Here is a 72,089-nt window from a genome sequence, read left to right as displayed (position 1 = left end):
GTTTCTAGGAATGGTTGGTTACTGTCGTCAGTGGATAAGTAATTTTTCCCTGATTGCCAAACCATTGGTGAAGTTGACAAAAAGTGAGGTTAAAGACCCCCTTGAACTGAACAAAGAAGAATTAGCAGCATTCAAACAGCTGAAGAACAGTCTGTGTGAAGCCCCTGCTCTGTGTATGCCAGATTATGAAAAGGAGTTTGAGCTATACTGTAGTGAGCGAAACGGATGCACACTTTCAGTGTTTATACAGAAACATGGAAGACAAAGGAGACCAGTGGCATATTTCTCGTCAATGCTAGACCCAGTGGCAATAGGGTTGCCAGGATGCCTGAAAGCAGTAGCAGCTACATGCCGAAGCCCAGAACAGAGTGAGGGAATCGTGATGGGGTATCCAGTGAGAGTGTTTGTACCCCATAGTGTGGCGATCCTTTTAACAAGGAGTCGAACACAGTTCATGTCACATAGTCGGCTGACTAAGTATGAAAAAGTCATTCTAGGTGCAAACAATGTGAGTCTGGAAAGATGTGTGAATGTGAATCCAGCTACACTTTTGCCTGATGCAGAGAGAGTGGAGATAAGGGAAGAGGCTGATCATGATTGTTTGGATGTACTTGACTATTGCACAAAGCCTCGACCTGACATAAAGGATCTACCACTGCCAGAGAGTGATCATGTGTTTTTTGTGGATGGATCCTGTTTGAGAACGGATGAAGGAGTGTTGAGTGCAGCCTATGCAGTATGCACAGTTTCAGCAGTTATAGAGGCATCACCCTTGAAAGGAGTAAGATCCGCTCAAGTAGCAGAAATAGTGGCATTAACCAAAGCATGCAAGATTGGGAGGAATGCGAGAGTGACTGTGATGACTGATAGCCAGTATGGCTTTGGAGTTGTCCACGATTTCGGCCAACTATGGCTGCAAAGAGGTTTCCTGACCTCAATTGGAACTCCTATAAGGAATGCAGAAGTGGTTGGGAAATTGCTTGAGGCAATACATATGCCCAAAGAACTGGCTGTGGTAAAATGTGCTGCTCATGGACAAGGTAGTGATTACATCACTACCAGGAACAGATCTGCAAACGACATGGCTCAGTATTGTGCCCGAAATAAATATTCCATAAATCGGTCCAAAGAAAAGGAAATGTCTTCTTGCTCCATAATGTTTACTAACGTTGTGGGGACATGGGATGAAGTGAGGCAATTACAGGATGAAGCAGTGGATGAGGAAATGAGACAGTGGGTAAAAGCAGGATGTGCACCCAGGGAAAAGGATCATGTGTGGGTCTATCGGAATGGAAGACCAGTAATGCCTGATAGTATGATGTCAACCATGGCACGGATGTATCATGGCCAAGGACATTTGGGAAGGGATGCCATGATAAGGGCCTTTAAGCAGACCTGGTATAATCCAAAATTCAGGCTGATAGCAGAAAGTCTCTGTCAGAGATGCCTGACATGTCAGCAGTACAATCCTGGAAGAAAAACGGTGGTGAGTCTGGGTACTATAGGTCGGGAGGACCTTTCCCCGGGATGCAAGTAGATTTCATTGAGATGCCCCCTTACAACAAACTGAGGTATGTTTTGGTGGTAGTTTGTCTGTTCTCTAGGTGGGTGGAGGCATACCCAACCAGAAGAAATGATGGAATCACAGTGGCTAAGCTATTGTTGAGGGAATTCATCCCAAGGTATGGGTTTCCAATAACCATAGAATCAGACAGAGGTGGACATTTCTACAGTGAGATCATGAAATTGATTTGTGAAGCATTGGGTGTACAACAAAAACTGCATTGTGCCTACCGACCAGAGGCTTCTGGTGTGGTCGAGCAAATAAATGGTACCATCAAAAATAGAATTGGCAAAATGTGTTTAGCCACAGGTTTGAAATGGCCAGATTTATTTTTTTATTTTTTATTTTTATTTATTTATTGTATTTTTTTTTCTCAACAACATAATTATTCTACATGTTTATGCAAAGCAATGCACAAAGATAGGTACATATCTAAAGAGAAAACAAATGCTTATATACAGAAGGATATGCTGTCAATTTCTGTTTGCGTATGGTGCTTATGTGGGAAGAGCCAATTCTTGAGTCGTTTTCTGAGGAGAAGGTGGTTGTTAGTGGATAATATGTTGGGGGGTAAAGAGTTTCATAGTTTAGCTGCTTGAACAGAGAAGGATGTGCCACCCATGGTTTTTTTCTTGTATCTTAGGATTTTGAGGCGAGATGCCCCTTTAGAGCAGAGGTTCCTAAGTTTTTTTTTTATTTCATTTTTTTATTAGGGTTTTGCATGCAATTCATTACATTGAACTTTCGCTTATATATGCTCCAATCATTTTATTACATCATCATCAACCTTTGCGTGATCTATAGTGAGTGGGTGCTGTAGTCCGTTAGTTGCCGAAGGTACCTGTTATAATCGGTAAGGCTGGTCGCCCCCTAGTGCGCTCTGCTCTGGGGCCTATGTATGTCTGCACGGTAATGTCGCCAGCGTCCGTCTCTATCGGGGTCAGCACTACCTCCCCAATGTAGTGTATGCAGCGTTCCCTTCTTTCCCAGATTCACTGTCAGGTCATGTATCTAGGACCACGGCGTGTGAGCCGTCAACCGGGGCAACTACCGCCTACAGGGCGGTTTGGAACGGGCCCTAGGGAGGGGGGGGACCCTTAAACTGGGAAAAAGACGGGGAGGGGAAAGGAAGGGAGTAGGAGGTGAAAAATGGAAGGGGGGGTGGGGGTGCGGGACTGGTGGGGGCGAGGTTCTCGTGCCAGATTGTGGGAGGACTGATATCGGGCGTTTACGGGTGCCCTTCGCCTCCTCCTCCCTCAACAGTTCCTCCTCAGCTGCTCCCCATTTGAGCACTGCGCCTGCCCATGCCGGTGTGGACGGTCCTCCTGGGGCCCTCCAATGCATCGCGATGTTCCTCTTCGCGAGGAGCACGGCCAAGGACATAAACTTCCATTGCACCTTCGCGGTTTTCTTCTTCGGGGACAACCCCAGTGCACATTCCTCCCAGGTGGCGGCAGCCGGGATTTCAGTTGTAGCTCGAACGGTTTGGTACACCTCCCCCCAAAAAAGGTGTATGGAGGGACAGGCCCAGAACATATGCTTGAAATCGGCGTCCGCCAGGTGACATCGGGGGCAGTCAAATCTCGTATCGGGGTAAAACCGGTGGAGTTTGTCTGGAGTAAGATACGCCCGGTGGAGAATGTTGTATTGGATATTTTTAAATCGCGCGTTCCTGGACACCTTTTTGGGGGACTCCAGGGCTTTTCGCCACTCCGCATCGTTGAATACGCGGCCTGCATCGTCCTCCCACGTTTCCCGGAGTTTGTCCAGGGAGACGTCCGCCAACTCCCGAATCGCTTTGTAATGCCAGGTGACCAGGTGACTGCCCGCTCCCATACGCAGCACTGTGTGCAATACCGGATGCGTCGGGGGTTCCCCATCGCGTGGGCTCCAGAAGCGGCCACTACTTTCCAGCAGCTGCCTGTGTCTCAGGAATTGTCCCTGGGGGAGGTCATACCACTCCACCAGCTGTGCGTACGTCCTCAACTGCCCCTCCTGAAACAACGCCTCCATCTCTGTGACGCCGTGTTCCGTCCACACCTGGAGGGCCCTCGCGGTATAGTGTCCGTTCCGCCGCGGGAACCCCACTAGAGGGAGCAGGGGGGAATACAGCGGCCGTCCCCTTGACATGCGGTGTATCCGCATCATGCATCGGCGGGCTATGACGACCTGAAGCGGATGTGTGCGTATCGGTTTCGAGCCCGGCAACAGCATACGCCGGATCACGGGCAGTGGTAGTCTACCTTCGTCCGTGACTGTCTCCTCCACGTGTCGCTCCGCCGTCCACTGGGATAGCCACTGGAGTTGTGCCGCGAGAAAGTATGATTCGAATGACGGGGCTCCCAGGCCTCCGGCCGTCGTGGGTAGATACAATGTGCGCAGCGCTACTCGGTGCCGACCGCCCCCCCAGATCAAGGTTGCTAACAGCGTGTCTAGTTCCCGGAAAAAAGCACGGGGTGGGATTATTGGAAGGTTTGCGAAGTAGTAGAGCATTCGCGGCACCATAATCATCTTCGCGATTGCGATGCGTCCTATAGGTGCTAATGGCAGTGTCTTCCAGAACCCCACTGCCGAGCGCAGGCTGGTCAGCGCCTTCCGGTGGTTTCCCTCGAAGAGGTCTCTGGGGGAGTGGTATAGGTGCACCCCCAGATATCTGGGGGGCGTCCCTTCCCATTTCAATGTCTGAGCGCCTAGCGTTATCGTCAGAGGTCCTGCGTGTGCGCCCAAAGGGAAGACGGACGATTTTTCCCAGTTGACCCTGAGTCCCGAAGTGTCCCCGTACTCCTGCAGTGTCGTCCAAATGGATGTGAGGTCAGCCGATATATCACGGACGTAGATCAGTAGATCGTCCGCATATAATGACACGCAGTGGGTGACGCCCGCTATGGGGATCCCCCAACTCTCCCCCTCCCGTCGCAACCTAATGGCCAGGGGTTCCATCGCCAGAGCGAAGAGGAGAGGAGAGAGGGGGCAGCCCTGCCTGGTCCCGCTGGTCACCGAGAACGGAGCCGATACAAGTCTGCCGATTCTCACCCTGGAGGTGAGGCTCCCGTACAGCAGCTGTGTGTAGGCCAGCAGCACGGGCCCGACGCCCATACGACTCAAGACCTCGAATAGGTAAGGCCACAGCAAGGTATCGAACGCCTTCTCCAGGTCCAGGACCAAGCACGCCGCCCGGGGATACCGCCCCTTCGTCTGGTCCTGGACATGAAAGAAGCGGCGCAGATTGTGTGAGGTGTTACGTCGGGGAACAAACCCACACTGGTCTGGATGCACCAGTGTTGGGAGAATCCGACTGTATCGCTCTGCTAAAATTTTCCCGAGGATCTTGCAGTCCGTGTTCAGGAGCGTTATTGGTCGATAGGAAGCCGGGAGTACGGGGTCTCTATGTTGCTTCAGGAAGGTCACCACAACCGACGTCCGCATCGAGTCTGGGAGCAGTTTACGAGTCACCGCCTCCTCGTATATGGAGACCAGTCGCGGCGCCAGCAGCGTCACGAACGCGTGGTAAAACTCGATCGGGAGTCTGTCTGTACCCGGCGTCTTTCCGCGGGCAAGTGCCTTAATCGCCTGTTTCACATCGACCGCGTGAATCCGTTTGTCTAGGTCCTTGCCGATGTTGGGGGGGATCACGGGCAGGGGCGACTCGCCCAGGAAGCCGGCGAGATCTCTCGAGGGCCCGACCCGTGGGGCACGGTATAGGGTCGCGTAGTACCCGTGAAAGATGTGCAAGATATATGCCTGTGAGGATTTTAGTTGCCCGTCTGGGGCCATGAGTTCTGTGATAGGATGCGGCGTTGTGTATTGTTTGGCCAACCAAGCCAGGAGAGACCCCGCCCTATTCCCCTCTCGGTGCGTCCGAGCCACGTACGCGCGAAAATTGTATTTACGCAGGTCACGCAACGTAACCGCATGGGAGGTTTTGGCCGCTGAAAGTTGTGCCACTGTGGCGTCGCCCCGATCCACCCTCTTCAAGAGTTCCATGAGCTGGGACTCCGCCCTTTGCAAGGCCTTGTCCAGCACTCTCCTTACCCCAACTACTTGCTGGATGCAGTGGCCTCTGGCGCTCACCTTAAATGCATCCCACTCCACCGAACGTGTGGAAGCCGTATTGTCATTCCGGCAGAAGTGGCCATGCATGAACTCCTCAAGTGTTTGACGGAACACCGGGTCCGTGAGGCATTCTCGAGGCATCCTCCAAGTCGGAATCGGGGGATGAGGCGGTTTCCAGCGGAGGACCATAGTGTGCGCGTCATGGTCCGACACTATCCTGCCGAGATAGTCCGAGTCCTGTACCAAGGGCACGAGTGACGTTGAGCAGAAGAACCTGTCTAAACGGACCCTCAGATTATGTGGGATCGAATGGAAGGAGTAGAGCTTCGTGGTGGGATGGCGGGTCCTCCAGATGTCTGCCAACCCCCATTTGGCCGCCCATCTGCGGAGGTCTGCGGCTTGCTTGTGTGCAGGGGAGTGGGCCTGTGAGGGATGTGAGCGGTCCAGGTGTGGGTCCAGAGTGCAGTTGTAATCCCCTCCCTGGAGCCATGGGACTGAAGTGTGTTGTGCTAATGTGCGTGTGAGTGTGCCCTAGAATCCCTCCTGTTCCGTGTTGGGGGCATATATACTCCCTATCAGTAGTTGTTGACCCTCTAACAATCCCATCAGCATTGCATATCGACCTTCTCTGTCTACGATTCTGCTTTGCTCTTTAAATGGCACCCCCGGTCTGATCCATACTAGGGGGCCTCTGGCGAATGCGGAGTAGGTCGTGGCACATATTATGCCTCGCCACTTTTTCTGTAGCCGGTCCATTTCCCCTGCCGTCAGGTGTGTCTCTTGTAAGAGTGCAACTTGGGCCTTTTGTCGCTTGATGTAGGCATAAATAGAGTATCGTTTGCGTGCGGTGTGCATGCCTCGGACATTCAGTGTCAGGAACTTTATGTCTGTGTTAGGGGAGTTGTGAGGTATGGTGTGGGAAGTCATATATATGCGTCCTCATTGTGTTGTAGACCCCACGGTCGTCGCTCCCAGCCCCACGCCCGCCGCCTATCGTCCGTCCGTGCACTGTGTCGTCTATGGCGGTCACCTCGCCCGCTGCAGGAATGGTAGGGAAGAGGTATGCAGGGTAGGGGGGTGAACTGTAACAACGGTGGGAAACAGTCCCAATACTGGGGGCCCACCGCGCAAGGTGGTGTGCCCAAACTGGTGATCATGGTGAGACTTTAGTTCGTAGCTGTGGGGGTGGTGGTTCTGGTGGCTGCCGACTCTCGCTCTGGCGGCTGTCCGTATATTGTTAACGTCTATAGATGTCCTGCCCCGTATCGGGCTCTTTGGCGTAGTTTGTTCCATTCGATTAGCAGGGTTGTGCGTGCTCGTTTCCTGTCTGTTCTGGTCTGTGGGCTTCTTGTTAGATGAGAGTGTCTGCGGTCTGGGGGGTCACCACAGGGGGTGTCACCGAGCCCTCTCGTGACCTCGGTGTGGCACTCCTTTCGTCGTCTGAGCTGAAGATGTGGGGGCCCCGCTCTGAATCTGTTTCCCTGTCTTGTGGGCTCATAGTGGCCACCGCCTGGAGTGCCTTCCGGTGCTCCGCCATGATCTGTGCGAGGTCCGGAGAGCTGGTGGAGGTAGTGCCGGTCCGTGCACTAATCTGCGTGGAGGAGGCCCCTCGACGTCGGCGATCCGGACGCCCGGATGTCCTCCTCGGGCGCGGGCTGGAGCTGTCCCCGGGGTGCCGTGCGTGTTGTTCCGCCCATGTCGCCGCCTCTCCTGGGTCTGTGAAGAAGTGTGTCTCGCCTCCATAGATGATCTTGAGGCGGGCCGGGAAAAGGAGCGCGTACTGCATGTTTCGCAGGCACAGGGTGCGTTTCACTGCTTGGAAGGTGGCACGCCGCTGCTGGACCGCCCGGGAGTAGTCCGGGAACAGCATGACCTGTTTGTCCTCTATCTGCAGTTGTCCCTGTTGCCTGGCCGCTCTGAGGATAGTGTCTCGGTCCCTATAATGGAGGAGCTTGAGTAAGAACGGGCGAGGAGGCATGCCCGGTTGCGGCCTGCGTGCCGGCACTCTGTGGGCCCTCTCCACAGAGAAGAACGCTGTGAGGGCGTCCGCTGGAGTGAAGGAGGCTATCCAGTCAGTGATATATTTGATCGGGTTAGGCTCTTCGATTCCTTCCGGCAAATTCACAATGCGAATGTTACTCCGTCTGGAGCGCCCTTCTAAGTCGTCCGTCTTATCCTCTAGTGTCTTTATACGGGTTTGGAGGTCCCGGAGTGTGCTCCCATGTTGTTGCACCTGTGGTTCCAGCGTCTGGATCGTGCTTGCGCTTTGCGCGACTTTGTCCGCCAGTTTCCTGTGGTCGTCTCGGAGGAGGCCCAGGTCCGACGCCAACTCACCGAACTTCCCCTCCATCGCCACTCTAGAGTGTTCTATGGCCACCAGGACCTGATCTAGCTTCCTGGACGTGTGGTCTTCGGTGACGGGCTCAGTGGTATGGGGGGGCCCCCTGGGCATTGATGCGGCCACTCGAGACAGGTGCGAGGTTGACGGTGCCCCCGCTGCCTTTTGACGACCCATGGTTGGGGATGGACCCTCCCCACGTTGGTGGGTACGCCCGTCCACTGGTGTTCGTGCTCGGGTTGGCTCGGCAGGGCCGTTCTCGTGGCAGATTGGTCACCCAGGGAGGAGTCCGCTTCTGGGTCCTGTCCCGTCGTTCCGGGAGCGAGCGCCCCGCCGTGACCCCCCTGGTCGCCGGCTTGCCAATGTAGGATGTCTGCGGTCCCCCTGTGGCCACGGGCCCGTTCCGTTCTCCGTATGGGGGTGTGCACTCCCCTGTCCCCGGTCTGCAGGGGGGTGAGGTCGATCCCGCTCTCCCGTCTTAGGGAGAGTCCCCCCGCGGAGACTCACCGACTGGTCCCCTGCAGCTTGGCCGATCTCGCTGCGTCTGCTGTGCGGGCTCTGCCCTCTCCTCGTGTTCCTCGTCCAGCCCGGTTCTCAGGCACGACGCGGCGCGCTCGATCGGGCTCCCGCTAGGCTGTGTTCCTTGCCTCCTCACCGTTCCCGCCTCCGAGCGAGGCCAGCGACTGCAAGCAGCTCGGGTTCCACCCCGCGGTCTCCCCGATGGCCTGGCTCTGTGCTGGTCTGTGTCAGCTGGTATCCGCCCAGGCGGTGATCAGGGCTCTCCGTCCCGGGGACAGCGGGCCGCGCCCCCCCCTTCGCCGGGTTGATCCGCCTCCCAGCGCCTCCGGACAGTGTACCGGGCCCCGGGCCGGGGTCCCTCGGTGTCGTCACACTGCGGGCGTCCAGGTCGGGTCTCACCTGTGATATGTTGCTCGCTGCCGGGTCGTCAGCAGCTTCTCGGGGGTGCAGCGCGGTGTCCGCCGCCGTCGCCCAGCCACTCGGTCCCGCTCAGCCGCGGGGGGGAGGGGATCAGCGTTCTCCCGCCATTCCGCCGCTGCATCCGCCACCATTCAGGGCTGCGCTCCAGGTCCGGTTCTGCTCCACTGTTGTGTGGCGCCGAAGTGTGTGGCCGCGATCGCCGGCTGGGTCAGTCTCGTCGCGGGAGCCTCCGTGGTGCCTCTGTCTCGCCGCTACTCTCCCGGGCTGGGCGTCCGTCCGCCATCTTCTCTGCGGATCGGCTAGCGGCCGTTCGTTGTCCCCGGCATCACCACAGCCACTCTCGCGGAGATCCAACGCCTGTCGGAGGTGACGCTGCTGTCACTGGGCACGGTCCGACACTTTCCCGGGTAGGTGGAAGCCCGGGGCAGGTATAACTGTCAGTTGCACGGGCCGTCGAGCGGGAGCCTCAAAGAGAGGAGTACGCCATCTTGGCTGGCTCGGCCATGCCCCCTTGAAATGGCCAGATGTCTTGCCTCTGGTTTTGATGACCATTAGGTCTCCTCCAGACAGAACCACAGGTTTGAGTCCACACGAGATCATCATGGGACGCGCCATGAGATATGTGTTTGTACCCGTCAACAAGCTAATGACTATAACTGATGACATGATTTTGGATTACTGTAAAGGCCTGGCTGACGCAGTTCATTCTGTGTTTCACCAGGTTGGAGCGGATGCCACCACACTTGAAAAGAAACCAGCCCATGATTTAAGCCCAGGGGACTGGGTGAGGATAAAAGTCGACCGCGAAGGCACTCACTACACAGAAACCAGGTGTTTTGGGTAGTCTTTAACAGGAGCACTCTCGATCAGAGATAGATTTTTAGGCACAACCATCTCGCGTAATAATAGAGCACCAAGGAACTTTAATTTAAGTCAAAAACGCTGCTACATCACTATTTTTGTAACATTTTTGTAACAACTTCATTGAGTTTTTTTTGCACGTTTTTTTCTAACATCACTAATCGGTAAAGACACAAGGAATGAGTCTCAAACAGTAACACATGTTTATAATCGGCACAATAGTAAATAATACGGTCAACACAATAAACACGCCATATTAACAATCGAGTTTTGTTAAAATTGTCGGATAGACACTATGACCGAGAGCATGAACATCATTTGTGTTTTTATCATCCTCTAGATCTCCGAAAGTTAATTTTACGTTCCATGTTATCATTTATAGTTGTCACACTTGAGTATTATTACTTATAATGTTTAAAACGACTAGGTATAATAGCCTCCCTGGCTTGTATCTGTTTACAGTTTTCCATGACCCCTGATGAAGGGTCTGACGAAAAGACCCGAAATGCATTGGGCAGAATACATGGATGTATAATACTGGATACTGTTATTTTGGAAATGTTTCGGAATTTTTGAAATTCATGGAGAATAAACGACAAAGATTATTCTAAACGGCAACATGATGATTGTATTTCTTCAATTACAACTTGAAAAAATTTAAGGTTAAGCCCAGGATAAAACACTCCCCAGTAGTGTTAAAAGAACAGGAGCCCCCACCTGCAATCTGATTCTCAGATTGCACTCTTACACAGTGAGGATAAAAGTCCACAGAAGAAGAAATTGCCTGGTTCCAAGGTGGGGAAGGCCAAGACAGGTCATTTTGACCACAACGACTGCTGTAAAGTGTGCAGGACTGAAAAACTGGATACATGTAAGTCACACTTTGAGAGTTCCAAACCCAGCAGACGGCATTGGAAAAGAATACTTTGACGAATCAGAATCAAGTGATGAGTCAAGTAATGAGAGTATAAAGTCAAAAGAAAATCCTGAAAGGGGGGAGACGGAGCCAAGACTGGTTCAAACCCCCAGAGAAGAAATACTGAGGAAAAGATTGCAGATTTCAGACGATTCAGATTCTGGAGGTGAACCAAACGCCAATGGTGAGCACGGAAAGAAGAAAAGAAAGGAAAAGAATGTTCAGTCAGAAGTAACGTTCACTCCAAATGAGAAAGTAGGAGAAATTCCTCCTGAAACAATATTGGAAGAAGAGGAAGGGACAGTCACAGAGAGAGAGGGACAGATTGCGGAACAACCCCGAGGAGGTGTAGGGAACTGCAACACACAGTTAGGTTAAGGGACAAGTAATCAGCAGGGAAATTGCGTGCAGGAGACCCAAGGAGGGACAGAAGTAGGGCCATCACCAGAGGTGGAAAAGGAGATTACTGAGACAGAAAAACCAAACGAGACAGAATCTGAAGACAGTGAAACTGAAATACCAGAAGGTTGAGTTCTGAGAAAGAGAACTTGGATCGAGGAAAGAACTGGCAAAGACGGCAAAGCAAGAAGGAATGCCAAAGGAGACATTTGGCCAAACAAGATCAAGAAACTAAGATATAGATTGACACGAGCTAAACCCTCAGAGGCTGAACAAGTGAATGAAGTAACCAGTCAACATCCAGAGAAAGAGGGAGAAACAGAAGTGTCAGAAGCAAGCAGATGTGCAAGAAAACCAAATCAGAAATATAAGTCCCCTGAATGGACGTACGTGGCACTGCCTGAACAAGGAGAAGAGGCAGATAATCAAGGAAATCCAGAGGAGACTTGGCTGAAATTGATAAAAGAAGAAGAAACAGGGGAGATCCTGAGAGTTATCTTATCCGACATTGGAGAAGAAGCGGAAGATAAGGAAATCCTGCATGTGGATGACGAGAAGGAAGTGAAAAACGACGAAAAGCCAAGCTGAGTAATTTGTATAGATCCTTGTAGAAATACACAGGATTAAATAAGAAAATCAAAATATTTGGACAAACCCGATAAGTTTTAGCTCTTAAAGCTATAAGAGGCGGAGTAGAAGAGGCTAAGTCAAAAAACAAGCTTCCTAGGACCGGTTTCTGGCATTTCAGCCGTCTTCAGCCAGGCTTGCTTGAATCCAGTGGTAAAGTGAACAAGGGCCTCACGTCTGAGCATACCCTGCCAACTTATGGCGAACAAAGCAAAAACCAAAGGAAATGATGGACGGAGTGGTGAACATTGCAAGCACTCACCCCCAGTCAACTGATCTGGGTTTAATCCATCACCGTTCTTTAGCCCACTCTGCCACCCCAGTTCAGACATGGCCATATGCAAATCATTCTGACCCTGTGCCTCATGGGAACAGTCCAGCCCGAACTGCCAAGCCATGTCTTCCCTGGACCGGAAACAATCTTCCTAGGACCGGTTTCTGGCATTTCAGCCGTCTTCAGCCAGGCTTGCTTGAATCCAGTGGCAAAGTGAACAAGGGACTCACGTCTGAGCATACCCTGCCAACTTATGGCGAACAAAGCAAAAACCAAAGGAAATGATGGACGGAGTGTTGAACATTGCAAGCACTCACCCCCAGTCAACTGATCTGGGTTTAATCCATCACCGTTCTTTAGCCCACTCTGCCACCCCAGTTCAGACATGGCCATATGCAAATCAGTCTGACCCTGTGCCTCATGGGAACAGTCCAGCCGGAACTGCCAAGCCATGTCTTCCCTGGACCGGAAACTAGCTTCCTAGGACCGGTTTCTGGCATTTCAGCCGTCTTCAGCCAGGCTTGCTTGAATCCAGTGGCAAAGCGAACAAAGGACTCACGTCTGAGCATACCCTGCCAACTTATGGCGAACAAAGCAAAAACCAAAGGAAATGATGGACGGAGTGTTGAACATTGCAAGCACTCACCCCAGTCAACTGATCTGGGTTTAATCCATCACCGTTCTTTAGCCCACTCTGCCACCCCAGTTCAGACATGGCCATAGGAAAATCAGTCTGACCCTGTGCCTCATGGGAACAGTCCAGCCGGAACTGCCAAGCCATGTCTTCCCTGGACCGGAAACAAGCTTCCTAGGACCGGTTTCTGGCATTTCAGCCGTCTTCAGCCAGGCTTGCTTGAATCCAGTGGCAAAGTGAACAAGGGACTCACGTCTGAGCATACCCTGCCAACTTATGGCGAACAAAGCAAAAACCAAAGGAAATGATGGACGGAGTGGTGAACATTGCAAGCACTCACCCCCAGTTAACTGATCTGGGTTTAATCCATCACCGTTCTTTAGCCCACTCTGCCACCCCAGTTCAGACATGGCCATATGCAAATCAGTCTGACCCTGTGCCTCATGGGAACAGTCCAGCCCGAACTGCCAAGCCATGTCTTCCCTGGACCGGAAACAATCTTCCTAGGACCGGTTTCTGGCATTTCAGCCGTCTTCAGCCAGGCTTGCTTGAATCTAGTGGCAAAGTGAACAAGGGACTCACGTCTGAGCATACCCTGCCAACTTATGGCGAACAAAGCAAAACCCAAAGGAAATGATGGACGGAGTGTTGAACATTGCAAGCACTCACCCCCAGTCAACTGATCTGGGTTTAATCCATCACCTTTCTTTAGCTCACTCTGCCACCCCAGTTCAGACATGGCCATATGCAAATCAGTCTGACCCTGTGCCTCATGGGAACAGTCCAGCCGGAACTGCCAAGCCATGTCTTCCCTGGACCGGAACCAAGCTTCCTAGGACCGGTTTCTGGCATTTCAGCCGTCTTCAGCCAGGCTTGCTTGAATCCAGTGGCAAAGTGAACAAGGGACTCACGTCTGAGCATACCCTGCCAACTTATGGCGAACAAAGCAAAAACCACAGGAAATGATGGACGGAGTGTTGAACATTGCAAGCACTCACCCCCAGTCAACTGATCTGGGTTTAATCCATCACCGTTCTTTAGCCCACTCTGCCACCCCAGTTCAGACATGGCCATATGCAAATCAGTCTGACCCTGTGTCTCATGGGAACAGTCCAGCCCGAACTGCCAAGCCATGTCTTCCCTGGACCGGAAACAAGCTTCCTAGGACCGGTTTCTTGCATTTCAGCCGTCTTCAGCCAGGCTTGCTTGAATCCAGTGGCAAAGTGAACAAGGGACTCACGTCTGAGCATACCCTGCCAACTTATGGCGAACAAAGCAAAAACCAAAGGAAATGATGGACGGAGTGTTGAACATTGCAAGCACTCACCCCCAGTCAACTGATCTGGGTTTAATCCATCACCGTTCTTTAGCCCACTCTGCCACCCCAGTTTAGACATGGCCATATGCAAATCAGTCTGACCCTGTGCCTCATGGGAATAGTTCAGCCCGAACTGCCAAGCCATGTCTTCCCTGGACCGGAAACAAGCTTCCTAGGACTGGTTTCTGGCATTTCAGCCGTCTTCAGCCAGGCTTGCTTGAATCCAGTGGCAAAGTGAACAAGGGATTCACGTCTGAGCATACCCTGCCAACTTATGGCGAACAAAGCAAAAACCAAAGGAAATGATGGACGGAGTGTTGAACATTGCAAGCACTCACCCCCAGTCAACTGATCTGGGTTTAATCCATCACTGTTCTTTAGCCCACTCTGCCACCCCAGTTCAGACATGGCCATATGCAAATCAGTCTGACCCTGTGCCTCATGGGACCAGTCCAGCCCGAACTGCCAAGCCATGTCTTCCCTGGACCGGAAACAAGCTTCATAGGACCGGTTTCTGGCATTTCAGCCGTCTTCAGCCAGGCTTGCTTGAATCCAGTGGCAAAGCGAACAAGGGACTCACGTCTGAGCATACCCTGCCAACTTATGGCGAACAAAGCAAAAACCAAAGGAAATGATGGACGGAGTGTTGAACATTGCAAGCACTCACGCCCAGTCAACTGATCTGGGTTTAATCCATCACCGTTCTTTAGCCCACTCTGCCACCCCAGTTCAGACATGGCCATATGCAAATCAGTCTGACCCTGTGCCTCATGGGAACAGTCCAGCCCGAACTGCTAAGCCATGTCTTCCCTGGGCCGGAAACAAGCTTCCTAGGACCGGTTTCTGGCATTTCAGCCGTCTTCAGCCAGGCTTGCTTGAATCCAGTGGCAAAGTGAACAAGGGACTCACGTCTGAGCATACCCTGCCAACTTATGGCGAACAAAGCAAAAACCAAAGGAAATGATGGACGGAGTGTTGAACATTGCAAGCACTCACCCCCAGTCAACTGATCTGGGTTTAATCCATCACCGTTCTGTAGCCCACTCTGCCACCCCAGTACAGACATGGCCATATGCAAATGAGTCTGACCCTGTGCCTCATGGGAACAGTCCAGCCCGAACTGCCAAGCCATGTCTTCCCTGGACCGGAAACAAGCTTCCTAGGACCGGTTTCTGGCATTTCAGCCGTCTTCAGCCAGGCTTGCTTGAATCCAGTGGCAAAGTGAACAAGGGACTCATGTCTGAGCATACCCTGCCAACTTATGGCGAACAAAGCAAAAACCAAAGGAAATGATGGACGGAGTGTTGAACATTGCAAGCACTCACCCCCAGTCAACTGATCTGGGTTTAATCCATCACCGTTCTTTAGCCCACTCTGCCACCCCAGTTCAGACATGGCCATATGCAAATCAGTCTAACCCTGTGCCTCATGGGAACAGTCCAGCCCGAACTGCCAAGCCATGTCTTCCGTGGACCGGAAACAAGCTTCCTAGGACCGGTTTCTGGCATTTCAGCCGTCTTCAGCCAGGCTTGCTTGAATCCAGTGGCAAAGTGAACAAGGGACTCACGTCTGAGCATACCCTGCCAACTTATGGCGAACAAAGCAAAAACCAAAGGAAATGATGGACGGAGTGTTGAACATTGCAAGCACTCACCCCCAGTCAACTGATCTGGGTTTAATCCATCACCGTTCTTTATCCCACTCTGCCACCCCAGTTCAGACATGGCCATATGCAAATCAGTCTGACCCTGTGCCTCATGAGAACAGTCCAGCCCGAACTGCCAAGCCATGTCTTCCCTGGACCGGAAACAAGCTTCCTAGGACCGGTTTCTGGCATTTCAGCCGTCTTCAGCCAGGCTTGCTTGAATCCAGTGGCAAAGTGAACAAGGGACTCACGTCTGAGCATACCCTGCCAACTTATGGCGAACAAAGCAAAAACCAAAGGAAACGATGGACGGAGTGTTGAACATTGCAAGCACTCACCCCCAGTCAACTGATCTGGGTTTAATCCATCACCGTTCTTTAGCCCACTCTGCCACCCCAGTTCAGACATGGCCATATGCAAATCAGTCTGACCCTGTGCCTCATGGGAACAGTCCAGCCGGAACTGCCGAGCCATGTCTTCCCTGGACCGGAAACAAGCTTCCTAGGACCGGTTTCTGGCATTTCAGCCGTCTTCAGCCAGGCTTGCTTGAATCCAGTGGCAAAGTGAACAAGGGACTCACGTCTGAGCATACCCTGCCAACTTATGGCGAACAAAGCAAAAACCAAAGGAAATGATGGACGGAGTGTTGAACATTGCAAGCACTCACCCCCAGTCAACTGATCTGGGTTTAATCCATCACTGTTCTTTAGCCCACTCTGCCACCCCAGTTCAGACATGGCCATATGCAAATCAGTCTGACCCTGTGCCTCATGGGAACAGTCCAGCCCGAACTGCCAAGCCATGTCTTCCCTGGACCGGAAACAAGCTTCCTAGGAACGGTTTCTGGCATTTCAGCCGTCTTCAGCCAGGCTTGCTGGAATCCAGTGGCAAAGTGAACAAGGGACTCACGTCTGAGCATACCCTGCCAACTTATGGCGAACAAAGCAAAATCCAAAGGAAATGATGGACGGAGTGTTGAACATTGCAAGCACTCACTCCCAGTCAACTGATCTGGGTTTAATCCATCACCGTTCTTTAGCCCACTCTGCCACCCCAGTTCAGACATGGCCATATGCAAATCAGTCTGACCCTGTGCCTCATGGGAACAGTCCAGCCCGAACTGCCAAGCCATGTCTTCCCTGGACCGGAAACAAGCCTCCTAGGACCGGTTTCTGGCATTTCAGCCGTCTTCAGCCAGGCTTGCTTGAAACCAGTGGCAAAGTGAACAAGGGACTCACGTCTGAGCATACCCTGCCAACTTATGGCGAACAAAGCAAAAACCACAGGAAATGATGGACGGAGTGTTGAACATTGCAAGCACTCACCCCCAGTCAACTGATCTGGGTTTAATCCATCACCGTTCTTTAGCCCACTCTGCCACCCCAGTTCAGACATGGCCATATGCAAATCAGTCTGACCCTGTGTCTCATGGGAACAGTCCAGCCCGAACTGCCAAGCCATGTCTTCCCTGGACCGGAAACAAGCTTCCTAGGACCGGTTTCTTGCATTTCAGCCGTCTTCAGCCAGGCTTGCTTGAATCCAGTGGCAAAGTGAACAAGGGACTCACGTCTGAGCATACCCTGCCAACTTATGGCGAACAAAGCAAAAACCAAAGGAAATGATGGACGGAGTGTTGAACATTGCAAGCACTCACCCCCAGTCAACTGATCTGGGTTTAATCCATCACCGTTCTTTAGCCCACTCTGCCACCCCAGTTTAGACATGGCCATATGCAAATCAGTCTGACCCTGTGCCTCATGGGAATAGTTCAGCCCGAACTGCCAAGCCATGTCTTCCCTGGACCGGAAACAAGCTTCCTAGGACTGGTTTCTGGCATTTCAGCCGTCTTCAGCCAGGCTTGCTTGAATCCAGTGGCAAAGTGAACAAGGGATTCACGTCTGAGCATACCCTGCCAACTTATGGCGAACAAAGCAAAAACCAAAGGAAATGATGGACGGAGTGTTGAACATTGCAAGCACTCACCCCCAGTCAACTGATCTGGGTTTAATCCATCACTGTTCTTTAGCCCACTCTGCCACCCCAGTTCAGACATGGCCATATGCAAATCAGTCTGACCCTGTGCCTCATGGGACCAGTCCAGCCCGAACTGCCAAGCCATGTCTTCCCTGGACCGGAAACAAGCTTCCTAGGACCGGTTTCTGGCATTTCAGCCGTCTTCAGCCAGGCTTGCTTGAATCCAGTGGCAAAGCGAACAAGGGACTCACGTCTGAGCATACCCTGCCAACTTATGGCGAACAAAGCAAAAACCAAAGGAAATGATGGACGGAGTGTTGAACATTGCAAGCACTCACGCCCAGTCAACTGATCTGGGTTTAATCCATCACCGTTCTTTAGCCCACTCTGCCACCCCAGTTCAGACATGGCCATATGCAAATCAGTCTGACCCTGTGCCTCATGGGAACAGTCCAGCCCGAACTGCTAAGCCATGTCTTCCCTGGGCCGGAAACAAGCTTCCTAGGACCGGTTTCTGGCATTTCAGCCGTCTTCAGCCAGGCTTGCTTGAATCCAGTGGCAAAGTGAACAAGGGACTCACGTCTGAGCATACCCTGCCAACTTATGGCGAACAAAGCAAAAACCAAAGGAAATGATGGACGGAGTGTTGAACATTGCAAGCACTCACCCCCAGTCAACTGATCTGGGTTTAATCCATCACCGTTCTTTAGCCCACTCTGCCACCCCAGTACAGACATGGCCATATGCAAATGAGTCTGACCCTGTGCCTCATGGGAACAGTCCAGCCCGAACTGCCAAGCCATGTCTTCCCTGGACCGGAAACAAGCTTCCTAGGACCGGTTTCTGGCATTTCAGCCGTCTTCAGCCAGGCTTGCTTGAATCCAGTGGCAAAGTGAACAAGGGACTCATGTCTGAGCATACCCTGCCAACTTATGGCGAACAAAGCAAAAACCAAAGGAAATGATGGACGGAGTGTTGAACATTGCAAGCACTCACCCCCAGTCAACTGATCTGGGTTTAATCCATCACCGTTCTTTAGCCCACTCTGCCACCCCAGTTCAGACATGGCCATATGCAAATCAGTCTAACCCTGTGCCTCATGGGAACAGTCCAGCCCGAACTGCCAAGCCATGTCTTCCGTGGACCGGAAACAAGCTTCCTAGGACCGGTTTCTGGCATTTCAGCCGTCTTCAGCCAGGCTTGCTTGAATCCAGTGGCAAAGTGAACAAGGGACTCACGTCTGAGCATACCCTGCCAACTTATGGCGAACAAAGCAAAAACCAAAGGAAATGATGGACGGAGTGTTGAACATTGCAAGCACTCACCCCCAGTCAACTGATCTGGGTTTAATCCATCACCGTTCTTTATCCCACTCTGCCACCCCAGTTCAGACATGGCCATATGCAAATCAGTCTGACCCTGTGCCTCATGAGAACAGTCCAGCCCGAACTGCCAAGCCATGTCTTCCCTGGACCGGAAACAAGCTTCCTAGGACCGGTTTCTGGCATTTCAGCCGTCTTCAGCCAGGCTTGCTTGAATCCAGTGGCAAAGTGAACAAGGGACTCACGTCTGAGCATACCCTGCCAACTTATGGCGAACAAAGCAAAAACCAAAGGAAACGATGGACGGAGTGTTGAACATTGCAAGCACTCACCCCCAGTCAACTGATCTGGGTTTAATCCATCACCGTTCTTTAGCCCACTCTGCCACCCCAGTTCAGACATGGCCATATGCAAATCAGTCTGACCCTGTGCCTCATGGGAACAGTCCAGCCGGAACTGCCGAGCCATGTCTTCCCTGGACCGGAAACAAGCTTCCTAGGACCGGTTTCTGGCATTTCAGCCGTCTTCAGCCAGGCTTGCTTGAATCCAGTGGCAAAGTGAACAAGGGACTCACGTCTGAGCATACCCTGCCAACTTATGGCGAACAAAGCAAAAACCAAAGGAAATGATGGACGGAGTGTTGAACATTGCAAGCACTCACCCCCAGTCAACTGATCTGGGTTTAATCCATCACTGTTCTTTAGCCCACTCTGCCACCCCAGTTCAGACATGGCCATATGCAAATCAGTCTGACCCTGTGCCTCATGGGAACAGTCCAGCCCGAACTGCCAAGCCATGTCTTCCCTGGACCGGAAACAAGCTTCCTAGGAACGGTTTCTGGCATTTCAGCCGTCTTCAGCCAGGCTTGCTGGAATCCAGTGGCAAAGTGAACAAGGGACTCACGTCTGAGCATACCCTGCCAACTTATGGCGAACAAAGCAAAATCCAAAGGAAATGATGGACGGAGTGTTGAACATTGCAAGCACTCACTCCCAGTCAACTGATCTGGGTTTAATCCATCACCGTTCTTTAGCCCACTCTGCCACCCCAGTTCAGACATGGCCATATGCAAATCAGTCTGACCCTGTGCCTCATGGGAACAGTCCAGCCCGAACTGCCAAGCCATGTCTTCCCTGGACCGGAAACAAGCCTCCTAGGACCGGTTTCTGGCATTTCAGCCGTCTTCAGCCAGGCTTGCTTGAATCCAGTGGCAAAGTGAACAAGGGACTCACGTCTGAGCATACCCTGCCAACTTATGGCGAACAAAGCAAAAACCAAAGGAAATGATGGACGGAGTGTTGAACATTGCAAGCACTCACCCCCAGTCAACTGATCTGGGTTTAATCCATCACCGTTCTTTAGCCCACTCTGCCACCCCAGTTCAGACATGGCCATAACATAGATGATAACCAGAGTAGATGTACCTTCATGAGAAGATGGTGCAAGGTATGTTGTTGTTGTACAGGACTATTAATGCTTCTTTGGAGCGTACTCGCTCTCTTGATCTCATTCAAAGTAACCTTAGATACACTAGCAGGACTTACTGAGAACATGACTAACATAGTGAAAGGTTCGCAAAAAGTAATACCAGTTAGAACTAGCACTGAGCATGTGCATCAAGATAGGTCTATAACTGATTTTTCTAGCAATGTGTTTTCAAAATTATTGTATGGATATGTAAAAACAATGGACGTAATGGATTGCTATGTCTGCATGCAATTACCTGCCTCTGTTTCAGAAGGGGTGACTTATCATCACCTCCCAGCAACTTATGGAATAACATGTAGCGTTTTAACCAGTATATTTTATCAAGTAGGAAAATTAGAATACAATATGTCTAATATAGATAATATTCTTGGATGATTGCCCATGAATAAAGAATTAAATCCAGCTAAAGATCCTAATGGGTTAGGAGAAATTTTTATAGAAACTAAAGGACTAACGTTAGAATACATTTTTAAGAACAATTTAACTTGCAGTTTGAAACCAGAAGAGAAAACATTCTTGAATATGGTTGAGGAGAGAAGGTTGAAAATACACAAGAATGCAGAAGGACATAAAGAAGGGGAAAACATTTGGACAATAGATGGGAACAAAGAAATGAAAGGTGATGTTAAACCAACAATTGCTATAGACTCACCACAGAAAGGTAAATTATGTATCACGAGAGAAAGATCCCAATATGATTATATATACATAGGGACAAGTGAGTGTCATGATACATATTTCATTGCATCTGGATGGGGATTTAGAGGTGGAGAAGACCCAGTTTTTCCTGGATTGTATTATATTTGTGGGAACAAGGCGTATTACCGGTTGCCTGACCATTGCTATGGCACATGTTATGTAGGCCTGGTCTTTCCAAAGATCTTTCACATGGATAGAGTAGAAAACAGTCAACCAAATAACCTACTAATGCGTAGCAGAAGAGAAACTTGGTTAGAGATTGTAGGTGATATTTTTGGAGCCTTGATACCAGCAGTGGGAATATCTTTGAATGCAAATAATATTCGAAAGTTGTCCACCATAGTGGATCGTTTGTCAACAAGCACAGCTGGAGGATTTCTATTGGTAAACACTGAATTGGTTGCCATGCGTGCTATGATTATGCAAAATCGACTTGCCCTTGATATTTTATTGGCAAAAGAGGGTGGAATCTGCGGAATGCTGAAAGTTCAACATTGTTGCACTTACATTCAAAGCAAAAACCAAAGGAAATGATGGACGGAGTGTTGAACATTGCAAGCACTCACCCCCAGTCAACTGATCTGGGTTTAATCCATCACCGTTCTTTAGCCCACTCTGCCACTCCAGTTCAGACATGACCATATGCAAATCAGTCTGACCCTGTGTCTCATGGGAACAGTCCAGCCCGAACTGCCAAGCCATGTCTTCCCTGGACCGGAAACAAGCTTCCTAGGACCGGTTTCTTGCATTTCAGCCGTCTTCAGCCAGGCTTGCTTGAATCCAGTGGCAAAGTGAACAAGGGACTCACGTCTGAGCATACCCTGCCAACTTATGGCAAAAAAAGCAAATACCAAAGGAAATGATGGACGGAGTGTTGAACATTGCAAGCACTCACCCCCAGTCAACTGATCTGGGTTTAATCCATCACCGTTCTTTAGCCCACTCTGCCACCCCAGTTCAGACATGGCCATATGCAAATCAGTCTGACCCTGTGCCTCATGGGAACAGTTCAGCCCGAACTGCCAAGCCATGTCTTCCCTGGACCGGAAACAAGCTTCCTAGGACCGGTTTCTGGCATTTCAGCCGTCTTCAGCCAGGCTTGCTTGAATCCAGTGGCAAAGTGAACAAGGGATTCACGTCAGAGCATACCCTGCCAACTTATGGCGAACAAAGCAAAAACCAAAGGAAATGATGGACGGAGTGTTGAACATTGCAAGCACTCACCCCCAGTCAACTGATCTGGGTTTAATCCATCACTGTTCTTTAGCCCACTCTGCCACCCCAGTTCAGACATGGCCATATGCAAATCAGTCTGACCCTGTGCCTCATGGGAACAGTCCAGCCCGAACTGCCAAGCCATGTCTTCCCTGGACCGGAAACAAGCTTCCTAGGACCGGTTTCTGGCATTTCAGCCGTCTTCAGCCAGGCTTGCTTGAATCCAGTGGCAAAGTGAACAAGGGACTCATGTCTGAGCATACCCTGCCAACTTATGGCGAACAAAGCAAAAACCAAAGGAAATGATGGACGGAGTGTTGAACATTGCAAGCACTCACACCCAGTCAACTGATCTGGGTTTAATCCATCACCGTTCTTTAGCCCACTCTGCCACCCCAGTTCAGACATGGCCATATGCAAATCAGTCTGACCCTGTGCCTCATGGGAACAGTCCAGCCCGAACTGCCAAGCCATGTCTTCCCTGGACCGGAAACAAGCTTCCTAGGACTGGTTTCTGGCATTTCAGCCGTCTTCAGCCAGGCTTGCTTGAATCCAGTGGCAAAGTGAACAAGGGACTCACGTCTGAGCATACCCTGCCAACTTATGGCGAACAAAGAAAAAATCAAAGGAAACGATGGACGGAGTGTTGAACATTGCAAGCACTCACCCCCAGTCAACTGATCTGGGTTTAATCCATCACCGTTCTTTAGCCCACTCTGCCACCCCAGTTCAGACATGGCCATATGCAAATCAGTCTGACCCTGTGCCTCATGGGAACAGTCCAGCCGGAACTGCCGAGCCATGGCTTCCCTGGACCGGAAACAAGCTTCCTAGGACCGGTTTCTGGCATTTCAGCCGTCTTCAGCCAGGCTTGCTTGAATCCAGTGGCAAAGTGAACAAGGGACTCACGTCTGAGCATACCCTGCCAACTTATGGCGAACAAAGCAAAAACCAAAGGAAATGATGGACGGAGTGTTGAACATTGCAAGCACTCACCCCCAGTCAACTGATCTGGGTTTAATCCATCACTGTTCTTTAGCCCACTCTGCCACCCCAGTTCAGACATGGCCATATGCAAATCAGTCTGACCCTGTGCCTCATGGGAACAGTCCAGCCCGAACTGCCAAGCCATGTCTTCCCTGGACCGGAAACAAGCTTCCTAGGAACGGTTTCTGGCATTTCAGCCATCTTCAGCCAGGCTTGCTTGAATCCAGTGGCAAAGTGAACAAGGGACTCACGTCTGAGCATACCCTGCCAACTTATGGCGAACAAAGCAAAATCCAAAGGAAATGATGGACGGAGTGTTGAACATTGCAAGCACTCACTCCCAGTCAACTGATCTGGGTTTAATCCATCACCGTTCTTTAGCCCACTCTGCCACCCCAGTTCAGACATGGCCATATGCAAATCAGTCTGACCCTGTGCCTCATGGGAACAGTCCAGCCCGAACTGCCAAGCCATGTCTTCCCTGGACCGGAAACAAGCCTCCTAGGACCGGTTTCTGGCATTTCAGCCGTCTTCAGCCAGGCTTGCTTGAATCCAGTGGCAAAGTGAACAAGGGACTCACGTCTGAGCATACCCTGCCAACTTATGGCGAAAATAGCAAAATCCAAAGGAAATGATGGACGGAGTGTTGAACATTGCAAGCACTCACTCCCAGTCAACTGATCTGGGTTTAATCCATCACCGTTCTTTAGCCCACTCTGCCACCCCAGTTCAGACATGGCCCTATGCAAATCAGTCTGACCCTGTGCCTCATGGGAACAGTCCAGCCCGAACTGCCAAGCCATGTCTTCCGTGGACCGGAAACAAGCTTTCTAGGACCGGTTTCTGGCATTTCAGCCGTCTTCAGCCAGGCTTGCTTGAATCCAGTGGCAAAGTGAACAAGGGACTCACGTCTGAGCATACCCTGCCAACTTATGGCGAACAAAGCAAAAACCAAAGGAAATGATGGACGGAGTGTTGAACATTGCAAGCACTCACCCCCAGTCAACTGATCTGGGTTTAATCCATCACCGTTCTTTATCCCACTCTGCCACCCCAGGTCAGACATGGCCATATGCAAATCAGTCTGACCCTGTGCCTCATGGGAACAGTCCAGCCCGAACTGCCAAGCCATGTCTTCCCTGGACCGGAAACAAGCTTCCTAGGACCGGTTTCTGGCATTTCAGCCGTCTTCAGCCAGGCTTGCTTGAATCCAGTGGCAAAGTGAACAAGGGACTCACGTCTGAGCATACCCTGCCAACTTATGGCGAACAAAGCAAAAACCAAAGGAAACGATGGACGGAGTGTTGAACATTGCAAGCACTCACCCCCAGTCAACTGATCTGGGTTTAATCCATCACCGTTCTTTAGCCCACTCTGCCACCCCAGTTCAGACATGGCCATATGCAAATCAGTCTGACCCTGTGCCTCATGGGAACAGTCCAGCCGGAACTGCCGAGCCATGTCTTCCCTGGACCGGAAACAAGCTTCCTAGGACCGGTTTCTGGCATTTCAGCCGTCTTCAGCCAGGCTTGCTTGAATCCAGTGGCAAAGTGAACAAGGGACTCACGTCTGAGCATACCCTGCCAACTTATGGCGAACAAAGGAAAAACCAAAGGAAATGATGGACGAAGTGTTGAACATTGCAAGCACTCACCCCCAGTCAACTGATCTGGGTTTAATCCATCACTGTTCTTTAGCCCACTCTGCCACCCCAGTTCAGACATGGCCATATGCAAATCAGTCTGACCCTGTGCCTCATGGGAACAGTCCAGCCCGAACTGCCAAGCCATGTCTTCCCTGGACCGGAAACAAGCTTCCTAGGAACGGTTTCTGGCATTTCAGCTGTCTTCAGCCAGGCTTGCTGGAATCCAGTGGCAAAGTGAACAAGGGACTCACGTCTGAGCATACCCTGCCAACTTATGGCGAACAAAGCAAAATCCAAAGGAAATGATGGACGGAGTGTTGAACATTGCAAGCACTCACTCCCAGTCAACTGATCTGGGTTTAATCCATCACTGTTCTTTAGCCCACTCTGCCACCCCAGTTCAGACATGGCCATATGCAAATCAGTCTGACCCTGTGCCTCATGGGAACAGTCCAGCCCGAACTGCCAAGCCATGTCTTCCCTGGACCGGAAACAAGCCTCCTAGGACCGGTTTCTGGCATTTCAGCCGTCTTCAGCCAGGCTTGCTTGAATCCAGTGGCAAAGTGAACAAGGGACTCACGTCTGAGCATACCCTGCCAACTTATGGCGAACAAAGCAAAAACCAAAGGAAATGATGGACGGAGTGTTGAACATTGCAAGCACTCACCCCCAGTCAACTGATCTGGGTTTAATCCATCACCGTTCTTTAGCCCACTCTGCCACCCCAGTTCAGACATGGCCATAACATAGATGATAACCAGAGTAGATGTACCTTCATGAGAAGATGGTGCAAGGTATGTTGTTGTTGTACAGGACTATTAATGCTTCTTTGGAGCGTACTCGCTCTCTTGATCTCATTCAAAGTAACCTTAGATACACTAGCAGGACTTACTGAGAACATGACTAACATAGTGAAAGGTTCGCAAAAAGTAATACCAGTTAGAACTAGCACTGAGCATGTGCATCAAGATAGGTCTATAACTGATTTTTCTAGCAATGTGTTTTCAAAATTATTGTATGAATATGTAAAAACAATGGACGTAATGGATTGCTATGTCTGCATGCAATTACCTGCCTCTGTTTCAGAAGGGGTGACTTATCATCACCTCCCAGCAACTTATGGAATAACATGTAGCGTTTTAACTAGTATATTTTATCAAGTAGGAAAATTAGAATACAATATGTCTAATATAGATAATATTCTTGGATGATTGCCCATGAATAAAGAATTAAATCCAGCTAAAGATCCTAATGGGTTAGGAGAAATTTTTATAGAAACTAAAGGACTAACGTTAGAATACATTTTTAAGAACAATTTAACTTGCAGTTTGAAACCAGAAGAGAAAACATTCTTGAATATGGTTGAGGAGAGAAGGTTGAAAATACACAAGAATGCAGAAGGACATAAAGAAGGGGAAAACATTTGGACAATAGATGGGAACAAAGAAATGAAAGGTGATGTTAAACCAACAATTGCTATAGACTCACCACAGAAAGGTAAATTATGTATCACGAGAGAAAGATCCCAATATGATTATATATACATAGGGACAAGTGAGTGTCATGATACATATTTCATTGCATCTGGATGGGGATTTAGAGGTGGAGAAGACCCAGTTTTTCCTGGATTGTATTATATTTGTGGGAACAAGGCGTATTACCGGTTGCCTGACCATTGCTATGGCACATGTTATGTAGGCCTGGTCTTTCCAAAGATCTTTCACATGGATAGAGTAGAAAACAGTCAACCAAATAACCTACTAATGCGTAGCAGAAGAGAAACTTGGTTAGAGATTGTAGGTGATATTTTTGGAGCCTTGATACCAGCAGTGGGAATATCTTTGAATGCAAATAATATTCGAAAGTTGTCCACCATAGTGGATCGTTTGTCAACAAGCACAGCTGGAGGATTTCTATTGGTAAACACTGAATTGGTTGCCATGCGTGCTATGATTATGCAAAATCGACTTGCCCTTGATATTTTATTGGCAAAAGAGGGTGGAATCTGCGGAATGCTGAAAGTTCAACATTGTTGCACTTACATTCAAAGCAAAAACCAAAGGAAATGATGGACGGAGTGTTGAACATTGCAAGCACTCACCCCCAGTCAACTGATCTGGGTTTAATCCATCACCGTTCTTTAGCCCACTCTGCCACTCCAGTTCAGACATGGCCATATGCAAATCAGTCTGACCCTGTGTCTCATGGGAACAGTCCAGCCCGAACTGCCAAGCCATGTCTTCCCTGGACCGGAAACAAGCTTCCTAGGACCGGTTTCTTGCATTTCAGCCGTCTTCAGCCAGGCTTGCTTGAATCCAGTGGCAAAGTGAACAAGGGACTCACGTCTGAGCATACCCTGCCAACTTATGGCGAACAAAGCAAAAACCAAAGGAAATGATGGACGGAGTGTTGAACATTGCAAGCACTCACCCCCAGTCAACTGATCTGGGTTTAATCCATCACCGTTCTTTAGCCCACTCTGCCACCCCAGTTCAGACATGGCCATATGCAAATCAGTCTGACCCTGTGTCTCATGGGAACAGTCCAGCCCGAACTGCCAAGCCATGTCTTCCCTGGACCGGAAACAAGCTTCCTAGGACCGGTTTCTTGCATTTCAGCCGTCTTCAGCCAGGCTTGCTTGAATCCAGTGGCAAAGTGAACAAGGGACTCACGTCTGAGCATACCCTGCCAACTTATGGCGAACAAAGCAAAAACCAAAGGAAATGATGGACGGAGTGTTGAACATTGCAAGCACTCACCCCCAGTCAACTGATCTGGGTTTAATCCATCACCGTTCTTTAGCCCACTCTGCCACCCCAGTTCAGACATGGCCATATGCAAATCAGTCTGACCCTGTGCCTCATGGGAACAGTTCAGCCCGAACTGCCAAGCCATGTCTTCCCTGGACCGGAAACAAGCTTCCTAGGACCGGTTTCTGGCATTTCAGCCGTCTTCAGCCAGGCTTGCTTGAATCCAGTGGCAAAGTGAACAAGGGATTCACGTCAGAGCATACCCTGCCAACTTATGGCGAACAAAGCAAAAACCAAAGGAAATGATGGACGGAGTGTTGAACATTGCAAGCACTCACCCCCAGTCAACTGATCTGGGTTTAATCCATCACTGTTCTTTAGCCCACTCTGCCACCCCAGTTCAGACATGGCCATATGCAAATCAGTCTGACCCTGTGCCTCATAGGACCAGTCCAGCCCGAACTGCCAAGCCATGTCTTCCCTGGACCGGAAACAAGCTTCCTAGGACCGGTTTCTAGCATTTCAGCCGTCTTCAGCCAGGCTTGCTTGAATCCAGTGGCAAAGCGAACAAGGGACTCACGTCTGAGCATACCCTGCCAACTTATGGCGAACAAAGCAAAAACCAAAGGAAATGATGGACGGAGTGTTGAACATTGCAAGCACTCACCCCCAGTCAACTGATCTGGGTTTAATCCATCACCGTTCTTTAGCCCACCCTGCCACCCCAGTTCAGACATGGCCATATGCAAATCAGTCTGACCCTGTGCCTCATGGGAACCGTCCAGCCCGAACTGCCAAGCCATGTCTTCCCTGGACCGGAAACAAGCTTCCTAGGACCGGTTTCTGGCATTTCAGCCGTCTTCAGCCAGGCTTGCTTGAATCCAGTGGCAAAGTGAACAAGGGACTCACGTCTGAGCATACCCTGCCAACTTATGGCGAACAAAGCAAAAACCAAAGGAAATGATTGACGGAGTGTTGAACATTGCAAGCACTCACCCCCAGTCAACTGATCTGGGTTTAATCCATCACCGTTCTTTAGCCCACTCTGCCACCCCAGTTCAGACATGGCCATATGCAAATCAGTCTGACCCTGTGTCTCATGGGAACAGTCCAGCCCGAACTGCCAAGCCATGTCTTCCCTGGACCGGAAACAAGCTTCCTAGGACCGGTTTCTTGCATTTCAGCCGTCTTCAGCCAGGCTTGCTTGAATCCAGTGGCAAAGTGAACAAGGGACTCACGTCTGAGCATACCCTGCCAACTTATGGCGAACAAAGCAAAAACCAAAGGAAATGATGGACGGAGTGTTGAACATTGCAAGCACTCACCCCCAGTCAACTGATCTGGGTTTAATCCATCACTGTTCTTTAGCCCACTCTGCCACCCCAGTTCAGACATGGCCATATGCAAATCAGTCTGACCCTGTGCCTCATGGGACCAGTCCAGCCCGAACTGCCAAGCCATGTCTTCCCTGGACCGGAAACAAGCTTCCTAGGACCGGTTTCTGGCATTTCAGCCGTCTTCAGCCAGGCTTGCTTGAATCCAGTGGCAAAGCGAACAAGGGACTCACGTCTGAGCATACCCTGCCAACTTATGGCGAACAAAGCAAAAACCAAAGGAAATGATGGACGGAGTGTTGAACATTGCAAGCACTCACCCCCAGTCAACTGATCTGGGTTTAATCCATCACCGTTCTTTAGCCCACCCTGCCACCCCAGTTCAGACATGGCCATATGCAAATCAGTCTGACCCTGTGCCTCATGGGAACAGTCCAGCCCGAACTGCCAAGCCATGTCTTCCCTGGACCGGAAACAAGCTTCCTAGGACCGGTTTCTGGCATTTCAGCCGTCTTCAGCCAGGCTTGCTTGAATCCAGTGGCAAAGTGAACAAGGGACTCACGTCTGAGCATACCCTGCCAACTTATGGCGAACAAAGCAAAAACCAAAGGAAATGATGGACGGAGTGTTGAACATTGCAAGCACTCACACCCAGTCAACTGATCTGGGTTTAATCCATCACCGTTCTTTAGCCCACTCTGCCACCCCAGTTCAGACATGGCCATATGCAAATCAGTCTGACCCTGTGCCTCATGGGAACAGTCCAGCCCGAACTGCCAAGCCATGTCTTCCGTGGACCGGAAACAAGCTTCCTAGGACCGGTTTCTGGCATTTCAGCCGTCTCCAGCCAGGCTTGCTTGAATTCAGTGGCAAAGTGAACAAGGGAGTCACGTCTGAGCATACCCTGCCAACTTATGGCGAACAAAGCAAAAACCAAAGGAAATGATGGACGGAGTGTTGAACATTGCAAGCACTCACCCCCAGTCAACTGATCTGGGTTTAATCCATCACCGTTCTTTATCCCACTCTGCCACCCCAGTTCAGACATGGCCATATGCAAATCAGTCTGACCCTGTGCCTCATGGGAACAGTCCAGCCCGAACTGCCAAGCCATGTCTTCCCTGGACCGGAAACAAGCTTCCTAGGACCGGTTTCTGGCATTTCAGCCATCTTCAGCCAGGCTTGCTTGAATCCAGTGGCAAAGTGAACAAGGGACTCACGTCTGAGCATACCCTGCCAACTTATGGCGAACAAAGAAAAAATCAAAGGAAACGATGGACGGAGTGTTGAACATTGCAAGCACTCACCCCCAGTCAACTGATCTGGGTTTAATCCATCACCGTTCTTTAGCCCACTCTGCCACCCCTGTTCAGACATGGCCATATGCAAATCAGTCTGACCCTGTGCCTCATGGGAACAGTCCAGCCGGAACTGCCGAGCCATGGCTTCCCTGGACCGGAAACAAGCTTCCTAGGACCGGTTTCTGGCGTTTCAGCCGTCTTCAGCCAGGCTTGCTTGAATCCAGTGGCAAAGTGAACAAGGGACTCACGTCTGAGCATACCCTGCCAACTTATGGCGAACAAAGCAAAAACCAAAGGAAATGATGGACGGAGTGTTGAACATTGCAAGCACTCACCCCCAGTCAACTGATCTGGGTTTAATCCATCACTGTTCTTTAGCCCACTCTGCCACCCCAGTTCAGACATGGCCATATGCAAATCAGTCTGACCCTGTGCCTCATGGGAACAGTCCAGCCCGAACTGCCAAGCCATGTCTTCCCTGGACCGGAAACAAGCTTCCTAGGAACGGTTTCTGGCATTTCAGCCATCTTCAGCCAGGCTTGCTTGAATCCAGTGGCAAAGTGAACAAGGGACTCACGTCTGAGCATACCCTGCCAACTTATGGCGAACAAAGCAAAATCCAAAGGAAATGATGGACGGAGTGTTGAACATTGCAAGCACTCACTCCCAGTCAACTGATCTGAGTTTAATCCATCACCGTTCTTTAGCCCACTCTGCCACCCCAGTTCAGACATGGCCATATGCAAATCAGTCTGACCCTGTGCCTCATGGGAACAGTCCAGCCCGAACTGCCAAGCCATGTCTTCCCTGGACCGGAAACAAGCCTCCTAGGACCGGTTTCTGGCATTTCAGCCGTCTTCAGCCAGGCTTGCTTGAATCCAGTGGCAAAGTGAACAAGGGACTCAAGTCTGAGCATACCCTGCCAACTTATGGCGAACAAAGCAAAATCCAAAGGAAATGATGGACGGAGTGTTGAACATTGCAAGCACTCACCCCCAGTCAACTGATCTGGGTTTAATCCATCACTGTTCTTTAGCCCACTCTGCCACCCCAGTTCAGACATGGCCATATGCAAATCAGTCTGACCCTGTGCCTCATGGGAACAGTCCAGCCCGAACTGCCAAGCCATGTCTTCCCTGGACCGGAAACAAGCTTCCTAGGAACGGTTTCTGGCATTTCAGCCGTCTTCAGCCAGGCTTGCTTGAATCCAGTGGCAAAGTGAACAAGGGACTCACGTCTGAGCATACCCTGCCAACTTATGGCGAACAAAGCAAAATCCAAAGGAAATGATGGACGGAGTGTTGAACATTGCAAGCACTCACTCCCAGTCAACTGATCTGGGTTTAATCCATCACCGTTCTTTAGCCCACTCTGCCACCCCAGTTCAGACATGGCCATATGCAAATCAGTCTGACCCTGTGCCTCATGGGAACAGTCCAGCCCGTACTGCCAAGCCATGTCTTCCCTGGACCGGAAACAAGCCTCCTAGGACCGGTTTCTGGCATTTCAGCCGTCTTCAGCCAGGCTTGCTTGAATCCAGTGGCAAAGTGAACAAGGGACTCACGTCTGAGCATACCCTGCCAACTTATGGCGAACAAAGCAAAAACCAAAGGAAATGATGGACGGAGTGTTGAACATTGCAAGCACTCACCCCCAGTCAACTGATCTGGGTTTAATCCATCACCGTTCTTTAGCCCACTCTGCCACCCCAGTTCAGACATGGCCATAACATAGATGATAACCAGAGTAGATGTACCTTCATGAGAAGATGGTGCAAGGTATGTTGTTGTTGTACAGGACTATTAATGCTTCTTTGGAGCGTACTCGCTCTCTTGATCTCATTCAAAGTAACCTTAGATACACTAGCAGGACTTACTGAGAACATGACTAACATAGTGAAAGGTTCGCAAAAAGTAATACCAGTTAGAACTAGCACTGAGCATGTGCATCAAGATAGGTCTATAACTGATTTTTCTAGCAATGTGTTTTCAAAATTATTGTATGAATATGTAAAAACAATGGACGTAATGGATTGCTATGTCTGCATGCAATTACCTGCCTCTGTTTCAGAAGGGGTGACTTATCATCACCTCCCAGCAACTTATGGAATAACATGTAGCGTTTTAACCAGTATATTTTATCAAGTAGGAAAATTAGAATACAATATGTCTAATATAGATAATATTCTTGGACGATTGCCCATGAATAAAGAATTAAATCCAGCTAAAGATCCTAATGGGTTAGGAGAAATTTTTATAGAAACTAAAGGACTAACGTTAGAATACATTTTTAAGAACAATTTAACTTGCAGTTTGAAACCAGAAGAGAAAACATTCTTGAATATGGTTGAGGAGAGAAGGTTGAAAATACACAAGAATGCAGAAGGACATAAAGAAGGGGAAAACATTTGGACAATAGATGGGAACAAAGAAATGAAAGGTGATGTTAACCCCTTCCATGCGCCGTGAATTCCGCCGCGGTGCTGACCGTTTCTTGCGCGGGCGGGCTCATGACGGAACGGTTCCGTCATGAGCACAGCTCAACCGACGCTCATGACGGAACCGTTCCGTCATGAGCATGGAAGGGGTTAAACCAACAATTGCTATAGACTCACCACAGAAAGGTAAATTATGTATCACGAGAGAAAGATCCCAATATGATTATATATCCATAGGGACAAGTGAGTGTCATGATACATATTTCATTGCATCTGGATGGGGATTTAGAGGTGGAGAAGATCCAGTTTTTCCTGGATTGTATTATATTTGTGGGAACAAGGCGTATTACCGGTTGCCTGACCATTGCTATGGCACATGTTATGTAGGCCTGGTCTTTCCAAAGATCTTTCACATGGATAGAGTAGAAAACAGTCAACCAAATAACCTACTAATGCGTAGCAGAAGAGAAACTTGGTTAGAGATTGTAGGTGATATTTTTGGAGCCTTGATACCAGCAGTGGGAATATCTTGGAATGCAAATAATATTCGAAAGTTGTCCACCATAGTGGATCGTTTATCAACAAGCACAGCTGGAGGATTTCTATTGGTAAACACTGAATTGGTTGCCATGCGTGCTATGATTATGCAAAATCGACTTGCCCTTGATATTTTATTGGCAAAAGAGGGTGGAATCTGTGGAATGCTGAAAGTTCAACATTGTTGCACTTACATTCCTGACGAAAGCAGAGATCTAAAAGTATATATAAAGAATATTACAGAATTGCATGATGAAATAAAACCACTGGAGGTTGAAAGCATCAGAACTAGAATCAGTAACAAGATGGCTGCTATAAAAACTTTCTTGGGAAAATTAGGTAGTACCATAATAGGGAAAATATTATTCCCATTAACCTGTGGGATTTTCGTATTACTATTACTTAGACTAGGATGTATGTGTTGTAGATATAGGGGACGCGCTACTGACCTGGTGACTACTTTCTGCCTCTGAGCCTGCCGTGAGGAGAACGGCTCGGTCCACGGGCTCATCCGCTTGTCCTTTACACCCGCTGCCACTGCTGTTACCATTGCCGTGAGGGAAACGGCTCCAGGAAACCACAACTCCCAGCGGCCTTTGCCCCGGGCGCACACTGCTGAGGTCATCGTTGCGCCCCGGTTGCATTTAAGCCTGACGAGCACCCCGCGGCGCAGGACGCGCTACTGACCTGGTGACTACTTTCTGCCTCTGAGCCTGCCGTGAGGAGAACGGCTCGGTCCACGGGCTCATCCGCTTGTCCTTTATACCCGCTGCCACTGCTGTTACCATTGCCGTGAGGGAAACGGCTCCAGGAAACCACAACTCCCAGCGGCCTTTGCCCCGGGCCCACACTGGTGAGGTCATTGTTGCGCCCGGGTTGCATTTAAGCCTGACGAGCACCCCGCGGCGCGGGACGTGCGCGGGCAGTGCCCGGGCGAAGCCCGGGCCAAGGGCGGGCCCGTCCTTGCCCGTCACTGCCCGGAGCGGACTGAACTGGGCAATCTCTCTAACATCGCACCCCCATCGTTCGTGCCAAGGTACTGTTGTTCTTCTACTTTCTTGAGCCCCATTGCAAGCAACTCTGTTATTTGACCCTGTACCTTTGATAATTTATTTCTATCGCCTCTGTGATCTTTGGCCTCTATCCAACCAAATCCTTGGCCCTTATTATGCCACCAAAAGATTCTAAAGGCAGAGCGGTCAACGCACGCCTCACTGGGACAATGGACCAATTTGTTACTAAGGTCAACTGCGTGATTGACCAAGAAATCATGTTGCTAGAACGCCGCGTCTCCCAGGACCTCGCGGCAGCCAGGAGGTCCTCCATGGGTTATTTCGCCAATGTGCGCTCTCCTGAACAGCAAACCTCTAATCACATTCCTACCACTGGCTCTGACGTGGACCTCTTGGGCCAGGACTTGCCACCAAGTGGAATTGTTGCTGCTGTCTCCCTGGAGGACCAGTCTATGGTCCTTGACTCCTTGTTAATTTCTCCTCGCTCGCTGCCGCCTGTCCCTAGCACAGTTTCTGAGCCCGTTACTAGGCAACTGCGAGCAAGAAATCCCGGGACAATCCCCAAAAAGAAACAAGGGTGTTTATTAACCAATGGTGGGATTGGTAAGAATAGCAAAAAAAAACAAAAACCAACAATCCTCAAGGGAAAATTAAAAGCACCCCCTGTTATTCCTGAACAGTCGTTACAGGCGGTCCCACTAGATAAGGTTGCTTTTCAATCCCACTCACCATCAACTAGTATGATGTGTCAGGATGTTACTGGGAGGACTAGCGAGGTAGATAGGGAAAGATTACCAGAGCTACAGAATATACTCGATGTACTGGATGCGATTAGGCTTCTCCTTCGCCCTATGGAGGACAGAATGCTTAAAATCAAACAGCTTTTATCTAGGATCGAATGCGGCCTAGGGGCCCTGACCAATACCCCAAACACTTCCCACCAACCAAGGGCTTTGAAAATACCAACTACCCTAAGAGTAGAAAAAGATCTGGCGGCCCCACAAGCCCAACCAGCACCCCCCCCTGAATGTCATCCATCTATGGCAATTAATGAGTCCACACTAGCTCCTGATCATAGGAAATCCATGCAGCCTAGTACAATCCAGTCAAAAGAAGTTGTCAGGTCACCCTTATCTAGGATCTCTAGTGGGGCAAACATACCCAACCTGCCACCTGAAACCTCTCCATACGTAGTTATCTTAACAGGGGTCCCGGAATTGGGCAAAAATGAAGATGAGTCCCCTACAACATTGAGGAACAGGGTGGTACATTGGCTTAATAAAAATAGACCATTGCCAATGCACATAAGTAGCAAATTACTCATGGTAAGAAGGGTCCCATGGGTAGGTCATTTGCCGAAGAACACAAGGGGGGACTGTATTTTGATCAATTTTAATGACCCAAAAACTGTTGACCACATCTGTAATTGGAAATACTCCAGTCCAGGAACATCTATCACAGCCCGTCCCTTGACCTATTTTTATCCTCCTGGTCACTTTTCGGATGCGTGGACGCTTGTTCACCGGAACAGGAGTGGCTTTTCGCAAAGGAGCTGGCCTATACCCCCATTGCCGCTAGATCCTATTTTCTTGGAAAACCGCTACAGCAGCCTTGAGGCCGTTGATTGACTACAGGGTAATGGAGGTGTATCCATCAGATCCCCGCCCTCCTCAGGCTGCCCCACATTAGAAACCACCATAACATCAGAACACCTGGGTTTCGATTTACATACCCTAACAACCACACCCCAGAGGCCTATCATTAGCACTGATCATCATCCAGTCCATCACCCAAGTGCTTTAGTTCCCCGGGAAAGTCTCTCCAGTCACTTCAAGCTTGTTTCGTGGAATGTGGCAGGTCTACGTGGCAAGCTCACTCTCCCAGACTGGGGTGATTTAATCGAGGAATATGACATATGCATGTTCCAGGAAACCTGGAGCATTGAGCCCCTGTAAAAGACGGGGTTTAGTTGTTTTTTTCACCAGCCATTTCATCTGGCCGCGGTCGCCCCTCTGGCGGACTCATGGTCTGGGTTAGGGCAGATCTCAATCTTAGGATTACCCTTAACAGCTGCTCTACGCCTGACATAATGAGTCTCACCATCAAAGGCACCAAGACTGGCTACTCATGGGAACTATTTAATGTCTCTGCCAGAGGAACCCAGGGGGGAGCCAAGTCCCCCACTATCACAGCCCTCTCAGGTATGCTTTCCTCTTGCCCTCCCGAGTCCCTCCTACTTGTCGCTGGTGATCTTAATTGTTCATTCGAACCCCTTGCTACAGATGACATTCTGGGAACACATGATGAGGACACTAGATGGGGTATACCCCTACTGTCTCTCAACCCTATAAAAAGATGGTCCCCGGTGGTTATCCAAATAAACGCTCTGTCACTAGAATTTGGCCTTAGAGCCGTTAACGGGCGCACAACTTCTGATCTAATGGGTGCAAACACTTTCAACAGGGTTGCCTCCCAAAGTAGATTTGATTATATATTGTTAGACAGGAGGGGATGGAAACATGTTGATGATATGACTGTATTATCAACAATTAATAGTGACCATAACACTCTGTCTCTCAGTATGCGGGAGATGTGGCATAGGGAAGCCCAAGCCCCTTCACGTGGATTGCAAATGACAACCAAGACACCCTTGCCCTCCAACTGTAGTAGATTCCTCAAATGGCCTAAATTCATTCTGTGTAATACAAAACTTGCTGCTCTGGAGAAAATCCTCGCTGCCAGGCTCTCCACAGCATCCACAGTCTTGGCTGGCCATACTAAAGTCTTTGAGGAAACTATGCTTTCGATTGGCACCTTGTTCCTTGATCGTAGGAAAAAACTTAATGCAAGAACTAAGCCAGAAAACAAGTGGTTTAATAAGGACTGCAGATCTAAAAAAAACAGCTTGATCCTCGCAATTAAATCCAACATACCGGGCGAGGTCAGGCCAGCGAGGTTGCTCTACAAACAGGCCCTTGTTTCTGCCAGGAGAGACTGGGAAGAGCAACGCTGGGACTCCCTAAAATCCGCAAGCCATTCTAAAAATGGTGAGCTATTTTGGTCCTTAGTGAGAAGTTCTATTAACTGTAATGTCAACCAAATTCCCAATCATATTACAGATAGGGAATGGTTCGACCACTTCAGGAATTTATACGTAGGGGTGGAGCATGCGGAGGATCTTTGCACTCAAACTGGCCTTATAGCCACAGACCCAGACCTTTCCCTATTCTCTAGGATTGAGAACGCCATTAATAAAATTGTATCGGCAAAGGCCCCGGGACCAGATGGTATCCCAGGTGACCTATTCAAAGCCAACATCGATGGTTGGGCTGCCTACTTTGCAATATTTATTAATGCCCTGTTGGAAGGCTCACCGGTGCCTGAGTCCTGGAAAGGAGCCGAAGTGATTCCCATCTTCAAAAAAGGCTCTAGGGGGGAACCAGCGAACTACCGCCCAATCAGCCTCATTGACTCTGGGCAGAAATTGGCCGGTAGGGTCCTTCTGGAAAGGATCCACTCCTGGGTGGATGAAAACAGCATTATGTCAAAGTTCCAGGCAGGCTTTAGGGCCTGCACTAGCACAATTGATCAAGCATTTAGGCTAGTGCTCCTCCATTGGAAGGTGGTCACTATTGGTAAGGGCGCCCTATACCTGGCGTTCATTGACCTTAAGACCGCCTTCGATCTGGTTCCCCGTGACCGTCTGTGGTCGATCTTGAAGTAGATGGGGATTCCACCATACATCCTAAACCTCCTCATTCGGATGCACGAAGACAACTTTGCTCGCATCAGATGGGGGTCTCAGGAACAAAAAAACGATAAAATTCCGGTGAATAGAGGGGTTCGTCAAGGCTGCGTGTTGGCACCCACGCTCTTCACATTGTTTGTGAATGGCGTAGTCTCTTACCTGCGTGAAGTTGAAGCTGATGTCCCCGCATTGGCGGGTGACAAAGTCCCCGCCCTTCTTTTTGCGGACGACACGCTTCTAATATCAAAAACCCCAGCAGGATTACAGAAGCTCTTAGATCGCTTCTCTTTGTTCTGTGAGATGAGAGGCCTTGTCATTAATACTTCTAAAACCAAACTCCTCTATTTCAATCCAACCAGATCCTTCAGATCCACTCTGACCCTAGATGGGAAACCACTTGAGCGAGTCAGGGAGTTTGATTATTTGGGGATCAGAATCTCTGACAGGCTCAAGTGGCAGGCCCATATCGACAAAATGGCGTTAAACCACAGACGGGTAACTGGAGCCCTGGGGAAGGAATTCCGTGCCTCCACCACCAAACCCATTGCCCCAGCTTTGGATATCTACGCTGCAAAGGCGGTAGGTAGCGCCCTTTATGGAGCGGAACTATGGGGCTTTTGTTGTGTAGATGCCCTGGTGACTAATGAAAATAAGTTCTTCAGAGATCTTGCATCGCTCCCACGGGGTACCCCGACGAAACCACTACTGAGCGACCTAGGCAGACGCTCCATTAGAGACTTAGTTATTCTCCGCCCTCTGTTATATTGGGCGCGGTTGTGGCGCACCCCTGAGCTTTCCAGCTATGCTGATGGCCTAAGGGAGGTCATGAATCTGCGAGGAGCCCATAAAATCGAGTGGCTTACAAACATCAAGAAGCTACTGGCCGCAACAGGCCTCGCATTTGACCAGGAGTCAGGGGCTCCATTATCTAAGGAGGAAACTAAAAGAGCTTACTGGGATTGGGTTGATGCTCAGGAGTCAAGGGACCCCAATAGAACCCTACCTGGACTTTATTACGAAACCCAAGGACAGATCACTTTTTATCCAGTTTAGGTTTGGGATCCTTCCCCTCCGCGACCGCACCAGCAAGTGGAATCCCCCGCATAAGACCCCCCTGGAATGTCCAACCTGCCTGGGTGCTGCTGAAAATATTTCCCATTTTTTCTTTGTTTGCCCAGCTTATGCGCACCCAAGAAGGAAATGGCTTAGGCCTGTTTGTTTGCACCTAGGAGTAAGGGATCACCTTGCCGCCCTGAGAATTCTCAAAACGGACACTAGCACCACTATAGTCTGTGGGGTGGCCAAATTTCTAGGTTGGGCATGGTTGATCAGGCAAAGGCAAATTAGCTCCAGCTGATTATTCTTTTTCATTCTCAAAGCTGCCAAGTTTAATGCGTTTTAAATATTTATTGTATATAATGCTATTAGACTCTTTTATGATATACTTTTAAAAAAAATGTTTTTTAGATGTAATTGTGTTTTATGTATTTTTGTGCTTTTATGACATTATTTGTCGAAATAAAGCTTTGATTGATATAGGAGAAATAAAACAAAAGTCAAGTGAGAAATTTACAAAAAGAGGGAAAGGAAACCAGAAAAAGATCTCAATGAAATAGAAATGGAAGACTGGAAAGAGAGAATATATGACAAAACAAAGCAAGAAGATGAAAGGGAAACAGAATTTTAATTGAGCAAAAAGACATTTCAAATTTCTGTAAAGGGGAAAAATTGAAATTTTTGTGGGTTGGTGGTGATAAAATCACCAAAGGGGGGATTGATGGAGCGGGTAAAATATTTTGTTTTAATATACCCAATCCATTTATATAAGTCTTTATTAAAATAATTAAATGATTAACTTTAATGATTAACTGTGTGCTGTGATGAACTAATCAACCTTATTAATCAAGAGAATATACGTGGGAATGCATTAGAATGGCTAAAATAATAAGTGAACTAAGTTTGTATGCATATTAAAACAATAAATGTTGCTTAGGCATGTGTTAATGTGAATTGCGCTTAAATAAACCTGCATTTACGGCTTTAAATGTTGCTTATGGCTAGATAAATACATACACATAAGGGTATTAGTAAGGGAATAACACTGTTTAATTCATTTCTATGTATTAATTACGTTTCTTGTGTTTCTTTCTTAAAGTTGACAATTTTGGCCTACTAAAAGATGGCTGCCGACTGAATCCTTACTAAAGTACATGACTTCATTATTTGAGAAATGGAGAAAAGGCCTGAACTGATTTCTTCGTGTCCTCACCCTGAACCTATGAACCAGGACCATGAAGAATACTCTGGGCGAGATGCCAATGTCCCTGAACACGGATGAAATGTTGCCATTTGAGAACCAAAAGCCACCTATTGACAATAGACTGTTACTTTCCTGACCTGGGAACAGCCTTTCCCATGCGCTTATTTATTCATCATCCGCATGTGAACTTTTTCAAATGTTTCTTAAAGTTTGGGACGAGACTGAATTCAGCCAACCAGAGGCCTGGAAATAAAGAAAATGATACATTAATATGTAAATTTTAGTATAAATATTAGTAGTCCAGAGAGGGAAATTAGGTTACCACCCAAAGAGCTTGAGACGCACCCTGATCGACGCTACTCTATGCGGCACTCCATGCTGACAGCAGAGGACGGGACAGTAGAACTATGATGAATTTCTGAGGACCAGTTTCTGACTTAGAGAACGACAAATAGCCAGAATAGGTAATTATGACAAAGATAATATTGTATTGTTAGGATTCAACCTGCAAATTTAATTAGATAAAGAAAAATCATTGTTTGAAGAACTGTGTCGGGTGGTTATTTTCCTTGTAATGTCTTATTGATTAATACGAGAGTTAAAGTGTTTTAAATCAAATTCTAACAACTAAATGATCCGATTGACCTCCGGATGGAGGAACTGTTAGGGTTAATTAAAGATGTGGTTTCCTCTATCCAAGTAAAGAAACTGTAGTTCGGGATAATTTGAAAAATCCCTCTGTAGGCACGGATAGCCTGATGAGAATGAATGTTGGTGTTATGGGCCCCACCAGCGTGTGATGTGTGTATGTGCGTGTGACTGTGAAATCATCCTGTCCGTGGAAGTAGAGGGAGATTTTGTGTTCCGAACTGCACCATTAGAAGATCAGATTTATTTAGCTGCAGCTAGTACAGTTATCCTAGAAGTACACAAAGTAGGTTCTCAGGAGACTGCCACTTCACTCTGTGGCGGACAGGGTTTTATACTATACAAGGTTCAGAAACATTTACCAAAAGCACTCCCAGAATACACAAGAAAGAACCAATAAGGAGGGTTGGAAAACAGGATAGAACCAATAGGAGAGATTGGAAAACAAAAGTGTCAGATGACTCGAAGAAACCTCTCCTCCAATCATGTTTCTCACCCCTCCCTCAAGCTAATTCATTAACAGATTCATAACTAACTTGCAGGTGGCGAGATACGTTTGTCTGTGTTGGAGGAAAGTTGTGAAACGAGAGAATGCTAGCAGAAGGCAGTGAAGGCCAGGGGACAAGATAAAGTCAGAAAAGAATGGTGTGAATCAATAGATAGTTGAGACAGGGATTAGGAAAGCCAGACAGGGATTAGTGTACTCGGCCAGTCCTAACACCAGCTTTGTAAATAAAGGCAGAAAGCGTATTTCGACACCAGGTTGCAGAAAAAGCAGAATAGACTTTGCTCGCCGTGCTGCCTGAGTGATGGCAAAATAAAATGGCGGAGGAGCACAAAATGGCGGGTCGATTCGAAATCGAAGTTCCTCAGACCCTCCTTTTGCCAGAACTCAGGCAAGATAGACTCATGCTAATCTGAGTCAATGTCGATAGACATGAGGTCATCGAGTTGTTGCTGTACCATCATTCTTATGTTTTCTGTTACTTGTGGTTTGGGTTTTGGAATGCACATAGTAGCACAAAGGTCACAGATAGCGGGACCACAGTGCATACAAAGGCAACAGGAGAAAATAATGGTCAGAATTATACCAAGAAATGTCAATGCTTTCCAACCCCATTTGGACAGTAGTCGCCAAAACCACTCCATAAAAGACCAATCTCCTTCGTCCTGGTAAATAGACACAGAGATTATGTGCAACTTGGAGATAGCTTGGTATACTGTCGGAGCGTTGTTAGGTATGAAAATACAACAACTTGACCCGATCAATTTGCACACTCCACCACGATCTGCGAGAACAAAATCTAAGGCAACTCGATTCTGTAAGGTCATAAGACGATCCGCCTGTAGTTCTGCCGTGATGTTACTCAAGGCTCCTACAGTGATGTCTATTGTGGTCTCTACGACACGAACCAGTTGCCTTATATTTCTGCTGTTGGTCATTGGACCCCAAAAAGGAAGAAATCCTTTGAGGAAATCTCCTCCCTCTTGTCCTGCTGTGTCCTTTGAATCGATAATCCCTCTGCCGTATCTGTTTCGATGATGGTTTGCAGAAGCGGTGTATGTAAGGGGAAGAAGAAAAGCTATATAACAGGTGCCAGAAAAACCCATGGGTAACCATGTGTAAGCTCTATTATAGCAAATGAAATAGGTTCCTTGAGACGGCACTAGAGGAGGCGAGTTCTGAGAGGAATAAACGTACGTGTAGGAGCAGTCATTCCTTTGTATAGTGTCAGAAGAGCGATCGTTTATCTGTAAGCAGAAGTTGCCCTGATGTGGTATAGACCAAATCGGTGAAGACTTTCCTTTCTTAACTTTATCACTAAGACTGGACATATATTGGGTGACATTCCAGTTGGTGTATGCCTTTCTTTCGTCAATGGAAATTTTACTATTTTCCATGATTTTAGCCATAGCTACCATTCCCTTAATCAAAGAACTATGACTGAAATCAGGATCGCCAACATGTGAACTAATAGATCGTCTGAATTTGCTTTGATAAGCATTAGAGAAGGTGACGAAGTAAGCCCAAGCAGAACCCTCATAAGAAAACGGGAGAACTAAATATGGCATTCCTTTCTCTGTGGTGTGTGGCATAAGTCCACACACCCAACAATCAGTCGTATTGACCACTAACTGATGCTGATGTAATAATTGGATAAAAGAATTGTTATAATATTCAGTTCTTCTAATGAGTTCATGTTGAGGAAGAGTATGAAAGAGATGTGGAGAGACAGTTGAAGAAGACGAAAAAGAAGAAGGAGATATAACTTTTGGCTGCAGACCATAAATAATCCAACTTATAAACGCCAAAACAATACACAATAATATAATAACACATAAAGTTATACTGCAATGACTGTACATTATTTTACAGGATTCTTTCTTTATTTCTTCTTTTCTCTCTCTTATGCCTAGTGTAGTTTCCATCTTACTAATGGATGCTCACGGCAATCTTCCTCAATCGCTAAATCACGATTGTCTACCGTCCTATGACACTGTCAAGTCCTGCAGGCCTATTGCCACTACTCAGGTCGTGATTCAGACTCCTACCGTGACCCTGCAACCGGGACAGAATACTACACAGGAGAGAAAAGTTTTAAATGTTCTTTGGTCTAGGCCTTAAATGGTATCGTTCCTTCCCAGGTACGCTTTGGTCTTGGAACAATGTTCGTGGATTAGTCGTTTCTAAGCGATGATGTGGTGGTATTGCCTCTTGCAAAACGTTGTCGTCCTCTTTCTCAGACAGTGTCTCTTTCAGGTGTGCATCACTAAAAGGCACGAATCGTGGAGTCTTTTCACTTTCAAAGTCACCAACACCTCTACGAACCCACTGATCAAAGGGCAAAGGCAAAGGCACTTTTTTGCAATGCACACCGTGAATCCAATTTTTCTTTCCTTCGACTTTAACTGCTGTTCTCCTGGTCAGCAAGACCATCTGGGGCTCTCGCCATCTGGGTTCCAAATTCTTTGTCTTCTGAAAGTTTTTGATGCAGACCCAGTCACCTGGTCGGATGGAATGACCCGAGTCTGTGGAAGCCTCCGGCAGAGCACTCTGAACCTGTTGATGGAGAACACGCAATTTAGTCGTGAGATCATGCAGATAATCAATGAACATTGGATACGGCAAGTCTGAGTATTTCTTAGGGCGAGGGACTCCCCATACATTAGCTGGGCGACAAAAAACCACTTCGTAAGGGCTAAGTCCCAAATGAGAGTGTACTGCAGTTCTGGTGGATAGCAAGGCTAATGGCAAAGCATCAGGCCAATTGAGTCCTGTACTCGCTTGAACCTTTGCTAGTTTCAACTTCAAGGTTCCATTGTAGCATTCTACTAAACCCGCTGACTGGGGATGATTTGCCGCATGGAACTTTTGCTTGATACCAAGACCTGCACAAACTTTCTGCATAACTTGGCCAACAAATTCGCTCCCATTGCCACTCCAGACAATGCGCGGCAAACCAAACCTGGGGAAAAATTATTTTAGTAGAACTTTAGCTGTGGATAAAGCGGTGTTATCCTTTAGGGGGTATGCTTCTATCCATCTTGAAAAGGCGCATACTACCACCAGAACATATTTGAGGTTGTTGCATTGTTCCATGTGAATATAATCGATCTGCAACACCTCAAATGGATATGTCAGAGGGGCAAAGTGACCTGCTGGAGTTGGGGTTCCCTTTCCCGGATTGTACATCAGACAAACAATACAATGTTTCACTACATTGTCTGCGCATTTTGGGATTGTGTCATTTTGCCACACTGGAGCCAGAAGCTTGCATATGCCTTTCGCACTTAAGTGGGCTGGTCCATGTGCCATAGTAACCACTGGGAGTACATAGGCATCCGGTAACAGCCAACGTTGATGTTCAGATAGTTCTATCCAACAACCCATCTCATCTAACATTCCTGTACTTTCTTTCCACTTGCTCAATTCCCTCTCCGAAACCTCTTTCTGAATCGCTTTTACACTTTCTACTGTATTCTCATACATTCCTCTCTCTCTGACCCAATTTGCAGGACCTGCCACATACATTCGACTTGTAGAATCTCTTGCTGTCTTTTTCGCTGTTTCATCTGCAAATGCATTTCCTCGACCAACATCATCTGTAATCTTTTTGTGTGCACTACACTTTACGATCGCTATTTGGGTGGGTAAGGCAAGTGATTCGAGGAGATCAGTCACTAACTGACCATGTTGTATTTTGGTGCCATGTGAGGTGAGAAAACCCCTTTCCTTCCAGAGACGCCCAAAGTTGAACGCTACACCAAAAGCATATTGGCTGTCAGTGTACACGTTCACTCTCTTCCTTTTCGACAATACACAGGCTCTTGTTAAAGCTATCATTCTGCTGCTTCTGCTGAATTATGTCTAATACGTGCAGCTTCCACCACTGTGTGCAAAGTAGTCACAGCATAGGCCGAAACTGTATCTCCATTAGGCATTTTAAAACAAGAACCGTCTACTCATAGAGTTCCATCCGGATTCTCTAGTGGTGCATCTTTCAGGTGAATCCTTCCTTTCGTCTCTTCCTCAGCACGGAAGAAGCAATCATGCCGTCCTTCAATACTTTCCTCATTTGGAAGGGGCAACAGAGTGGCTGGATTCAGGGTATTACATCGTTTGATGTGTACGTGGCTAGACAACAGCGTCAGCTCGTATCCAGTTAGACGTGCACTCGTAAGATGCTGCGTTTTCGTTCTGTTTAGTAAGGTATCCACTGCATGTGGCACCATGACAATGAGAGTGTTATCCAACACTACTCCAGCAGACTGTCGGATAGAAATTGCTGCTGCTGCTGTCGCTTTGAGACAACTGGGCAATGCTTTAGCTACAGGATCTAACGTAGCCGAAAAATAGGCACATGGCCGCTGTTTGTCTCCAAATTGCTGTGTTAGAACTGACAATGCACAACCTTCTCTCTCATGAACATAGAGCGTGAAAGGCTTAGTGTAATCGGGGGTACCCAATACAGGAGCGGAACACAGAGCGGTACGTAAATCAGTGAAACTCTTCTGGCACTCTTCAGTCCATGGAAGGGGCTGAGGCGTATCTTTTAAAGTGAGTGCCAACAAAGGTTTGGCTATCAGAGAGAAGTTAGGGATCCACTGTCTACAATAAGAAGTGATACCCAGAAAGGCACGTACTTCCCTTTGTGTGGATGGCACAGACATTCGTGTAATCACCTGAATTCGTTCTGGCGTCAATCATCGTCCCTCCTTTGATAGGAGATGACCCAAATAGGTAACCTCTCGACAGACATATTGTAATTTGGAAGGTGAAACCTTATGATTCAGATTAAACAAATGGCGTAATAATGCAACAGTGACATTTTTACAAATCTCTTCTGAATCAGCGGCTACTAAAAAGTCATCCATATACTGGATGAGAGCAGCACCAGACGGCAGATGAAAAGTATCAAGATGACATTTTAAAGCTTGGCTGTAAATAGAGGGACTTTCACAATAGCCCTGAGGTGCGCGCTTAAACCGAAAGCTTCGGCCTCCAAGAGAGAAGCCAAAAATATCCCTACTCTCTTCTGCAATGGGGATACTAAAGAAGGCATTCTTCAGATCGATAACAGAGAACCAAGTCGCTGTGGAAGGTATCATTGTCAACAGAGCAGTGATATCTGGAACAACAGGAAATTTTGGGACAACAATTTTGTTTACCTCCCGCAGATCAATTACGAAACGATATACAGGTGGTTGAGAAGGATCAGTGCGTTTGAGAACAGGAAGAATAGGACTATTGCATGTGTTACCTCTTGTTTCTTCAACCACACCCTTCTGGATCAAATCATGAATAATTTCCAAAAGCGCTTTTTCACGTTCAGTGGAAATTTTATACTGCGGGATACGCGGTAATTCAACATTGGGCTTGAGAGTGACAACGTAAGGTGGAATCTCAAGGCAACCCACATCGTTTGGACCCGTGGCCCAAAGTGTTGCTGGAAGAGAAAGTAATTCAATTAAAAACTGATCTTTGGACAAATACATGGGAGAGATCAATTTCTGTCCCAAAGTAAGATGTACACCAGAAGGGGAACAATATATCGTAGCAAGCATTCTTTTCAATAGGTCTAAACCCAACAGATTCTCACCGCAACCATTCGTTAACAGAAGTGGAGCTTCCAAGTCATAAGGGCCAACTGAAATAGGCAAAGGGCAAGAAACTGGGTTGCAAACAGGGGCGCCAGAGAAACCTACAGAAACATTTGTTAAGCCAGGCAAAGGTGCCCCAAGGAGTTTAGAATGAATGATAGAACTTCTCATCGCCCCAGTATCTAAAAGAAATGGCTCTGAAACACCCATCGTAGTGACGTTAACATAAGGTCCATTCTGATCTACTGGAATCAACACAACTCCCTTACTTTGTCCATGGCTGTCCTAGTTGGGGGAACAACATTTACAACGCAACTTTTACAACGCACTACACTTACAACGCATTTTTTACAACGCAACATCCATTACAATGCATTCCATTACATAGCATGACACTACAACGCATTTTTAAAAACTACCTTTACAACGCATTCCATTACATCGCATACTACCTTTACAACGCATACCATTACAACGCATAATATTACACTACACTATCCAACACTTACCCTACTGTTGCACCCCCTGGAGTTAGAATAGTAATTTTTACCCCTATACTATCCAACACTTTCCCTACTGTTGCACCCCCTGGAGTTAGAATAGTAATTTTTACCCCTATACTATCCAACACTTACCCTACTGTTGCACCCCCTGGAGTTAGAATAGTAATTTTTACCCCTATACTATCCAACACTTACCCTACTGTTGCACCCCCTGGAGTTAGAATAGTAATTTTTACCCCTATACTATCCAAGATTTACCCTACTGTTGCACCCCCTGGAGTTAGAATAGTAATTTTTACCCCTATACTATCCAACACTTACCCTACTGTTGCACCCCCTGGAGTTAGAATAGTAATTTTTACCCCTATACTATCCAACACTTACCCTACTGTTGCACCCCCTGGAGTTAGAATAGCAATTTTTACCCCTATACTATCCAACACTTACCCTACTGTTGCACCCCCTGGAGTTAGAATAGTAATTTTTACCCCTATACTATCCAACACTTACCCTACTGTTGCACCCCCTGGAGTTAGAATAGTAATTTTTACCCTTACACTATCCTACACTTTCCCTACTGTTGCACCCCCTGGAGTTAGAATAGTAATTTTTACCCCTATACTATCCAACACTTACCCTACTGTTGCACCCCCTGGAGTTAGAAAAGTAATTTTTACCCCTATACTATCTAATACTTACCTTAAATGCAATTTAATATTATGCGTTGTAATGGTATGCGTTGTAAAGGTAGTATGCGATGTAATGGAATGCGTTGTAAAGGTAGTTTTTTAAAAATGCGTTGTAGTGTCATGCTATGTTTTGGAATGCGTTGTAATGGATGTTGCGTTGTAAAAAATGCGTTGTAAGTGCATGCGTTGTAAAAGTGTGCGTTGTAACGACATACATCCTCCTAGTTGGCATGAAGACTCTTATTTCCGTTGTCAACATAATAATCTTCATTATAATATTGCGTAGACCTAACATTTTGCTGATCAAAACAGTTCACAGAATTGGGAGAAGGAAGGGTACGCTGTTCTTGAGTCAACATACCTCGACCTCTACCTCTGTTTGCTGACTGGAGGCCAGCACGACCTCGTGGAGCAGATAACGCTCCATTGCGTTGCAATAAAACCGGACAACTATTCTTAAAATGACCTTCCTCTCTACAACAGGCACATTGATTAGGACCTAACAAAGTTCGCGGAATGTATGGCTCAGATTTTTGATACAATCTCTGAAACTGCTGAGGCTGTTGAAATTGAGGCTGAACATAGCGTGGAGGATAGGCTTGTTGCAAGAGAACCTTCGTTTTTAATTCTTTCGTCTTTTTCTCTTGCTTTTCCTTCTCTTCTTTATCTCTGTTTTCTTAATATTGTGCAGTAGCCAATATCTGGGCAGAAGAAGAAACAGCCCTCATTAACTTTCAGAATCTTTTAATTTGTGTGACAGCTCGGGAAGCAAATTGAATACGAATTTGTCCACAAATAATCGCTGTCCACCTTCTGTAGCCATATCTTGACCACTGTGATCAATAAAGGTCTCTTCGAAACGAGTGAAGAAGTCAGAAACACTTTCATCTTTCTTTTGCTTGCATGCTGCTAATTTATCCCAATTAACTCTCAATGCAGGCATCATAGTTTTCATTAATGTAATAATCCTACCAGGGAGTTCCGAAATCAAAGCTTCAGGTTTTGCACCACCCACTTGATCTCTATCTATAGTAGTTATAACATCCCAAGTAGCACCTAGTTCCTGCGCGTGATCCTCTCTACGAATCTTAGCCCATATTGTCTGTGGGACTACATTTCCCATTAACATGTCGATATCAGCTAAATTCATGATGCAAGCATCAACTGTCTGTGATAATTCTTTGTAATAACCTGCAGGGTTCTTACGAGGATCTGGTAGAGTCTGCTTAAGAGCCAAGACTTCAGACCGTTTCCATGGAACATGTACCCATATACGCTGAAAATGAGCAGGAATAGCTGCATTAGCACCTGCTGCTGCAACCTCTTCCTTCCGAATTGGAGGAACCTCTCTCATGGGATAGTTTTTCGACGTCAGTTTAACCGTCGGATCAGAATCAAGAAGAATCTGAGAGAACAACAAGGATCTATAAGAAATAAGTGTCCTTATAGCTCTCTCAACCTTAGCACCCACAACAAGTCCTTTATCAAAATCAGCTTGAACATCTAACAGGTCTTGTGGGATCGGACTCAAACTCACATTTTCCCATTCTTGAATGAGAATGTCGCACATCATATTAAAAACATATCTTTGCGTAGGCGCATTCCATTGCGAGAAGGTAGGCATAATATCAAGCACACTGTATTGTGGACCATTCTTGATCCATTTTCGTGCGAGAGAGTCCAACTTCTCTCATTCTTCAAAATCTGGGAACTGACTATGAGACTGTCTTCGAGCAAAAGCCGGAGACACACTTAAAGCTCCAAATAAAGGAGATAGAATACTAGTAACAGTGTCTGTGAGACGCTTACGCACAGACGGAGAATTAGACATGAGAATTGGAGATAAAGTATTAGGAGAACTGACAGGAGAAGAATCGATAATTGCAGGAGGAGCAGAAGGCAAAGGAGATCTAAGATCATGAGATGAGGGCAAAGAAGTCGAAGTTAATGGTAAAACCGGCAAGGGCGGTAATACTGGAGGAGTCAAATGCGGAAGAGCCGGAACAGGCGGAGGTACCGCTGGCGGCTGGACAGGCTGTAAAGACTGAGGTGCATTGGCATTTTGTACATAGGGCGGAGGCACCCTCAATAAATGGGACATTAGGGGATCTTCTTCTATATCTTTCTTTTTATCAGAAGGAGAAACAGGCAACACCGGATAGCATTTAGCTATTTCCATGCGATGCTGTCTCTCTGAAATTTCAGTTACTTTATCAATTTCATCATCTTTGAATTGTTGGGCAGCCTGTATAATCGTCATACCCTGTGCTTTTCTATCTCATTTTGCTTGTTTAATTTCTTTCTGTTTGGCTTCCTTTCGCCAAAGGTGGAAAGAGTCAAATATTGCCGGCCGGGCTTTTCTTTTGAATAAAACTGCTTCCAAATTATCTAACACATCAGGATCAAAGCTACCATTTTCTGGCCATTATAGAACACCATCTTTCTTTGTGTATCGGGTCCATGTTTTGTTAAAGGCAATGGGGCCAATACCATGTTTTGAATAGAGCTCATATGTAGGAGTTCCAACCGAAGGAATCGGACAAGAGTCCTCAAGTCGGGAATCCCTATTACAACCAAAGCAACCATATTTTCCAAACTTAGTCAGACCAGGCATCTCGCGATATTTCCCGTCTGTTCATAAACTTCAAGGGAGTAAAACTCAGTTTACGCAGCACAAATGCACTAACCCTCGGTTTTGGCTATTGCAACAATCAAAGACTAAGGACTACAAATACTAAGAAAACAAAGGACAAAAATTGTGGGCGCGGCCCACGAAGATACTTAACTAAGGACGTCTTCTCACACCAACAGAGGCCCGTCTTTCGTCTCGCCTTACCATACATCATCAAAGGAAGGGCCAAAGCAGGGCAGCAGTCAGGGCAGCGGTCGTCAGTAGTCGTCAGGAAGGAGTAACCGCGCTGCAAAAGACCTTCAGACCACTTTCGACATACAGGGGTCGCTTAATGTGGCTCGCGAACCCTCCGGAATTTTCTTGCGGGGTTCCTCACGACCTTCAGGCAGAACCGGTACTACTGAAGCTGCCCCACGTTGGGCGCCAGTTGAAGAACCAGAACTCTTTGGGTCTGGCGGCGCAGGGTACGCCCAAGTCTCCGGAGTTCTCCTGCTCAGCTACACAGAGACACGGGACACTCTGTCGGCGTTAGAAGATCAGATTTATTTAGCTGCAGCTAGTACAGTTATCCTAGAAGTACACAAAGTAGGTTCTCAGGAGACTGCCACTTCACTCTGTGGCGCACAGGGTTTTATACTATACAAGGTTCAGAAACATTTACCAAAAGCACTCCCAGAATACACAAGAAAGAACCAATAAGGAGGGTTGGAAAACAGGATAGAACCAATAGGAGAGATTGGAAAACAAAAGTGTCAGATGACTCGAAGACACCTCTCCTCCAATCATGTTTGTCACACCTCCCTCAAGCTAATTCATTAACAGATTCATAACTAACTTGCAGGTGGCGAGATACGTTTGTGTGTGTTGGAGGACAGTTGTGAAACGAGAGAATGCTAGCAGAAGGCAGTGAAGGCCAGGGGACAAGATAAAGTCAGAAAAGAATGGTGTGAATCAATAGATAGTTGAGACAGGGATTAGGAAAGCCAGACAGGGATTAGTGTACTCGGCCAGTCCTAACACCAGCTTTGTAAATAAAGGCAGAAAGCGTATTTCGACACCAGGTTGCAGAAAAAGCAGAATAGACTTTGCTCGCCGTGCTGCCTGAGTGATGGCAACATAAAATGGCGGCGGAGCACAAAATGGCGGGTCGATTCGATCGCGATCAGAAATCGAAGTTCCTCACTTCTGGCTGGCCCCTGACCCACTGGTTCTTCCACTGGGGACTCTTTCCCCCTCTCACCCCTCAGTCTGGACTTCTGCACCCTCCACTTAGAAGTGGTACTGCCAGACACCAGAAAGGATGGAGGCCTGCTTACAGACACTCCCAGTTCAACAGACGCTAGGGGATCCCCCTCAAAGGGTGGCCCCTCAGGACACACTAGGCTCCCCACCTGGTATTCCCTTAAAGAACCATCCAGGCCCTGAATCAAGCTCCCTCATTCTCAACTCATGCTCCATTTCCATTTTCTTTTCCTCTAGGGCCAATTTCCTAATTTGCATTTCAAATTCTAACTGCCCACTTAACTTGAGCTTGGTCAGCTCCATTTTGTGCATCCTACACTCTTTTCTATCTGCCAACTCCTCTGGAGTTAGACTCTTAACAGAAACACTGCTACCGGGAGGGGAAGGGGTTCTCCTTACTCTTGGGCCCACAGGCCCTTCCAGCTGCTCCTCTGCATTATCATCATCAGTGGCATTCCTTGCTCTACCCAGGCCTCAGCGCCTTGTAGAACTCTGGCTTATTTTTACATCCAGTAGTGGAAACATTGAATTTCTTGCAGAAGAACTTCAACTGCTTGACAGTGTAGCTTTCCAGTTTCTCTTCTTCCCACTCCCACTCATTATCAACAGAGACTACAGATTCTGCTCTCTCCACCATGGTTAAGCTTGGCAGTACTCAAAAATAGAAAGTCCCAAAAAGAAATCTACCAACAAGTATGTGGTCGCGTTTTGGTCTGCACTCACTAGTAGTGTTCACCAATCACTGTACATGAGTTACAAATGAAAGTCCAGAATCCTCACCGCTGACCACTGATGTTAGACTTGGGGGTCTCTAGTTGGCACTGGTATGCACTTGTGACAAATAGGGACCCTCGCCTTTAGTCAGGGTAAAGGGGTACACTCCTGAAATGACCCCGGCTCACCCCCTTGGTAGCTTGGCACGAGCAGACAGGCTTATCTCAGAGGCAGTGTGTAAAGCATTTGTGAACACATACAGTAATCAAGTGACAACACTACAGATGGACACCACACAGGTTTTATATAAAAAATAAGTATTCTTTATATAGATTTACCACAAGACCATAAACGACAAAAATACACAATACTGTTACTTTAGATGGTAGAATTTAGCTTAGTTCTCTTAAGTTCTTAGATACGACACTTTAATTCAATATACCTTTTAGATGCGACACGCAGGGCAACGAAAGTGATGCAACGATGTTGATGCGATGACGTTTTTGGTGCAAAGAAATAAAGACGTGAAGATCTTCCAGATTCGGCACGCTTCTCCGTTGTTGTGAGAAGGCTCTATTCGATGCGTCAGCTACAGCGACGACATCCCTTTACGCGATGCGATGACAGAGGCCTTGGCGGAGTCACTCTTCTCCGACGTTGCGAGACGCTTCTGCTAAATGCGATGTTGCAGCGGCGACACCCCCTTACGCGATATGACGACAGCAGCTCCAACGGCGGCACGCTTCTCCGTGGATGCGAGGCACTTTTCTTGATGCGGTGCAATGAGTCAGCTACAATGACTGCGATGGCGACATGCTACTTCGGCGTTGTGAGAACCTTCTTCGAGGATGCGAAAAGCTTTCACTTGATGCGATGCTGCAGCGGCGACACACTTTACGCGATGCGACGACAGTAGCTCCGACGGCGGCACGCTTCTCCTTCTTGAGTCGCGCTTCCAGCTCCTTGCGACACAAAGTCCCTCAGAAAGCCCAAAGAGCAGCAGCAGGCACTTCCAAAGGACTCTGGGGAGCTGGGGGGTGAAGTCTGTTGTTCCTGAGACTTCAGCAGGAGGCAAGCTCTTTTCCAAGCTCTTGGAGATCCTTCACAAGTTGAGCAAAAGTACACACAAAGCTCCTTTCTCCTCTCTTTGGCAGTAGGCAACCCCTGCAGGCCAATCCCCCAGTTTCAGGGATAGTCTCTCCTCAGTTTCTTCTTGGTTCCTCTCCTCAGCAGAGTTTCTTCTTGTTTCCCAAAGTGATCTAAATTCTTGGGATCAGGGTCCCAATACTTATACCCCAAAATCCTTTGTCCTCTGAAGGCAGATGGGCCTTTGCCTTGTTCAAAACAGTTCTGGTCAGACCTGGAGCACTTTGTTTACCTGACTCCTTCTTTCCTTTCAGAGTGCAGGGCAGAGACATCAGGCGCACCACAGGGGTGGAGCCAGCATTGTGGAGGGAAGGCACAGCCCTATTCAGGTCCCAGGTGCAACTCCTCCCTCCCATCTAGATGCAGATCTCTCTAATCACCACTGGGCTACCTCACCCTGTCTCCTGGAATTCCCCAGCCCTGTCACTCAAACTCCAGACAAGGAATACACAGCCTAGCAAAGGCAGGTTTGAATGGTTAGACAAGAAAATACCTACTTTCTAAAAGTGGCATTTTCAAACACAGAATGTTAAAACCAATTTCACTAAAAGATGTCTTTTACCATTCTGAGTTCAGGCATACTAAATTTGAAGGTCCACCATGTTCCCTGAGTCAGTTAGGATTATAAGATGTAATAATCAAACTGCCCATTCTAGCCTATTGAGAACAGGTAGCCTTGCAATAGTGAAAAACTAAAATGGCTGTAATTCACTATTAGAACATGCCACACACACCAGGGCATGTCCTACCTTATACTTACAATGCACCCTGCCCTTGGGCCTACCATAGGGGTGTCTGATATGAAGAAAAGGGAAGGTTTAGGGACTGGCAAGTGGGTGCACTTGCCCAGTCAACATGACAGTACCAGACTGCACGCAGGCTCTGCAATGGCAGACCTTAGACACATTTTTAGAGGCTGCTTCTGTTGGTGGCACAACCAGTGCTGCAAGGCCACCAGCAGCATTTGGATTACAAGCCCTGGGCACTCCTGGTGCACTGTACTAGGGTCTGTCAGGTAAACCAAACCAACCAATCATGGAATCACAAATTCATATATCAATATACAATGGGGAGAGCATATGCACTTTAGCACTGATCAGCAGTGGTAAAGTGCCCAGAGTCATAAAACAGCCAACAACAGGTCAGACAAAATATAGGAGGAAGGCAAAAAGTTCAGGGATGGCCCTGCAAAAAGGGCCAAGTCCAACAATTATGTTAAAGGGAGCCAAACTAGATACAGATAATTGTTTGTTTAAGTTCGGAGATCCGAAGTACTTTAAAAAGATCAAACTGAATTTACAACAGGCCCTGGAGAACAAAATGGTTCAGAATCAGGCAACTTATAGGCCTAGGTTATTATTCCAACTTGGCTCTGGTTTGGTACTCCTCTGGGACCCCAGACTATCTTAAGGACAAGTTAGCTATCCTCTTCTATAAGAGAAGCTGCAGTCTGCTGCTGGGGAGAACTTACTGGTGAATTCCTGCCTTGGGCTGAGCTGAACCAACGAATGGCGGGGAAACTGTCAAGATTTAAATACATTCAGTTGAAAAGCTGGTAACATAGTTGTAGTTCCCCCTCGGGCAGTGGGCATACTTTGGAGGACCAATTGTTGGGAAAACCTCCTGGGAATAAGGAAGTTTCAACATGATACTGGGCTGTCCAGGATGCTGTTCATGGAGAGTTTACCCTGTGGGGCGAGCACTTTCCAAGGGAGCAACTGCAGTATATATGGGAGTATCAATGCATGCTTTATTCTCGACGGCTAAGCCTGCTTGGTTAAGAAGAAATCACTTTTTTTCACTTCATAGGGCTTACATAACCCCGGAAAAGCTGTCTAAGATGGCGAGAGATGACGTTGTCAAATGCAAGAAGTGTGGTCTAGAAATGCATCCGGCATCCACATATTTTACCAGAGTCCAGCTATAAAAAACTTTTGGGAGGAAGTGGGTAGGATAACTTCAACCATATTGGGGGCCCAAATCAAGGTAAACCTCTTATTGGTTATATTTGGAGAGAAAGAGGGTATGTAGGGTCCAGCAAGAAGTTTCCTGTTTTATGCTATCCTGCTTGCTAGCAGGGAAATCTGCTGTAAGTTGGTAGGGGTACTCCTCCCTTCCATCTTGAGTGGCTCGGCTCCCTGTTTTATGTATCTAAAATGGATTTATTAAGGAATACTGTAAGCAAGAAGAAGCAGCAGCTCTGGAGTTTTTTTTATTGAGATGGTAGGGGTAATCAAGGGTCCTATGATTACACCTAAAAATCTCTTAGAGCTGCAATGCAATGAAACTCAAAGATAGGTTCTCAATGAGGGAGGAATTGTTGTGATGAAACTGTGAAGTAAGAAACATATGTTACTGGAGCATAAGTAATGGAGAGGATGAATCCTTAGTCTTTCCCTGAAGGCAAGTAAGGAGGGCGGAGTTCTGATATTGAGTGGAAGGAACTAGTACTACTGTAATTATGAGTAGGATTGAGGTTCCCTAATAAAGATAGTTTTATTTTATTAATAACGTGGTACCATTTGATGAATCTGCACAAAACTTTCCCCAAAAAAATTCATCACTTCGGCTCCTTTATGGAAAGTTTTGTGCCTACCCATCAAGCGGTGGGGGGAATAATGGGGGGCACCAAAAGTGTGATTTCCCATTTTAATTTCCAAAGAACGTTTTTCTCTCTGATACAGATAGAAATGAGTGAACATAATGTTAGCAAACTGGCCACAAAGTTAGACCTTTACTCAAGCATTATGCCTTTGTTGGTTTAGGGTAAATCTGTTCAGCAGTTTTCTAGAAATTAGCGTTTAAAGGGAGGCTCGGGTTAGGCATGAAAGAGTGGGAGATATATTAAAAGGTTAGGATCGGTGGATCCTTAGCGAATCCAATATTCCAAAAATACTCAAATCCTGTTGGCCAAGAGAGCTTTTACTCCCATCAGCCATTTCAGATACTAAGATCCAAATTTGGATCTGCGGATCTGATTGGCATACCGCAATATCTGGGAAAATGTTGCAGCCACCATTAGAGGACTTGGGGATTTGGTTCACAGTCCTGAAAAACACAGCAAAAGGGCAAATAAGAATGCAGGTTGAACACGTCTGACGTCCAGGCCCATGAGCTGGGACTTCAAAGGTACCCCTCAAGTAAAGCTAAAAATGCATTTAAATTATATTTCGTTGGTGGATCCGTGTATTCCACCGAGGCCCCTAGGATCTCGCTGGGATCCAAGGGTGAAAAAAATGAAAATAATGGAAAAAAGTAACTAGTATTAGCAGCAGCCTATTATTACACTTTAGAGCTATTATTCATAGTTAGGAAGACATGGGCTGGTCAGATGTCATTAAGGAGAACCAATGCTGCAGTCAGGTCACAAAACATGCTTTTGTAGAATCAGTAATTTATCTGGTTCAAATTATAAGATCACACATAAAACTAATCAATTTTCTAATGATCCCTAATGCATATAAGAATGTACAGGTGTCATAGCTTTCCCATCGCTGAGTAGCAAAAAATATTACCTTATCTACTCATGTACATTCTATACAGAGAACAATGTGTGGCTGGAGTTTGCGATATTTTTCTTTTTAAGGTGCGCCCTCGGAAGCATACACATGCAGACACACACACATGCAAACACACAAACGCATTCACACACTGAAAAAGACATGCTTAGTGCAACCAGACTAATTAATGCTCTCTGGAGGCAAGGAATAAAACTGGCTGCTTCATCTAAGCATTAGCCATATATATCAATCTTTGTTGCTTTTGAGCAAGAGGGTTTTCTGTATCTCACCCTTAGGTGTGATCATTAAATGACCCCTGCCACTGATAGTATGTGCCTTTGTTTGCCGATGAAGAAAAATGCAGAGCAATCGTCTACATAATCAATGATACATTAAAGGTTTTACATGTCAGTCAATAAAGAGACAGTTAAAAGGGTTTTATTTTCAAATCTTTTAGTTATTTATTTATTTAATCATTAGGCATTAATCTTTATATTTCAGCGTTAAAAATGTATTTAATTCATCAATTGATATTTGTTTAAAAAATAGAACAAAATATTAGCTAAAATCACAGACAATACACTAATAATATAGCATAAAGGCAACTCTCTATTCTAAATTAATTTAGGATTCGGAGAGAAAAAGATGTCAGTTCAGAAACACAATGAAGAGTTCTGATGAGAGAGAAAGGTATGTGCACGCATGAATCTTATGCATTACAAGCTATTCTCAGCTCAAAGATATCAGCAGACAGCTCAGTAAAATCACAATAAGGCAGCCTCTCATAAATAGAAGAGGCCAGAAACTCAGAAACGAGTCTCCAGTCAGAGGGTGTGCGAAGAAAATCCCAAGATCTGCATAGCTACCATAGGAACACGCGCAAATGTAAACACAGGTATTCTATATTGCAGTATTATTTTATTTTGTCTTCTTCATCCATCAATAGAACATCAGCAACTCTTGGGAATAAGCAAACTCCCCGTTTTCTCATCTCAACATATTAGTTTTTCAGACATTTGTCCTTGGAAAGTTACAAGGTTGTTTTTTTGTGGTCCCAAAACTTCTTCCCATGAATCATTCTTCCTGTCTTTTCGTCTCCTCTTGGTGAGAACCTTACTATCAGTTGTTTAAAAGAAAACAAGTGACTAGTCACTAGCTAACAGTAGGCTTTAAAAGTTGCAATATCAGCGGCAAAGAGAAGAAAAACATCTTTCAAAAAACAAGTATTCAATGTGAAAAGCAGGCCTTTCCGTGTTAATGCATTATTTTCCATCTAACATAGCATCGACAGTTAGACTAACTTAATTTACCACTTTAATAGCGGATAAATTCACTGCAGCACTTTCTTCACACACAAGTTTTCATCCATTACAATAAATGGCGTCACGTTTGTAGGTGTTTGTGTTTTCCCAGACAGGGCGTGCGTGGACTTCTGGGCTGTGGTGCATTTTACATTCTGCATGTTGTGTGCAGGGATTCTCGACTTGGTTGGCTTTTCAGTGTATATGTTGTGCAGCATTAGAGCGATTTGGATACACAAACACAGACAGTCAGAGTCACGTGTGTAGGAGACGACAATTAGACACTACATTTTCCACCTTAGTGTTATAAACAGGAGCTGCAATCTTGACTTCCCCACTTCACCACAATTCTGTGGAATGGGTGTTGGTCTGTAAATTACTTTTACTTAACATTTTGATCCTCACTCTAACCCTTCCTGCTTAGTTCGCATATCTGTGCAATTCTGGAGTGCTTAGAAATGCATCTAAAACTGGCTTAAAGCGCCTGATTAAAACTGAACAAAAGTATACAATGGTACAAAGGTACAAACATGCTCAAAGGTTCACCATTTAAAAAGTATAACATGCGATTTTTAAAATAAATAATTAATATTATATATATACCTCAACTCAACCAAGGTACCCCTTTATTAGTGATTGTTTGGCTATAGTTAAAAAGGGGTTCAAAAATAGGGTCTAAGGATATTATGGTCCTATTACCGTAACAACTGGTCAGCATGTTTCAGCCCCATACACAAATATACACTAGAATGCTTTGTGGAAGCAGTAGGCTGTACAGGGGGACTTGCCAATGAATATTTACCATGTGTGGTGTGCTGTGTAGTGCACACTGCACCCAGTCTGGCTTCATGGAGCTGACAGCACTCTGCATTGTTTCCAATATTCTGTACAGTGCAAGTAGTCTGAAGGGCTCAATACCTTCGACAAAAACTTCATCTTTTAATTCATCAAGGATGATTTAGGATGTGCCCAGTTAACGAAATAAATGGCAATAAACAGTTCCTCAGAAGCACATTGTAAAGTGCAAGTTTGCTAGACAGGGCCATTGATGTACTTTAATAGAACTGGGGAGCCATGTTACAGCCCCGTCTTAACATCCCGTGATTTTTGGCAAATCTATTAATCTCCATGTGACAAAAGAAAAAATATTCTGACCTTCTATAATGTAATTGCTGCTCATGTAAAGCCCTCCAATGACCTTGAGCTGTGTTTGCACTATATAAAACTGCACAAAAAAGTGTGCAAAACAAATATATCCCTTGTGACAGTAATATCTGAAATAGGTCTACACAAGGATATCAATAAAATCAAACACACGAGTGACACTGCCTGCAGAAAAAATAATAGTAACTGAAAAGTAACAATAGCAGTGGTGTGTCATCCTACTCTTGCGTTTGTAGTATTATATTTTAGTACATGAGCCTGCAATTTATGTATAAATCCTGTCTCTAATTTCCTTATTACAGGTGACTGGTGACACACGCCTCTTGTCACCTATAATAAAGAAATCACATTGCAGCGCAATTAGTTGAGTTCTGATGTCACACGGCCTGCCGACAGAGCCAGCTGCCAAGGGAAAATGCAGGAAATGGAGAATAATTAAAGCTGCAGTTTCAAAAACGAAAAAAAAAGTGGATTTTTCATCTTCAGCTCTGTTTTTCTAGAACAGTGATCGGAAGGAAGTATTTATGGTAACTTTTTTATTGTTATGTATCTCTCTGCATGTTTCCACACATTGTGAGCAACAATCATCACTGCTTTTCGGTGTGTTTATTTTGCACTAGAGATTCTAATTGTATTCTTCATGTTTACAAAGATTCTATCGCATATAGATGAAACTGAAACACAGCAAGGATTAAGCAGTTTGTGAGATGGATGATGGTGTGTCCATGAATTATAAGGAGTAAAGTGCCCGATTGCATCCATTACAAGGATATAGTCACCTTGAGGTTCCATTACTTTATAAAGGTACTTCTCATGATTTCAAATATACTGATAATGTAAAGCGGGGATTATTATTATTATTATTATTCATAAGAATAATCATCATCATATAAATATTGAATTAATAACAATAGTACCGCTGTTAGTAGAAGTAGTAGTGGAAGGGTTATATGAGACAATATCGAGGAACACAATTTAGATTTACCCCAATATAGAAAGAAAATATTGGGAATCAAAATACCATCATCTTATACGTGAACAACAAAAACACAAATATAGATAACACAAATATTGTTATAAAAAATACCTAAATTACTTATAATGACAGCATTATTGATATAACTTCTGAAAATTAAAGATATAGAAAATAAGTAAAATTCAGAGACAACAATATCAACTAGAAAATATGGCCTAAAGTAGTTAAGAGATACATTTTTCATTAATAAATAATTTATAATTAGTCATAAAAATACAATAGAATATTAAAGTAATTATATAACAATCCATATGTACTCACAACACATCTACAGTTACATTATAACAAACATGACCTATTATAAACATTATACAAATAATAAACATAGAAAACAATATTGAAAAATGAAAAAATTACACATCATAAATATTTAAATAATAATTTCTCAACATATACATATGTATTACACTTAAACCAAAACCTTAATTAGATTCAACCAAATAAGGAATAAACCGAAAAACAATCAAACTGAACAAATCGGAACCTATAAACTTTAGAATAAAACAAAGTAACTATTCAAACTCTTTACCTAAGTAATTTACCACTATAAACAGAGCAAAAAAACAGCTACACTTTGCAGTATAAATGCTACCTACAAGAAAGTGTTAGATTTCCAAGATAAAACCCAGGAACAACACTTCAGAAAACTACAAAATTCAACAAGTAAAAAACTAGTAAACTTCAATCTACCCTAAAACAATTGATTTCCATTTAAACTCAAATAAATGAGTAAAAGATCTATTTCCATTTATATCGCCAACCTTTACCTAAAGTTTCAAGACTTCAAAGAAGAACGCTATCCTTCTGACCAATATCTCCGATTTTATAAAAGTGAACTTCAACAAAGATGCAATAAAAGTAAGTATAACGATTAAAAAGCACATAAAATACCAACCCCCTAATAGATAAAATTAAAAGTAACTAAACCTCCCAAACTACACACAACTGTAATTTAAACACATAACTAAACAAATATTTTCTATCCAGCACGTAAAGATGCCCCACCAGACCCCCAACACGACTGAAACAAACGGAAACTGTAGAGAAGACAGACCATATTCAAAGCAAATACGTAAGTAGCAGATATAAACAATAAAAATTGATTTTTATGTTTGTAATAATTACAAATCATTTTTGACACAAAGTTATAAATCTATACCTCCACTATGTCCCGATACAATAGCAGAGAGAGCCACATCAATCACTTCCCATAAAGGCAAACAGTTGTTATCTCAGGTGCGATACACATACAGAAGGAAAGCACATGCAGTGAAAATGTTAATTGAAAATGTGCCAAATTATGCTAATGGGTGATAGCCATTGTTGGCAATCAAGTCCCTTAATATTGTGACCTCTGTCTCCTTTATATTCACTCCATTGTGAAGAACATACCCTGAAGTTTTGGTAACTGCAATATTGTACGGTTGGGGTAAAATGTCATTGTGGACAGTTGTTTCAAATCCTCCTGCATGTGTAATCGCAATAGAAAGATACATGACGTGGAATTGTTAATATGGACCACCAACATTACACAAAACCTCCGCAATGCCTGCCTGGCTTCCAGCAGGAGGAACGACTCATCACGGAAGTGCAGCAGAATATCATCTGCTTAAAATGATATGTTGTGCACAAAACCTCCATGTTGTATGTCGCATCTCCTCACAGCCACCCTAAAGACAGCGGCAAGAGGGACTACAGCCATGTAGAGGAAGATAGGAGCCTCATTCTGACCAAAACTAAAAACATAAAGCTCCATTCCAAGGAGTCAAAGGCTTTCTGCATATTAATAACCACAACCACTGGCGTGCCTACCTGCTCACCTGGACTCGATAATACATGGAATAGTCACCTGATGTTAAAGGCTGTGCTCTGAGTAGGAACAAACCAAGAAAGACTCGTCTGCCTGAATTAATGTCGGTACAGTAGCAATAAGCGCTTCCCTAGAATTTTACTTAAAATCTTCTAATCAGTATTAAACATCAGTAGTGGGTGATAGGAATGCCCTGTCCAATACATCAGAATTGGACTTGAGCAACAGTTCCAGGAGTGCTTCTCAGACTGATGGGGGATGCTCACCTTGTAAAAATGCCTCCATATAAACTTCCTGTAAACAAGGGGCAAATAGCGATCCAAAAGCATTATAGATCTTGGATGGAAAACCATTGGTGCCAGGGTCCTTACCATTGGCAAGCTCCCTAATAGCTCCCCTCAGTTCATCCAAAGTAATACGGCCATCAATCGACTCTGCCTGCTGACGAGAAACCAAGTGTACTGAATCCAAGTCTCCTACTTCACGCGGAAAGCACGTGGTGAAGTGACGTTAAACTTAGGTATGCTAATATGATTTTACTTTATGTTATGGGGACACTTGTTAGCAGATTGCAGAGGAAGGACCCGCGCCGCTGCTTATTTTGTCTCTGGGCTGCTTGCTGTTGTTTTGCCCCGTTGCCTGGTGCTCCGTGTCCTGCCCGCTGTCTCCCCTGCCGCCGCTGCCTACAAACACCTTAGGCACGGCCGCTGTGCGGGGAGGCTACCTGGCCCAGAAGCCCCTGCACAAGCATCGTGGGACACGCCCCCTTCGCGCCTGGTGGCGCTTAAAAATCAGGCTGACCTCCGGCTGAGTGGGACACTTGTTAGCCGATTGCAGAGGAAGGACCCGCGCCGCTGCCTATTTTGTCTCTGGGCTGCTTGCTGTTGTTTTGCCCCGTTGCCTGGTGCTCCGTGTCCTGCCCGCTGTCTCCCTGGCCGCCGCTGCCTACAAACACCTTAGGCGCGGCCGCTGTGCGGGGAGACTACCTGGTCCAGAGGCCCCTGCACAATCATCGTGGGACACGCCCCCTTCGCACCTGGTGGCGCTTAAAAATCAGACTGACCTCGCGCCGGGAGAAGCCCGGGACAAGGGCGGGACCGTTTCTGGCCGTTAGTGGCCGTGTGAGGCCAGGCTGGGCCACCCCTCTTGGCTCTTTGTATTCATACTTTGGTTATTTGCTTTCTGTTATTTCAAATCAGGGTTTTTGCTTGTGTAATATCAGCGGTAAAAGGCTATAAAAGTTACATATTTATTGTTTATAGTGTTACATGCAGTCTAATATCATATCATAAGGATAAGGACTGGGGAAGCGCAACCCTGTAATACCTGTCCCTGCTCCAGTCCCAAAGCATAAAGAAGTTATAAAACCCCAGCTCCCTAGTTTAACCGCTATAGATCGCATGCTCCAAAAAACTATAGGGGTGGTGGTCAATGCCATCGAAAGTACTGAGCGTCGTCTCTCGCTTCCTGATGGCTCTGTGCCCCCCTTACTCCCTGCAGATGTATCGTTGTTCTCTACCAATTCCCAGGACTCGCTACTGGCACCGTCCTTTGTTGCTCTTCCAGGTGATGGTTATCCCCTGATGTTACAAAATTTAACCCCCACGGCGGTCAACTCATCCCCAGAGACTCCCCCTTCCTTTGTTAGACTATCGTTGACCCCTCCCATTTTACAAATCCAGGCTACTGTTGATTCTTCGTCTCAGGTTGGGGTTCTTATCGATAATGGGAGTTGTAATACGCCTGTTAATACTAGTTCAGCTTCTGATTCGCAGTCAAGCGTAAGCAGTGTTAGTCCTAGTGTAAGAACTAGAGGGCAGATGGCTAGGCGTAAGTCCAAATACGCTGCTAAAGATTGTCCAACTGCACGAAGCTGGAAGGGGCTAACGGAGGGAACCAAGAAATGAAAGCGCCCGTTAGAAATTGTGCAATAAGGGTCAAGATTACTGAGAACAATGCAGCTAGGGATGCTGCGGCTGTTACTGAGGCCCAAGGTCTATTTCTTGATGCATGCTCTCAGGAAAGAATAGAGACTCCCCTGGATAAATCCCTTGATATCCAGGAATGCAACGATCTTGCTAGTGGCAATACCATCTTGCCGTGCCCCCCTATTTCTGAGAGGGACATGCCCCCGATTGCTTGCATTGAGCATATCCTGAAGTCTTTTATCTTGCCTTTGACTGAGAGGTTGAAAGAGCTAACAGCAAGACTTGACTGCTTTGAGCAGGGAACTTTGGACAACTTTTTTTCCATAAAGGCCTTAATCAAGCTACATTCTAAAAATAGCCCAGGAGTAGATGCTCAGAAACAATCTTCACTGGTAGCCTCTTCTGAAGTGGCCAAATGCTTATCCATAAAGCTGGATGGTGCCTTAGAGACCCCGAGAGGAACTAATCCCCCGGAGAGAACGGCGCCAACGAGCAAAGCTCCAGCGATAGCCATAAAATCAAATAAGGCTAGTAATCCAACGCACCAGTTACCATCTAAAGGGGATAAGGGGACACGTGATAGTGCACCTACCCAGGTGCAGAAGTACAAACAGAATTGTAGTAATATAGAGAGACAAGGCAATGATCAATCTTCAAATCTTGACCTAGCTCATAGTAGAGAAATTAACCCTCCATGCACTAATTTGCCTCCTGCTTGTATGCCCTATGTAGCTGTAGGAGTCCCTTGTTTAAAGCAGGGAAAAACGGAATCACACACTGAACTTAAAAATAAAGCTACATTTTGGCTAAACAATAACAAACCACTTCCGAGGGGCTTATATTGCAGGATTATTCTTGTTAGACGAGTTAGCTGGGTGGGAAGAAGGACCAATGACATCCAAGGGGATTGAATCCTAGTTAATTTTAAAGACAGTAGAGTAGCAAGGACTATTTGAAGCCAGCAGAACATGCATGGTGAGGGTGGAATTAGCACCCGGGACTTGGGGTACTTTTACCCGCGGCCACTAAGCTGGTATCAGAGACAGAGCATTGGCAACCAACTGTGGGGAGGGCAAGTTGATAACTTTGGATTGTTCCCAAACCCTGCTTTTGTTAGAGGAGATATTCACCTTGGAAACAATACCAGGTATTGAGGTAGAGACTACTTGCCTTTGAATCTCTTGTCAGCCCTAGATGATAGCAGAAGGCCTAAAGGGTGCAGGTCCCCAATTACTTCTCCTGGGATTTCTCCTAAACACCTGTTTTCAGCCCAACCTGAGGTAATTTATAGGGGGGATAGACTCGAGTTAGCATCTTGAGTGGAGGCAACCAGTAATTGCATAGCAATTGTGGGGGAGTGTGTTAATAATTCTCCCTCCGGATTTGGTTTATCGCATTGTAACAATATATCTGTTACCCCCCTGGGGACTTCCATCTTTCCAGCAGCTACTTCTGTCCGGAAGAGCAAGGCTTCTCCATTGCATGCTCTTCCGCCATTATTTATGGCAATTGATTCTGGAGGTGAATCACCAACACCACTTAGTGATCACTTTATCTGTCTGCAGGATAAGGTGGAGGCTGTTGAGCCCTATCTGAGGATTATGAGCTGGAACATAGCAGGAATTGCCAGGAAAACAGCTCTTCCAGACTGGAATACCCAGGTGGAGTCTTACACTATATGTATTTTTCAGGAAACATGGAGCCTTGAACCTAACTATAAGGTTGGCTATTCAACGTATTTTTTACCTGCAGTTTTGCCACCATCGGGGAGGGGTCGGCCTTCGGGGGTCCTCCTCATAAGGGTGAGCATTTCCTTGGGCTGCAGCATCACCCAAAAACATAGTATCTCACTTGATATCCTTAGGATTTCACTGAGAGGATTGGGCAGCGGGAGGTCTCTTGACATATTTAATGTATATGCCAGGGGCACCAAAGGTAGCTCTTTATCCCCCACAGTAGCACTGCTGGAAAAAGCTCTTGGTGATACCTGTGATGGTACACAAGCATTGATCGCGGGGGACTTTAACTATACGTTTGAGCCCCTTGCGGCTGAAGACATCCTAGATGTCACTGAGGATGATTCCAAGAGGGGTATACCTATACTAGCAATCCAACCAATTAAAAGATGGACACAGAGGGCGATTCAGTTGAACGCTATGACCCTGGAGTATGGCTTACGAGCACTAAATGGCAGAACTACTTCAGATCCTTTGGGCGCCCACACATACAATAGGGCGAATCACACGTCTAGGATTGATTACATTCACCTTGACTTATCTCTTTGGTGATTTGTCATAGATATGGTAGTAATACCCACTGTAGACAGCGATCACAACTTCCTGTCTTTAACCCTTAAGCATCTATGGGTAAAACAAAATAGCTTAGCTTCACCGTGCAACCTAAAGTCCAATCTATAATTATTCCATCTAATTGTGGAAGGCGCCTCAAATGGCGCAAAGTTGCCCTAGATGAGGCAAAAGTTCGGGTTATAGGACAACTTGTGGATGCCTCGCTAAGTGAGATGGAGATGTACTCTTTAGAACATTCTGATCCCTCTAGAGTTACGTCACTGTTCCAGGAGACCCTAAAATCGGTAGGTAATCAATTTGTGGCGCATACCCATGGGGGTAGGGTAACAGGGCGCCAGAGGCCCAATGTGAAGCAGGGATGGTACACATTCAAATGTAGACAGAAGAAATCTGCCCTAATTGAGGCTGTCAAGGCGAAGTTACAACCCCTGATCCAGCAAGCCAGGAAAGAATATAATTGGGTGGTTGCAAAAGCCAAAAAAGAGTGGGAGGATGCATATTGGCATACACTTAGAGAGGCCAGTGCTGGGCGGGATGCAGGTCGCTTTTGGAGCGTTATAAGGGCAAGGAACAGGCCCGATAGCGAACTTATTACTTGTAATATTACTGGGCAGACCTGGTTTGATCATTTTTCAAGCCTGTATTCTTGTCAGCTAGGAATCGCTATTACTTCCGCTCCTTGCAGCTCCTTAATACTACCTGGAGAAAACACCTTATTCCCATTTACAGCTAAGGAGGTTGAATACGCGATTAACTGCATTGTCCCCCAAAAGGCAGCTGGCCCTGATGGCATCCCTGGGGATTTGCTTCGGTCTAATCTGCCGGAATGGGGGAAGCTTATTCATACCCTACTCACTGCAATCGATAAAGGTACCGCTATCCCCGAATCCTGGAAGGGGGCTGAGGTCGTCCCCATTTTTAAAAAGGGCCAGAGGGAGGACCCAGCCAATAATCGCCCTATAAGCTTATTAGACTCGACCCAGAAGGTTGTGGGGAAGGTGTTGCTTGAGAGAATCCTTCAATGGGCTAATGATAATGAGGTTCTCTCTGATTATCAAGCGGGTTTTAGGGCTGGCACCGGCACTATAGAGCAGGCTTTCAGGTTATTGTTGATTTATTGGAAAGTGGTTGTCATAGGCAAAGGCAGTCTTTATCTTGCATTCATCGACTTAAAGACTGCCTTTGACCTTGTGCCCAGAGGACAACTATGGAGTGTGCTGACAGATATGGGGATTCCGCCTAATATCTTGTCTATTCTAGTGAGGCTACATGAAGGTAACTTCGCGCAAGTGAGGTGGGGCACCGAGGGGCAGAAAACAAATAGGATACCGGTGGGGAGAGGGGTCCGCCAGGGATGTGTTCTTGCTCCAACCCTTTTTTCAATGTATGTGAATGGGGTTGTTGAGCATCTACTCGAAAAACCATCAGATGCACCATCCCTGGCAGGGGAGCGAATCCCCACCCTCTTATTCGCCGATGACACGCTCCTAATATCAAAGACTCCGGTAGGCCTCCAAGGCCTCCTAGATAATTTTCAGGCCTTTTGCGACCAACATGGCCTTGTTATAAATACTGACAAAACCAAGTTTTTTGTGCTAAATCCCCTGAAAAAACATGGGCGATCCCCCGTACTTAACAATGTATCCCTGGAGAGGGTCACTGTATTCGATTATTTAGGTATCCGTATCTCAGATACCATGCAGTGGACCCCTCATCTCCATAAAATGCTGCTAAAACATAAGAGGGTTACAGGGGCGCTGTATAAGGAGCAGTGATCTGCCACGACCCTACCTATTGCACCAGTTATTGACATTTATAAGGCTAAGGGTGTTAGTTCTGCCCTCTACGGTGCAGAGCTTTGGGGCACATCTAACACAGATCTACTGACAAGGTCTGAGAATAAATTTTTGAGGGGCATTATGTCACTTCCGCAGAGTACCCCAATGATACCCCTGTTGCTTGACCTAGGTTGCCAACCCATCAATGATCTGGCAAAACTCCGGCCATTGCTTCTATGGGCTAGACTGTGGCGAGTCCCAGAACTTGCTAAGTATGCGAAGGGCCTAGCGGAAGTAATGTCAATGGTGGGATGGTATAAAATAAAATGGCTTAAAGATGTTAAACATCTCCTTGGTAAGCTAGGTCTTAGTGAAGCCTGGGATAGTCGGTCCTTTCCCCCGAAAGCGACTATAAAGACCCTCTATTGGAACTGGGTTACCAATAGAGTTAGTACTGACCCAACTCTTGGCAGGCTAACGGAAGAGTTCCTAAGACATAAGGATGTTCCATCTCGGGAACTCTACCTAGATCTGGTATGGAAATCTCATGATATGGCCCTATATTTTAGATTTAGGGTAGGGTCTCTTCCTGTGCGCGCCTTAACTGCCCATTGGAAGCCCCCGTCCCAGACAACTCCTTTTTGTCCCTTTTGTCAAATTAGTGTAGAGACTGTACCGCATATTCTGTTTGTCTGTCCGGCCTATGTGTGCCTAAGGCAAGCGTGACTCAAACCTATATGTCGGTGTATGGGCACTAGGCACTCAAGTGAGGCACTCCGTATTCTAACATCGGACACCCGGACATTGTACGTTTGTGGTCTTTCAAAATTTTGATCGTGGACATGGTCCATTAGCGCAAAAGGGCTAGCATCTAATGTTTAATTTGCTTTTTAATTGAAGGATTAACCTCAAATCTTAAATTTTTAACTTTGTTTTTATTCTCCTTGATATTTAAAGAGTATAAAGAGAGAGAAGGAAAAAAAAAAATGTCTAAAACTAATGGTTAATTTAAATTTGTTTTTGTATAAATGTCTTTTTGTGTTAATGTGATGCTTTTATGAATTGATTTATCGAAATAAAGCCTTTGAATTGGAAAAAAAAACCTAGGCATTCACTTAAAAAACACAAAAGTTAAAGTGACTGTATAGTTAGGCACGGTAATACAATTTTACTTTACGTTTAAAAAAACTAAAAAAAGTAACTGAAAAAAACAACGGTTAAAATGTTATGATTAGGTAAGGTAATTAGATTTTAGCTTATGTTTAAATTCACTGAAAAAAACAAAGGTTAAAGTGACTTTATTGTGAGGTCTTGTTTAAATATGAAAACTAATGTTTAAATTAAAACCAAAAAACACTGAAATTCACCAGTAATACTTTACTGAATTAACTATACTTGATGACCCCACCACACACTACTTATCATCTCACATCATACATCACTCATGACATATTAAATGACATAATTGAGGACATCACTGATATCCCATATGCAAGTTTTATGGACTCACGGGCCCTGGCTGCGGAGGTACTAGTACTGTCTGCTCAGTACACGACCACAAGGTGCAAGGATTGACTCAATGAGTTTTATTGTGGAGGGGCTAGCATCATCTAACTAATACACCATTACCTGGTGCAAGCTTTATGGGCTCAAGGGGCCTGGCTGAGGTGTGGCCAGTAATATTGGCCTGCTACACCGCAATTGAGTGCAGGTTTCACAGGCTCTAGCTGTTTTGCTGCAGAGAGGCTAGTAAAGCATACCTTCTACACCACCATTGGGTGCTAGCTTCATCGGCTCAAGGGGCTTAAATATAAAGGAGCTAGTACTACCAAGTCGCCCACTACATCCCCACTGTGTGCAAGTTTCACAGGCTGATCGAGTCATGGCTGTAGAGGGAAATTTCATGGGCCCAAGGGGCCCAAAGCATAGGGGTCAGTACACACCGCCTGCTACTCCATCACCTGCCTCATGGGCTCAAGGGTCCTGGGTGCAGAGGGCCCACATCCACCCAACCATTATATCACCACCTGGTGCAGGTTGCACTGACTCAAGTGGCTTAGCTCAGAGGGGCAAGTACCTCCCGCCCAGCATACCAAAACCAGAACAAATTTCATGCACTCGAAGGAAGTGGCTGCAAATGGCCCTGCAGCCGACCCCTCACTGTGAATTATTGAAATCCAGGAATAGTGGAAGTCAGATGCCTACCGAGGGTACGGCACAGTGCCTGACGAGATGCCAGTCTCTGCTGCCCACACCTACTGTACATAGCTGAAGTCAGTCTGCAATGGGTTGAACGCCCAAGGATGGTGGGGCATAGAGCTTGAACAGAGACAATGCCCTGAACCGTGCCCATGTAGTGTACAGCTTTATGACCACTGGTCTCATCCCCACTACAGGCAATAAAATGCCCTCCACTGTGGATGTCAGATGTCTGCAAAGGATTGGTTGCACAAACTTCTAGAGATCACAGCCTGCACCCCACCCCCTTGTACACCACTCTAAAGATCACCTGTTGACATTGGTGCTCAGGGCCTTGTGTATCCCTCCTGTGCTTATTTGAAGGAAGTACACAGTGCAGATTAGTTGTTGTCTTAGATTTGAGAACAGCGACTGCACACACCCTGGTATAGTTAGGATATCAACATTCTATAAACACATGGCATGCACTCACCTCTGCTTCACTTATAGCTACAAACCCTGTTCTCTAATGCTTAAGTTGTCTACAAATGTTTCCTACAGAGCCTGCAGGTATTTTTGACTGGTCACAGCTAAAATGTGTGTTCTGCAATGGTTAGTATTTAACTTGGGTTTAGGTGCAAAAAATACTAACGCGTTGAATATAATTATAATTTTTTTAAAACCACAGGAATTCACTAAAAAACATAAGTTAAAGTGAAGTTATGGATTGCTCTGTTCATAACACCATCATGTTTGTCTAAATGCCCTCACCCACTACATTTACTGAAAAAATACAATTAATTTGTGGTAGGATTAAAAAAAAAATAGAAGTCCATGAAATTTTCTATTTATGGTTGAGTAAACTAACAACCACTTGCACCCTCTGTCATATACTGCTTATGACCTCAGATATTACATCACTCATAAGATGTTCTATAACATCACTGGTGACATTACTGATGACATCTCAAATGAAATCGTTGATGACATCACTGATTACATCAGACATTTATGGAAATACTCTGTCATTAGTTATATGGACTGGGAGTTAGGCACTACACCGGTCCTGTCCTCTGTCAGCGACCACCCCACAATGCATGTAGCTTTTCACAATGTGCAGCAAAGATTGGC

The sequence above is a fragment of the Triturus cristatus genome, chromosome 8 (genome assembly GCF_964204655.1).
Source record: "Triturus cristatus chromosome 8, aTriCri1.1, whole genome shotgun sequence".
NCBI lineage: Eukaryota > Metazoa > Chordata > Amphibia > Caudata > Salamandridae > Triturus > Triturus cristatus.
Note: the sequence above shows the minus strand (reverse complement) of the source record.